At 37.7% G+C, this 59,527-nt stretch overlaps 4 protein-coding genes across 5 annotated transcripts; 1 reads left to right on the plus strand and 3 right to left on the minus strand.

Moving 5' to 3' along the window:
* Positions 1 to 6,530: 6,530 nt before the first annotated feature.
* LOC147864431 (uncharacterized) lies at positions 6,531 to 8,650 on the minus strand. The gene has a single exon (XM_087319755.1). It carries the CDS (start codon positions 8,361 to 8,363, stop codon positions 6,531 to 6,533), a length of 1,833 nt encoding a protein of 610 aa, XP_087175881.1. The 5' UTR covers positions 8,364 to 8,650.
* A 1,109-nt stretch (positions 8,651 to 9,759) lies between these two features.
* Positions 9,760 to 11,439, minus strand: LOC147864432 (uncharacterized). Its single transcript, XM_087319756.1, has one exon. The coding sequence runs from the start codon at positions 11,437 to 11,439 to the stop codon at positions 9,760 to 9,762; it is 1,680 nt and encodes a 559-aa protein (XP_087175882.1).
* Positions 11,440 to 18,760: 7,321 nt separating this feature from the next.
* Positions 18,761 to 22,890, plus strand: LOC147864433 (Fumarylacetoacetate (FAA) hydrolase family). The gene is made up of 7 exons (XM_087320252.1): positions 18,761 to 18,981; positions 20,765 to 20,930; positions 21,612 to 21,664; positions 21,751 to 21,813; positions 21,908 to 21,958; positions 22,071 to 22,188; positions 22,479 to 22,890. Exons 1-7 carry the CDS (start codon positions 18,880 to 18,882, stop codon positions 22,589 to 22,591), a joined length of 666 nt encoding a protein of 221 aa, XP_087176378.1. The 5' UTR covers positions 18,761 to 18,879; the 3' UTR covers positions 22,592 to 22,890.
* Positions 22,891 to 24,419: 1,529 nt separating this feature from the next.
* RAPTOR1 (Regulatory-associated protein of TOR 1) lies at positions 24,420 to 37,558 on the minus strand. Of its 2 annotated transcripts, XM_087320253.1 has the most exons (23): positions 36,174 to 37,557; positions 33,681 to 33,783; positions 33,473 to 33,555; positions 33,231 to 33,389; positions 33,033 to 33,149; positions 32,789 to 32,949; positions 31,619 to 31,773; positions 31,388 to 31,532; positions 31,234 to 31,309; positions 31,023 to 31,124; positions 29,415 to 29,498; positions 29,224 to 29,334; positions 28,802 to 29,155; positions 28,536 to 28,725; positions 27,835 to 28,455; positions 27,426 to 27,767; positions 27,222 to 27,345; positions 26,945 to 27,069; positions 26,717 to 26,862; positions 26,499 to 26,600; positions 26,342 to 26,427; positions 25,760 to 25,832; positions 24,420 to 25,284 (listed from the first exon to the last, which is right to left on the minus strand). In XM_087320253.1, the coding sequence occupies exons 1-23, from the start codon at positions 36,510 to 36,512 to the stop codon at positions 24,949 to 24,951; spliced, it is 4,134 nt and encodes a 1,377-aa protein (XP_087176379.1). In that variant the 5' UTR covers positions 36,513 to 37,557; the 3' UTR covers positions 24,420 to 24,948. The 2 variants fall into 2 exon arrangements, 1 of the variants encoding a protein (XP_087176379.1); XR_015529850.1 differs by lacking the exons at positions 24,420 to 25,284; positions 25,760 to 25,832 and having other exon boundaries at positions 26,336 to 26,427; positions 26,499 to 26,610; positions 36,174 to 37,558.
* Between the last annotated feature and the right edge of the window lie 21,969 nt (positions 37,559 to 59,527).

The raw sequence follows: 59,527 nt of genomic DNA on the forward strand, positions 1-59,527 counted from the left end.
AATATATGGTTGTTTGAGACAGGTGCAACCCACCATCTTACCCACAGTAGAAGCCTTCTGCATGATTACATCCAACTTCATACACCTTTGGAAGTTAGATTTGGTGACAATGTCATCAAATTGGCTTTAGGAAAGGGGATAGTTCATCTATCAATAGACAACAAGTAAAAAATTAGTATATCCAATGTATACTATATTCGAAGCTTGGCAAAGTCTGTTTGTAAGTGAAGCCACGACAAACATTGTTATATTTGAATTTCATCACAATTGTGCAATTATAAAATATACCTTAGCATCAGGACAAATTGTCACGATAGCTTCTTGCTAACTTGGAAAACATTACCCCCTTCAAGCTATGGACAAAACACCAATTGAAGCACACATTGCCTCAGAAAACTCACAAATCGACCATATTTTACTATGGCACTATTGACTCAAACACCTCCACTCAAAAATCATGAACAAATGTCAAATTCATAACCTTGGAGTGTGAGCAAGTATGCTAACAGATATGCGGAAGTGTGTATGAGGAACTGTTGTATTATGCTCAGCAAGCAACACAAAAAATATGAGAGAATAAGAAACGAAAGCATAGACACAGTTTAAAGCTCTAATGGAAGCTCTGTTATCCCTTTCTCCCTTCGTTAATCTTACACTCCGAGATTCAAGAAGATTCTCGTTACAATGTTAGGTTAGATTATCGTTACACTCAAGCCTTAACTAGAGGACGTGTTCACACTATAGTTACAAAGTGGAAGGAGTTGACATTTTATGCCAACAAAATCCCCCGTAAAAGGACTACTCTTTTTGCATATAATGTTACTATGGATGTCTCTATCTAGAGTAAGCCCATCTTCCTTCAATTGCGTTTTTGCACATATGGAGAACAATGAACCGATGCCTCATTTTCAAATTCTTTTTGAGTTCTTCACGTATTGGAGACTATGATTCAATTGGAATATGCGGAATGCCTTCACTCTTGATTCACAAGTTGGGGTGAGAAAATATGTTCTAATGTTAAAAGGATTTCTTTTGTGGTAATTGATAGTGCGAGAGAAGTCACGGAATCTCAACAATGAAGATAGAAAACTCTGCAAAGTCACATATCATCATGTTCGCCATTTGAATTGGTGTGTAGGGTGGCATTGAGTTTGGTGTTGTAGTAGTCTTTATATCCCCGAATAGATAGAAGGGGTTCTATACTTTGTAGTAAGTTAGTCATGGTGGTGTTCTTTCTTTCGTAATGAAAGCGCCATTATTTACAAGAGCGAGACAGAGATACTCAAAGGAAACTATGTTACATTAATCCTCAGACCTCCTTTAGAATGCTTAGTCTCTCACTTATATAGTTAGGGTAACTTAGCCCTAAATGTGAGGATGTGTTCACACCAGGATACAAGTGGGTAGAGTGGGGCTTTTAACCCAACAACCTCCTAGGTTTGAGTCACGCTCTCAACCAAACTATGTTTGTTGGCTACATTGGTCACTTTATGGACTCAAACAATCTCCTAGATTATGGTTTCAAAAATTTAACAATTTCATGCTCTCACATGGCTACTCTAGATTGTTATTGGAACCAAATATATACATTAGACATAATCATACATCTAATCCATTGCTAGTGGTAGCACTATATGGGGATGACATTCCTATAGTTGGAACACCATCTGAAATTACCCAAGCAAAGCTAGAGCTTTCAAAATATTTTTCAATAACATAGTTAGGTCCCCTATCTTATTTCCAAGGCATGCATGTTATTCGTAATTATAGTATGGCCACTTTCATCATTCATCAAAATAAATTCATTAATGAAAAATTGAAATCCTTTGGGATGCTAAACATTTACATGTGACTTAAGTGAATCAGATGGCCCAACCACAACAAGAGATATTGATTTCGTAAAGCAATTTCCTTTAAAACAATTAATGGGAAAGCTTCAATATTTAGTTATAGGAACTCATCTTGCCCTTTGCTTTGCAATCAATTATCTTTCACGCTTTATGCATAACCTTGGCCTTATGCATTTGAAATCACTTCAAAGAGTTATACGATATCTAAAACACACATCTAACTATGGATTAACATATAAACAATCCCAATCCGAAAGACCAATCAAATCACTCATTGGTTGGTCTAATTTGGACTAGATACAAAAATATAAACTAATGTGAAAAGGTGCACCCATAACCACCATAATCTCTCTCGATGTGGTTGGTTGGTTGTATAGAGACAAGATTAAACAACACTAAACTTTCTTCCGTTTTCTTAGACTTTATCTCTTTATCTCTCCATCTCTTTCAATTTCATAAATCCTTAAGTAAGGTATTTGAATCACTATTGCCTGAGGATGGAGAATAACCATTTGGGTGTCCCCATTCACCACATACTTGTGAAGATCATGGATGCCTTCCAATTCTATGAATTTGGGTCAAGATCCTTCCATTGTTGTTCTAGGATGAGGCTCACTAGGTAGAGTACTTGTGGCTAGGAATTAAGTAATTAATGGTTAAGCAACGTGCAGAAGGTCCAACTTATATAGATGAATTTTTCTAAGAAGCTAAATATGGATTAGAGAGATGAAAAATAGAGATTATTTATTTTGATAATGCTTGGGTTGAAGAATTAGAACTAGGCCTCACATCAAGCATTACTATTAATTATCATGCATTGAGTGACAATATCAAATAAAATATTGGTGTAATAAATCACACTATAATATCAATGGCAAAGTTGTCAATGACTCATTAGTACATCCAATTATTGCAATCTCCATTTAAATTTGTTATTTACGCAAATATCGTGGGTCAAACATCCGAAAGGAGAAAGGGTGGGCGAGTTCATGCAATTGCTTAGGTAGCATACAAAGTGGGAGTGTCTTAGACAACTCACACATGACAATGATTGTTGTAATGAAGTATTTAAGAGGTAATTTTAATAGAAACAAATTCTAGAACAATAATAACTACACAAAGAGCATACCCTTATACATGATAGAAACAAGTTCCAGAATAAAAAATCATTCCAAAATAAAAAATTTGTTGCCCTTAATATTTCCTCTCAAATCATTTGCAGATGTTGTGGCGGGGTGGGTCACACGGAATTCGCAAAAATTAGCAACACGATTACAAGAATAAGAATAAGAGGAATTCAATTGACACATGTTTACAAAGCCTTAGTTCAAAACCAACAAGAAGATAATAACCTTTTTATCCAAGCAGTTATGGCAACCAAACAAACATTCAACGTAGAGAATTTATGGTTGTTTGACAAGGTGCAACCCACCATCTTACCCATAGTAGAAACCTTCTTCATGATTAAATCCAACTTTATACACCTTTGGAAGTGAGCTACAAGCAACAACGGTTTATGCCACGCCGCTTAATTCAAGCCTAAGTGCTGATACTATTCCGCAACGACTTCACTCTGATGATTTCGCTAAGGATGTCTTAGCCCACATTAGTCCAAGCCATGCATCTTGCTCCACATTACAAGGGTCATCTCAACACTATCAGGAATTCAAGTGGCAAGATGGCTTAGTCTTTTACAAGAATATCCTTTACGTCCCTGATGGATCACCCTGCCTTTAAGTGTTACAGCATTGTCATGATGCCCCTATGGCTATACATTTTGGTATTGCCAAGACCATGGAGTTGGTGAAGCGCTCGTTTTGGTGGCCTCATTTGCAAAATTTTGTCGAAGATTACGTTCGCACATGTGAGTGTTGTTGTCGAGCCAAAATACTCGGGCATCATCCTTATGGCTTCTTTCAACCATTACCGCCTCCAACCAAGCCATGACAGTCTATTTCTATGGATTTCATTACGGATCTACCACCTTCCAAAGGATTTGATACTATTTTAACAGTAGTGGATCGATTTACCAAGATGGCCATGTGTAAAGAGCATCAGTAGTTAGGAAACCGCATATATCATTATGCGTGAAGTGTTTTGACATCATGGTCTTCTAGACGATATAATTAGCGATCGTAGTCCTCAATTTATCTCTCACTTTTGGAAGCACCTATGGGCAGACCCCAAAATCTCCTACAAACTCTCTTCGGCTTATCATCCACAAACCGATGGACAAACAGAGCACACAAATCAAAGTTCGTTGTATCTTTGATGCTTCATCAATTATCAACAAGATGATTGGAGTAATATTTTACATTTTGGTGACTTTGCATACAATAACACTGTACACTCTTCTACCAAGGTTACACCTGTTATGAATAGTACTAAAGCAAAGAGAGAATTAGTACTAAAGAAGAGAAGTACTATTAGTACTAAGAGGACGGGACTGCATAAGATTCCCGAGAGAAAAAGAGAGAAGAGGAGAGAGAGATAGCACTCTCACCAACTCTATTTGGTCTCTTCATGGATGAATTGGAACAAATGGTTGCCAAGTTTGTAAAGGAAGAAGGTGTTGAAGAAGTTGTCATTGGGAACAGGGAAATGTTGTCATTATGAAGTTGCTGCCATCCTCGACTCCAAATTTGTATGAAGTTGCTTTTGTTATGCGGATGATGTAGTGCTTCACACATTATACTACAAATGTTGCACCTAACTACAAAACCATATTCTTCGCGGAACAGGGAAGCCGTACACATCGATACATGTTAGAGCCCATCCCGATATCTGTCATTCGAACCATTGCTTCCATACCACTTAGCTCGCATGCATTGTGATGTGAGACGGGGCGTTGGGGCATAAGTGATGAGAGTGGTCGGCTATGCACACTTTGCCCTAAACAAGTTCGAGAGTCTGAGTATCACACATTGATACAATGCTCTGCCTTTGATCATATTCGACTATGCTTTCCACATCTCTTCGACCAAGCCCAATCCTTGCACGAATTTCTCTCACAACCACGATGTGCACTCTCGATTGCAACATTCATTGGTAAAGTTCTTGAACATCGAGAGTCACTACTCACTTTCACACGTATCACGTGAAATGAAATATTTCAGGTCTCATAGGTCATATTTGACCTCCGAAGACGATAATATAATCTATCTATCTATCTCTCTCTCTCTCTCTCTCTCTCTCTATTTATCTATCTATCTGCTACTACCTCACTTATTTCCTTTCATCATCATTCTCTCTCACTCGTTGCACCCACTACTTATCTTGTCTATCCCTTTCATCATCAATCCTTCTCTCGCTCTTTCTACTACTATCTTGTCTCAGTTCTCACATTACAACTTCTCACCTGGTGTTTAGAAACAATCCCGTGACAAAACCCGCCGTGGTAGAAATTTCTTGATGCCATAACTCGATGACTCATCTTTTTGCTAATTGTGTAACTTTGCACTCCGAACTCAGAATCATAAATTCAAAATTCCAACATGATCCTTGTTCATGCGTACTATTAGATAATAGATTACAAATTTTAATTTTATATGGATATCAAAAAGTAGAATATATCGAAGATTGAAATGTTGATTTAGATATAAGCTAGATAACTCAACTCAATTACATAGAGTGGCTTGAGAGGTGAACAGATAAAGTGGTTACCGATTTTTTATTTGCGGGCAGAGCTTCAAAGAGATATCCTAGATTTGGTTAAGAAGACCAGCAAGATAACTTTGTTGTCTATTGTCGTTGGTGATCATGAGAGCCCTCTTTATTTGCTACCTTGAGCCCATTCGAGATTTCGACAATGCATTCACCTTGATCCAAAATTTACACCACCCCCCATAATGAGGTCTCCTCCTCCTTTTATAGGCCTTTGGAGCACTTCATGCAAATAAAAATAGTAACTCTCTTTTTTACCATGGACCTTTGTTTTTCTCACCTTACATGCATTCATATTCCTCGAGTGCTTGCTGTGAGCAAAATGCTAATATCCATGACTATCCATTTGCATTCTTCTCATTCATCCTATTGACGCCTGCATGACCTCTTGTAGTTTAGACAAGACTCAAACGTGTGACTTCTGACTCATCATTTAAGCTCTTGACAATTGAGCTATGTTATTTTATTTTCTTTGACTTTGTTTTATCTTGTGTGTCGTGACTATCCTTTTATACTTCTTCCTTTCCTTCAATCCTTTATATCTATTTAGTTTTAACCCTTTTCTTCACATGCACACATGACGACAACGTAAACCCTCTTTCTGGTGTCCATAAAAGACTATATATATATATATATATATATATATATATGGAAATCCTTAACAACAAAGAATGAATTTAGCTTTTATGTAAGAAAGACAAAATAAAAGACATAAAACGTCTTATGGAAACATGGGTTTCAATAAGAGGTCTTCTTTATGTGTGCCAGGACATAACCCTTTATTTTTGTGTGTGTTGCGCGAAGTAAACATACATTGTCTTGACTGGACATACGACTTTCATCTAAGAGAAACAAGGTGAAGCAGATTTATGGGTGTTTATAAGAGGCCCTTCTGTCCGTGGAGAACCACAAGCCATGACTCTCGTGCTTTAAGGACATCGGTAAGATAGATGATACCATTGTCGAGGTTTATTGTTTTGTTGTGAGGCATGCCTATGTTATGAGAATCCGCCCTCACTAATTATGAGTTAGTGGTGGGGATATTGTCCTATTAACATCGAAACCCAGTTTCTTGAGTTCTTCCCTCCTTTTGGATAGCAAGATCTCGGAGGACGACTCGACGAGGTCCTTTGGGTTTTGCTTCCCCAACTTCTCGACGAGGTCATACGAGTAGTGCATCCCCAAGTTGGTGTTGGAGTAGGTGGAGCGTGACGGATCTTCGGTTTTGCCTCCGGCGAAGAGCCGCCGTCGCATGTTGTTCATGGGGACCACGTCCACGAATAGCCGATACATAATGATGGCTAGCGTGGCGGCGACGAAGAACGCGCCGGGGATTGTGCTACCCGACATGAGCTTCCAGTAGAGGCTCTCGCACTCCTTCGGCCCCGGCCCCCATGATGGTGATTTGTGCCTCCGCCCGTAAGTGTCATCATCCACGCAGTCGCTTTCCGGTGCGGAGGCGGCTCCGGCGGCAGCGAAGCCGGCCCCCGCGAAGGCCATGGCCACTCCCGCCAGCGAGAGCTTCAAGAAGAGCGCCGCCACCAGCAGCTCCAACCTCAACTGATTCGCGATGCCGCCCACATACTTGGTGGGTGTGGGTAGCAGAGCAGCTATGGCCACACACATTGCTGCCACAGCAGAGTAGAAGGAAACGCCATTGCTCACCCAGAAGACCTTCATCTCCACCCTCTGAAATGCCGTCTGTGATGGGAGCTGCAGCCAGCCAGCAAAGCTCACACTCCCTATCAGCGCTGCTCCCACCAGCACTGCATTCAGTGCCTGCACATACACATCCCTGTCCCTCAACAGCTTCTCTTCATACTTCTTGAACGCTGGCCTTCCTCTCAGCAACTCCATCGCTTCTTGGTTGTTCTCCTCAAATGCTATCTGCAGTGCTGTCTTCCCTTTTGCGTCTTTCATCCCTGGGTTTGGCCTCAGGTCCCAAGTTTTGAGGAGCTTCTCAACTATGTCTGCCCTCTTGTGCACCACAGCCCAGTGTAGGCATGTGCGCTTATACTCCTCATCCCACTGATTCACTGTCAGGAGTCCAGTTTCCAGGAGAAACTTGAAGACCTCATCTTTCTCAGCATACAGAGCCACATATGTAGGAAGCCCGTTTTCATCAGCAAGCCTTGCTAATTCCTGCTTCCTTGCATTCTCCTCCAGTTTTTGGAGTCTAGCTGCTTCTTTTAGCTTCTTGAGAAGGTCGGCTAGAGTGATCTTCATCTCGGTAGGAATGACCTTGCTCAATTCAACCAGTTGATCGAAGAAATCTCTGTGGCCGTGCATAAGAGCACTCATCCCAACCTCTCCATTGATCAATGCCTTCTGTGTGTCGGTATCCATGGCATGGATTCTCCATTTGAGTGCCTCCGCCACTGTAGTGTTCCCATACTCTGCAGCTGTCTCCATGAATGTTGCTTTATCCTTATCTCGGAGGAGAAGATGCTCAGATGTTGCCATGGACATCAATTTGCGGATGAGGGTCATGGATCTGGCCTCCTTCAGGTACAAGGATGCATAATGGAGGATGTTCCTGCCCAAAGAATCTGTGTTCCAAGTCACCTGGCTATCGATCCCGGACTCGCGTGCGGTAGCGGCGAGCAGCAGAGTCTCGAGCATTTCGGGGTCGGAGGAGGAGGAGCAGTAGGTGATGGGCATGTCTCCGTCGTCATTGAGGATGGTGAGGTTCGCGCCACTCTTCACAAGGGCCTGAGCCGTGTCCTTGTGCCCGTACAGGATGGCGAGGTGCAACGCCGTGTTGTTCCTCGGACCTCCCGAGTCTAACAATTCCTTGATGTCCCCATTGAGAATGGACTGAACCTTTTGGGTGTCCCCATTTGCCGCCATTTTGTGAAAATCATTCATCGGTGTCATTCGCGAGCTCTCCGGTATGTCCATTGTCTTGTTCGGGGGATAATATCAAGGTCGCCTGGTTTGTAGGAGGGCTCAATGCTATATGGAATTCGATGGAATATGGGATTGTTTGAGATCATAGAGGCCTTGATGCTATATGGGAGATTTGATGCAATATGGGATTGTTTCGAGCGTGCTTTTCCTTGTTGGGCTCATGGGGTGAGAGGAACAATGTGATTGGAGTTAACTAGCTAAGTCCGAGAAGGTCCAACCTTTGTAGTTTTAAAAGTCGTGACATGTTGGGTCATCATGGTTGTTCGTGGATGGGGGGTGGTTGCCTTGACGCTATAACTAACTAATCATTGTCACACCTAAATGTTTGGCTTTCTATGTAATTTTAAACAAACTATCCAAAGGGCAGCTCATGGTTTACTTCAAAAAAACAATTATCATTTTTGTCCTTGTGCTTCAAGATCAATAACCCCTTTATTAGCATGATCTGGAACCGTACTAAGAAGTCGTTCATTAGAATATGTAGATGCATCAACCAAAGGGTACAACGTTTTTCCATGTTATGGTTAATGTATGTTATTTCATATATAAGGATTAACTTTTCACACGTTCAACACAAATTTGAAACCATTTCTGGTCAAATTATACAAACTCTCGTATCCTTAACTCTCTAATCATTTGCAAATGAACATTCAATGATCAAAAACGTAATCTTGTCCTTGGTCATTAATTTTTCAGCATTTAGTTTACATTTAGATTTGGGGACGTGAAAGGCTACATTATAAAAAAATGAATAAATCATTATGTTATATTACATTCTCTTCACATGATGCCAATGATTTTATCATTACAAATATGGCCTTAAAAATTCAAGTAAATGGTCATATCATGATTCATAGCCTAGAATATTACTAACAAGTTGTCTCTTCAAAAACCATATAACCCACATGTAAGTGAGGCTACCTTTTCAACACTTTGTTATGTTGTTAGCCATGGTCAAATATATAAATATTTAGTCATGCCCAGTGTTGGGCAAAGTTTGTAGCCCCTACCGGAAATTTTCCTGCTTCTCATGAACCTAACCGGAATTTTAAAATTTTGGCCGGCCACGTTCCTACCAACAACAATGTCAACCGGAACATGTTGAAATTTTTTTTGGCCGCATAACCAAAAAAAAATCTAATGCAATACCAAATCAAATCAATTACAAAATTTTGGAACCCAAAAACTAAAGAAATATATTTTCCAAAAAAAATCTAACTTTATAAACATATTTCACTTTTCAAACCTTTGTAAAGTAGCATTAACAACATATTAGATCAAATTAGATGTAATATATAGAAAGTTCTAAAACAAAATCGATCACATTTATAAAGTTTTAATCTATATCTTCTATGAAGTCCTCGATCTCATCATCATGCTCATGAGAAGTTCTTGTAAAAATATGACGATATGCCTTGCTTTCTCGCCACAACAAAATGCTAACATTGAAGTCATGTTCTTCTAGTTCAGGTCCTTCAGTAGAGATTCGTATCAATGCATCAATCGCATTGTTTTTCAGCCTATTTCTAAACTTATTTTTTATTAGATTTAGGCGACTAAAGCCTCTCTCACACGCTGCTGTAGAAGAACATTGGATTAAACCTATCAATGCAATCTTTAGAAGTTCGGGTAGCTTTTCTTTCCACACATCATTACAATTTATCATACCCCAAACATCTAAGAAATCTCTTCCAAGCCATTCCGTGGTAGCTTGCCTTTTGAAAATTGCATATTCATCATACAATTTATCATTATCAATTATGGGAGAAAACGCTCTCCCATCTACCATTTTTTGAATGCCATAAAAATTTCCAAGTGTTTTCAACTCATTAAGACCCATAGTTTTTCGTGCTAAAATGCTTGTAGATCCGGCAGACATGTTCATTGGTGATAACATTTTCAATGCGCAAAGAGTTACCGGATCTTGAAGCCTCTTTTTTATTGTCTCTATTAATGCCTTAGAAAACAAAGTTTGGAATTGTATGGCTTCAATCAAGTCCTCACCATCAATACATCTATCCATGAGGATGCTTTTATACATATTACCTTTAATAGCATCTCTTAAAACTGAAAGCATTCCTTTTTCTCTACCATATTCTGGAATAATTGGATAACTATAGCTATCCTTCTCAAAACCATTTAGATCCATCATAACATGATGGAGAAATTGTTCTTCGATCTCCCCAATGGCTATCATAGCCAAACCTCCAATGCATGTCACATCCACATATTCCTTTTGGAATTCCAAACTTAACGTTGACATGATCTTAAGTACATCTGCAAGAAAGTGAAGCATATACACTACTTTGAAGTTTCTTAAACTTACGAATACATTGTATGCATCACTTTGCGATTGTAAAGTCTTCATCAAGGGTTCATACGCATCACATACCCTCATGATAGCACCATGCCGACTAAGCCATCGTGTTTTCACAATCCCAAGAATATGCAAATGTGTGTATTCTAGTGCATCTTGCATCTTAGTTAATTCACCTTGGCGTAGTGAGCTCCTCGAGAAATGTGCAGCCACCCGATTCACAAGAGCATCTAACTGTTTACATGTTTCTTTGACTTCAATGTTCTTTGAAGCCTCTTGCACACACAAGTTTGTTCGATGTGCACAACAATGTAAGGAAGTCATAAATGGGTTATATGACTTCAATCTTGTAGCAACACCTGTAGACATACCTACCATAACAGATGCTCCATCACTTCCAAATCCCATCATTTTTCTAACATCTAAGTTCCACTTTTTTAATAATGCTAAAATGCTTTCTGTTATTGTGTTTGATGTACCATCCTCTACTTCAAGTAACCCCAAATAAGAGGTTCTTACTTGCCTTCCTTCCACAAATGTAGCATAAAGAATCAAGTTCTTGGTTACGCTTACATCGGTAGCTTCATCTACCATAAGCCCAAACCAAGGACTTTTCCTCAACCTATCATAGATCTCAGCTTCAAGAGCCTTGCTAATGTGCAAGATAAAGCTTGCACAAGCCTTATTATCGTTATACATTCATGGAAGGCCTTCCACACCACATTCTCTTAACAATCGTAAGAGGCTTTCCAATTTTCTAAATGCTAAATCCTCTTTAGCTATAAAATATGCACATTTAAACAATTTTTCAATTGCTACATCCACACTTGCTCTCTTTTTTTATGCACATTTTTCAAGACCATTCTTGTCACGTTCTTGTAACAAAATGGCATCTCGATGGGCCACACTTCTTGCATGTTCTTCCGATGCGGAAGTCTTAAAGTTTTTGGCACCTGTTTTGCCAAATGAAGACTTACTATGAGGATCACTCCTGCAATAACTACACCATAAAAGACCAGTTTCTAAATCCTCTTGAAGCCACTTAAATTTAGTAAGCCAATCTTCTTGAAATTTTAGTTTGGCCTTACTAATTCTATTCATCTCATGAAGTAATTCTTCGGAGTGTTGATGGTCCTTTATAGGCTCTTCTAGAGACACATCTTCTTTAGATGGCAAGTTTTTCCTAAAGCCGGGCATTGTAAAGAGGCTAATTTGCTTTCCTTTGCCTTTCATATTCTTGTTTTGGGACATACTGTAAGTCTGTAACAATAATGCAGAGAATGTTTCACTAACATAATATATGGATTCTATTTACAAGAAGGCGAAACCTACATACACAATCCATGTTTCCAAAAAGAAAAAACAAATTAAGATACCTGGGATATTTGAAGTTTCTGAGGAAATAAAGGATCAATTTTCCACTATGGACCTTCCAATCTATCAGAAAATAAAGAAGAAAGAGGATGGCTCACATTAGCTTACCCACATTAAATAAGCTCTAGTTTAGAACACTGAGATTTTGAGATACACTTTAGAGATCACAAAAACTTAAGATATAAATTAGAATTGATTTACAAATGGGAGTAATGGACAGAAATTGATTTGCAACGGCCAAGAAAGACATCATATTCAACACATAAAATCACATGCTGCTAATGTAAATTTCCAAACAAGAAATATGTCAAAAAGAAGGAAATCATAGCTAAAATCATTTCAAATATGTCAAGAAATTCGTTTTCCCACAAAATGCATCTAGTAGGAAAGATTTTGAGATACACTTTAGAGATCACAAACAAGATGACAATACGAATGCGAGGTAGTAATAGAATATACATGCCTCCTTGTGATTTATTCTTGTTTATTCCCATCATCTTTCTATGCTTTTCTTGTGCTAAGATAATTTGTTGTACATAATTCCCTCCCAATTTTCAACCTATCGTCCACTACATGTGTTTGAATTACATGATGATTCTCATCTCAAATTTGTTGGTTCATCTAGTTATATTGTAATAAGTAAATAGTATTTCAGATTCTTTATTTGTTTATCATAGTAGCCCCTTGATGATGATGATGAAGAAGAGCAAATCTCTTTCCACACCTAGTTCCATTACATCTTCACAAGTTCATGTTCACCCACTAAAAAGAAGCATGAAGATGTAATCCTCTTCTCCAATGCACATACTTTGCAATGATCCCACATCTTTGCCTTACAATGTTCAAGAGACATTTTGTAACAATTGATGGTCTCTAATGGATGTTTAGTATATCATCATCACTATTCTTACAATTCATTCAAACGAAGATACCAAACCAACGAGGTTTTTGTATAATGAGGGAGCTTAACATTTCAGAAATGTGTTTTATTTCATTATGTTGCCACAAATGCGCAATAGATGTAAATGTATGTTTCTTTTCCTCTTTCGAGAAAAATATTTCAAAAGATATAGTATAATCAAGTAATAGTGAAATAGAAATTATGCACAAGGTCATATTTATGATAGGTTCTACTTTCGTTGATATTGTAATATACCTCTTATCAAAATTTCTCCTATTTCATTTTAGTTTGCCAAAACTACTACAAGACATGTCAATGGAAACATAAAACACATACAAATTGCAATATGACATCGTCCAACCTTATAACCACATCAATAAGGTGAAGCGGGATGCAAATGCCAAAATAATGCATGATCCCTTACTTTACCACCAAAATCCCTAAATTATGTGACTCCAATTTTTTGTTAAAGGTTAACATGGATCGCTTTTATACAACAATGCTTTAGGAGTACTTGTAAATTTACATGATCTAAATCTTTGAATATATAATGAACCAAACATGAAACTCATTGCACAAGGCTTGGCTTGGTATCCATTGAAAAGCAAGTGGTTTATCACGACATCACCATGTTTATACATTGGATCAATTTCAATGTTTAAATAAGCAACAGTTAGAATGAATTGGTGGGAGATTTAAAGTCTCTTACTTGGCGCATAAAGACAACACTTATGTATTGGCTCAATTCCTTCTCATCCATTCAATCAATGTGTTGGTGGAGACATCTAAAATCAATGAATCGTCGAGTGGTGAGAGCTGAGTGATGAATGATGGGCGATCGCCGACGAGTGACGAGCAGCAATCAGCGAGTGACGAGCGGCAATTTCTGAGTGACGAGCGGCAATTTTTGAGTGATGAGAGGCCGCCGACAATCAACGAGGGAGAAGCAACAAGCTGTGGGCAGTGAGCAGTGAGCAGTGAATGAACAATGAATAACAAGCAGTGGTTAACGAACAACTAGGAAGTAGGAAGGAGGAATGGCAACGAGCAATGAGGAGGGAGCAATGAGCAACGAGCAAGGAGGGAGTAGCAGGAAATCAGACGAAGACAGAGAGGGAGAAAAACAAAAAGAGGGGGGAAAGTAAAACAAAAAAAGGGGAAAAACATGAAAAATATATATAAAAACTTTTTTTTACCTTTATTTTTTACATAAACTATATAAATAGCCGGTTCAAAAAATATGAACCGGCTAAATTCCGGTTGGTAGGAAAACTTGGCCGGAATCAATTCCGGCTGTCCCCCACCTTGGCCGGCAAAAGTCCCAACCCAACCGGAACGCTAACATTGTTCCTGGGACTTTGCCCAACACTGGTCATGCCATGGTAAAGAAGGATTACTTCTATCCAGAAAAAGAAATATTTAGTCATGCCATGATCAAAGACTTATCTAATGATTAAAATAGACGAGGAGTTATATAAGTTATGGAATATGGAAAGTACATCTTATAACGTACTATTTTAATATTATAATTTAGCAATGAAAAATAGTCGGTGGGATACTTTTGTTGTAAATGAGGGGTTGGGGAATCGGGATTATGATTAGTTTTGTGGGGAGAAGTGTGAGTTTTACTGAATATGGTTGAACTTTGATGTACTTTGTTTGCTAACTAATGTGGAGTAGTGTTTTTTTGGTAAAATAAAAATAAAAATATTATAATTTATTAATATTAATGTCATTCTTCTTCTTCTTTTATTTTTCATTTTTATTTACTTTTAGATATATATATATATATATATATATATATATATATTAGTGTCTAGTGAAGTTAACTACAGCAATGGTGATGGACGGCAAATGACAGAAGCAGCAATAGGAGTCGAAGGACTCTGACCCTCATAGTCGAAGGCTCTGAGTCTAAGTTGAAGTATGAGAAAGTTCTAGTCTAAGTTGAGGGAGGGAAATGAAATGGGTTTATTTTAATAATACGAATGCCCTTGCGTCACGAAGAGGGGGGCATAAATATGGAAATAGTGTCTAGCCCCTCGCCCTCAAGTGCCATCCGATGGGCGGGACCTCGGTTTCGGCCAAACATCAAAAGTCACTACTACACACTTGGAGGTTGGAATTTAAATACAAGAAATCCTCACAATCCTAGTGACGTAGGCTTTGTACCAACATGACAAGTTTCCCGGCAAGACGATTTAGTAACTTAATTACGCCGTTTTTGCCCAAATTCGTGTAACTTTGTGCCCAAGCTCGGAATTCCAAGCTGAGAATTCCGACGTGATCCTTGTAGTGAAGACTTTGTGCTAGATACTCAAACAAAGGGTTGCACAAAATAGTGAAACAAGATTTATATTAAACTTTTGTAGACAAAAGTAAATTTAAGAGAGTGAAAATACAACGAGAAAATTCCCGGCTCTATTAAATGGAGTGAACAAATTATAGGAGAAGGATAGGAATAAGATAAGAGTAAATGGAGAGGATTTGATCACAAGTAGAGCTTCAAGGAAATATCCTCGCTCTTCGGATTTCGGGAGTGTTTCCATGTCTCACAGTTTCTCCCCCCCAACAATGAGCCGCTCCCCCTTTTTTATATAGGATTCAAGAGGCCAAATAAAAAAAGTGGGTGTTCTTTTTTGTTTTTTGCATACACCACGTTCTTTCTTTTTACTTGCATGCTTTGCCTTTCCTTTTGGTGCCTAATGCTAACAAAATGGTAATTATAATGTTCACCATCACATTTATTTATCCAATCATTCTCCTATGGTCCAAGTAGGACTCGGAGATTTAACCTCCTACTCATAGTACATACTTTTAGCAATTCAGTTAAACCTTCTTAATATTTTTAGTAGTTTAACATAATTCCTCCTACGCTTTTCCCACATCATGACATTGCAAACCCGTTGAAGTTTTTCTTAAGCGAAACCAACGTGTCACCCCCAAAAAAGCAATGAGCCCGACAATAAACTATCTCTCATTAGCAAAATGCCTTCCTTTTCCAACAAAGCAAGTATAACTATCAATTGAATCCTAAATTATAACGCTTCCCAAATTACAAACCCTTCACACACAATTACACATTAGCAATAATTCGCACAAATTTATGCATACACACAAACAAGCATACTTGAACGCACGAAACCACAAATACACATATGCAAATCATTTTGCATGCACAAAAATGCACATTTGCACACAAAATTCACTACAAACAAAAACATACAAATTACACTATTTCAACTTCACAAGGACACATAGACTAATCTTAGAGGGATCAATATATACAACTCAGTGGATCAACTCCAAAACCAACAAAAAAATCAACAAAACTCATGTTGCCTTTCCTGCCATAAATCCGGTAATAATGTCCTCTTTTACAACAAAGTTATCCGAGTAACACGATTATGGTATAACTTACTTGTGCCCCAACTATACATATTTATATCCCCTATACAATATTGGAAGTTGTCAATGGAAACATCCACCTGGGCACCTGGTAGTTCCACGTAGGCATTGTTGAAGATTTGACCATCATGGGAGAACCACCCCATTTTAGTAGAAAATTTGACCTTGCCATTTCTGCTTCATCTTATTCCCCCTGAATTGAGTCATACCATCCACACAACCAATCTACCAACTGTTGATGGGTGGGGGGTAGAGCTATTCTTGGCTCTACTTGGCTCTACCCCCCTCCGAAGGGATTGAGCGTGAAGGAGAGAGAGAGAGAGAGAGAGAGAGAGAGAGAGAGAGAGAGAGAGAGAGAGAGAGAGAGTGGGGGGGGGAGTTAGAAACAGAAAAGAAACTTAGAGAGGAACTTCTTCTTCTTTCATTCATGCCCCATATGGGGATATAGATACTTGAGGTTTATACATCAAAAAGATACAACAACATATGTAGGGGTAACTACCCGTCTAGCCATTCACACACAACTTACCCACACTCTTTCATATTTGCACACATGTACACAAATGTGCATGTGTTCATGCACATACCAACATACTCACACTCACTCTTGTGCACATTTGCACATACACTTACAACAAGCCTACATGCAAATACTTTCGCACTTATGCACTCATCCACATACAATCGTATGGATAACACTAGCTCGAACCAAAATATTTCGCATCACCTAATCGTGTGGGAGATTTTGTTGCAAAAAAACAAACTTGCAACACCTGGTCCAAATGTGCCAGACCGACAAACACACCATTATTGATCCTAATGATTACTTCTTTTTAAAGATTACTTTGTCGAAAATGTATCTATTATTGATCCTAATGATTGCTCTTGTTATAATATATAACAATCACACTCAAGACAAATATGCTTTTACAAGATTGCTAATATGGTTATTATGAACTTAGTTAGACTAAACTTACAACATTCTCTTTTACCATATTGCAAATTTGCATGTACAACGAGTAATAGCTAACATTACTCCTTTGTTAAAACTTGTGTACACTGTGGGTTGGGTGTATGTCCCATGGTTCATAGGTCTCATGTTCACACCTTTGGTTTCTACCTCTCATGTTTCCTTTTCGTCGTTATTTGCCAATATTTCGCTACTTTCAAAAGTACTTTTAGAGGTCTTCTTATGAGTAGAACTATCCACACTAATCCCTAAATTTGAAAATAAAATGCTTGAAATTTTCTCTATAATGCCAAAAATCCAAACAAAATGTATACAATCCAAGTTCTTCGCCCAAAAACAAAACAAAACGATAAAAAGCAATTCTAGTATAATTGTGAGAGTAGAAATTTGTCAAACTTAGGACTCATAATTGCAGTTGGCTAAACATTGTTTGACAAAGAAGTAATAAGCATTTTCCCAATTCATATTGGGGTTGTGCATTCATGCAACTAAACTAATAGGTGACAAAGCATGTAGATCATGCTAGATGTTGCACCTTGCTCCTCATCCATATAACCATTAAGCATCGCCTACAAACACTTGCTCTCCCTTATATATAAGGAATGCAAAGGTTTGAGAGAAAAACTTCGCAATACACCCGAGTGTTTTGTTGATTTCCTCCAAATAGGTATTGGTTATTTCCCCAAACAACCTTTACACAACCTTTGAAAGAAAGAAAAGACAAAGACAACTTGACCAATACAATTGTTGAGATATAAAATGTACAAGCACATATGAGTACATCGAGTCATGGGTTGACCAGCAAGGGCACTTGGGGGGGGGGGGGGGGGGGCATCTATGGAAATAAAGGAAAACAAACCAAAGGGACACACACCTTAGAGTTAGCTACCCCGTAGAATTTTGTGTCAGATGTCTAATATGTGATATATGTATGGGACAACAAACCTACCGACACCACAACATGACACGACGTTGTGTGTAATGAGAGAAGAGAAGAGAAATAAAGAGGAGCGAGTTCTTAATTAACTCCTCATGTGGGAAGGCCAATCTTGGATTCCAACCGTCAACAAAGAAATCAAAGAGGGGAACTCTCACACGCAATGTATTGTATTGTATTGTATTGTATTGTAAATTTGTATGTATGTATGTACGTATTGTTTCGTATTGTATTGTAAATTTGTATGTATGTATTGTATTGTAAATTTGTATGTATGTATGTATTGTTTCGTATTGTATTGTAAATTTGTACGTATGTATGTATTGTATGTATTGTTGTATTGTTGTATTGTATTGTATTGTATTGTATTGTATCGTGTCTGTCTGTATGTATGTATGTATTGATGACGTTTCTGTAGCGTAGATCAGATGTGTGTATGTATGTATGCATGTATGTATGTATGTATGTATCGGTGAGGCTCCTCTGGTAGATCGAGGAAGAAGACGACAGTAGCAGTAGCAGTAGCAGTAGCAGGAGTCTGAGCCAGCCATGGCGAGTAGGAAGCTGTTCACTGAGGTGGGCACCAAGATTGTTGCCGTGGGACGCAACTACGCCGCTCATGCCAAGGAACTCGGCAACGCTCTGCCCAAGGTTCTCTCTCTCTCTCTCTCTCTCTCTCTCTCTCTCACGCAACATGTTCATCTGCATCCGTATCATAATACATGCATATCACATGCACATACCCATACATATACATGTCATCATTCCAGACACATACCATACAGATACTCTCTCAACACATACACATCACATACATACATGCCGCCATTGTACATATACCCATACATACTGCATACATCCATAACAAAATAAGTGCATATGGCATATATACCAACTCAGATATACATATTCATTTACTCCATTTAAATTTTTTAATGTTGCTTTTTACATTGATTGCATTCAATCTGTGCTTGAATTAGACCTATGAATGAATATGTACAAAACATTTTTTTATGTTCCATTTGGATGGTTAAGATTGCTTTTTAGTTTTGATTCCAGTGAAATTAGGTTCATGGATGAATACATATTTAAACAATTAATGTTGCTTTTTACATTGATTGCATTCAATCTGTGCATGGATTAGACCTATGAATGAATATGTACACAACATTTTTTTATGTTCCATTTGGATGGTTAAGATTGCTTTTTAGTTTTGATTCCAGTGAAATTAGGTTCATGGATGAATACGTATTTAAACAATTAATTAACAAACCCCAAGCATCCTTACGTACCTAATGAATTGACGAAATTCTGAGATGACGCACGCAAGTGATCTGTTTGCAAACATGCTTTGAGATTAACATGCCACTGAAAATTTTGGCAGCAAATTTCTCATAAATCATTAGTGAGATTAACTTTCCAGTTATACACGTATAAATCCAAACTTAGGTTGAATTTTGAAGAGTAGTTTCTGAAGATGCTCTATATTAAAAGGAGATGATAGAGGAGAGAATGTTCAGAAGGGAGAAGGATGATCCCATGATTAGTTGCCCACTGTAGCTTGAACCCCAAATGCCCAGCTTTAATGGGTTGGCATTGCAAGGCTTTATGGCTAATTTTGATATTTACGAAAAATCTGGTCATATTGGTACCTGCAAAAAGTTGTAATATGCTACAATATGTATAGGTGTTTTATGTGTTAAGCAATAACATTCTATTTGGATCATAGAAATATTTATCTGTAGGTAGTATTCACTCTTTATGGGGCCAGTGATGAAGATAGTAAAAAGAGTAACCCAATGATTGGAAGGGGAATATGAATTTTCAGTTATTGCTTGAACTCAGATGGTAGACAACACTGTTCTGTATATGCAAAAAACCTTAAGGAGCTACATTTTCCCTCCATTATAGGAGTCATGGCTTTCTCAACCTAATCTAATGCAACATCCCTAACTTGCTGAGGGGAGATTATGTATGTAATACTTCTACCTTATTAATCTCAAGATCATTTCAAATAAATTTCCCCCTGTTCGAAGAAATATGCCACTTTTTCTTATCTCAAAAAACCAAACTAGAGGAAATTGACGAGATTGAAAACAGACAATAGAAATTTAATCTTCAGGTTTGGCTGCAGTGCATCAGCATTTAGCTTTTTCATAATTTAGTGAGCTATTTTCTGTTACCTGGTTTTATGGTGAGTTTTTTTATTTATATCTGCTTTGTTGATTTTCGACTGGATGATCTGCCATGAAGCAAAATACAAAGTGAACAAATGGTTTCACCTATTTCCCCCTTAGCACAGACTAATTTTGTTTCTTACCTTTTTAGAAAACAATAGATGAGTGAAACACAAAGGAACACAAAACATCTCAGCCTCCCTAGCTCACCAACACCTTCCCCATATTCCTAATGCATCATCATTTTAGCTTTTCAGGAGCCTGTTCTTTTCTTGAAACCAACATCATCGTACGTGCATCAAGGTGGATCGATTGAGATTCCACAACCATTGGAATCGGTTCACCATGAAGTTGAATTTGCTGTTGTTATTGGAGCCAAAGGCCGTGATATACCTGAAGAAAGAGCGATGGATCATGTTGAAGGTGAGTTGCTAATAATATGAAGTGGGCACCAAGTAGGAGAACGGAGAAAGGTGTAGTGAGATTATTCACATAGGAGTCTCTATACATATGCCTATACTGGGTCCTTAACTTGTAACTACATAAATATAGGAGTCTTTACAGATGCTGCATGTACTGGGAATTTAACTTGTAAATGCATGAATATAGGACCTCTAGGTCTCAAACTAGACCTTTACTTAATACATCTCCGTCTGGGTCTCAAACCAGGCCTTTACTTAATACATCTCCCATTGCATGGTAGGGAAAATAGCGCATCCAGTTCTGAAATGTTTCAGTCAGTCATGGAAGGGACCAAAGTGAAATGACAATGTAACTTCTGAAACATATATACAAAATATATATGATATATTATTGCCATACATATATACACACATACACACATAAATACATACATACATATATACATACATACATACATACATATATATATATATATATATATCAGATTAAAGACAAATAAAAACAACTGATCTTTATGTATTCATGGGTACATTGAAACAGTAGCAGAGTCAAGAGAATATTGAAAATTAGCTCTCAAGCGAGTTAGCTGCATTAGGGAAGTTGAAATGATCGAACAACATATTTTATCAAGATAGCTGTATTTTGAAAATTGTATTTTGAATGTTTATGAACTTAATTTAGGCTATGCACTGGCTATTGATGTGACTGCACGAGATCTACAAAGCGTTGCAAAAGTGAGAAGAGCTTTATAAATAAAGATAATCTATTTGATACTTATTTACTATCACTAAACCTTTTTTTGTGTTTCTTTCTATCGAAGGCTTCAGGATTGCCGTGGACAGTTTCCAAGGGCTATGACACATTTACTCCAATAAGTGATTTTGTATGCATCACGACTTAGGCTTATCTAGTGTAATATTGGTTATTATTTTCTTTAGTAGACAAAAAACTGATTTTGCTGATTTGATATCCAATAGATACCAAAGAAAAATGTTCATTCACTAGATGATTTGGAACTTTGGCTTAAGGTATGCATGCTACTGCTAACAGAAAGCTACTTAAAATTTAGAGAAGCATAAGGAGTAGTGGCTTCTAAGAATAATAAAATCTTAGCAATTATAAAGAAACTTGCCTTTTCAGGTTGATGGTGATGTAAGGCAAAGGGGCTCTACCAAAGACATGATCTTCAGTGTGCCCTTCTTGATCAGTCATATAAGTTCCATTATGACGTTATTTGAAGGTGATGTTATTTTGACAGGTATACATTTGAATAAAACATTATGTAAAATTAGAGTATTTTGGTGTCATGAGCTTAATTTTGTCCGTATGTAATATGTATGTCAACAGCGTCTCATGCAATCTAAAACATATAGAAACCCCAATCAAATCAGTCAAATGTTATTGTTTATCTAATTTTCAGCTCTTTTGAAAAACATACATTTGTCCTTTACTTAGCTTGGATGGATTTGGAGAAAATACGCCATCACTCTTACTGCACCACTTGTCATGCAAAATATCTGATTAACCAACGTTTTTTTTAAATGTCAGGAACTCCATCGGGTGTTGGGCCTGTTAAGGCTGGTCAGATTATAACAGCTGGCATCACTGGATTGGTTGACATGTCATTTCCTGTGGTCTCTAGACAGAAGATCAAGTTGTAAATACTTGATTCTAACATTTCTTCTTTAATAATTTCACACTTGATGAATCAAGTTACATCAGGACATATAATTAACTCTAAAGGCCTTCTGATTCACTACCTTTGGCTAAAGCCAATAATACGTATTTGACATGTATCCATCCATAAAAGAGACTTTAAATCAATACTTGAGAGTCCTTATTGGTCTTGCGTGCATGCAGAGCAACATGTTTTAGCACCAGTTTGTACACGTAAATGAACATCTAATCACTTGCTGCAGGATGCATGTAATTTTGATCACATTTAAATTTTCTTCACTGATATACCGCAAAGTATATGTATAAGAGTACCCTTGCATCATACCCATTTTAATAGTTTGGTTTTGCATACATGATGGGTAATATGTTTTTGCATCAATATGCATTTGTAAATGAATGTTTAATTGCCTAGTGTGGGATACATATATTCGATTGCATTTAAATTTTCTCCACTGATAGATCGGAAATTACACATCCCAGAGTAACCTTGACACTAAGCTTGTTATTAATTGATGACAACAAAAGGATTTCCAGTATGATATATGTTCAATATATGATGATGCATATGTAACATTTCCAGTATATCTCACATTGTGTACCTGTAACTTATCATGATCTATGAAGACTTAAAGAAAATATTTGGGGTAGAAATAGCTTACTTTTGGGATAATTAACCCTGCTAAACTAGATGGTATTGATAAAACAATGTGGTTGTCTTGGTTCCAGTGAAAACTTGCAGAAAGTCCTAAAAGTCATACCACTGCTTTTGAGCAGGTAGAAAACAATAACACAATGTGTGGTTGTCTTGCTTCCAGTGAAAACTTGCAGAAAGTTATAAAAGTCGTACCACTGCTTTTGAGCAGGTAGAAAACAATAACACAATGTGTGCTTGTCTTGCTTCCAGTGAAAACTTGCAGAAAGTTCTAAAAATCATACCACACTGATTTTAGGCAGGTATTTTCTATGTTGGACTACATGTACCAAGTACTAAACAGGAATCACGTTCTGAAGAAGACCAAGTTTGAGCAATTTCTCCATGCAACTGAACCCACATGATCATGTATTTCCAACTATTCTTTTCTCAATTCAGTGTAAAATTTGCATTGCAGGCCTCATAGAAATTCCTGTATTAGACTCGATACAAGAAACAGTTCACAGCTAAGCCTCACAGCATGAAAAAGATAAATGACTTATACTTTGTAAAGTGAACATGTAGCCACTACAAGAATAGAGTGAAGTGAACATGTTGATACTACAAGAATAGAGCTGTAAAAGTAGCCAAAAAATAGAGCAGTAAAAGTACCTCCTTTAAGACAACATATACCCCTCTACATATTTCTGGTTTGTATTCTAATGTCCATACATCTCTTATAAAGAGAACATGTTGCCACTACAAGAACATAGCAGCAGAAGCAGCCATAACTATACCTTTTTTAACAGATATAATACTCCACCATGTGTGGATTGTGTTCTCATGTCTACACCTCTTCATTCAAACTTTGCAAGTATGCAATGAGTTACATGAGATGACTTTTAAGAATATCACCTTCCTCTGACACATCATCATCAATTATGCTTTGCTTTCCTCCACATGTCATCATTAATACAATGCCCGCACACTTGCATACATATCATGAAAAATCATGATCCAGAGTTTTGGGTTCAATACTATCATTATCCGTGCAGAAACCAAATCCAAAGTTTGAAATGCAAACAAATTCTCAGATCAATACTCATATTACCTGAAACAACCATAGATTTACCACCATTTTCAGCTAACTTCTATTTGTAAGGTTTGATATGCTAATATGATTGGTTCCAATTTGTGATTGCCTTTTTGTGGATTAACATGATGGAACAATTTTACAAAGACTAAGCACACTTTTCTGTTCAAGTCAATCAGACATGCCCTTAGCATGGCCTGTAACAAAATGTACTGATGTTTGTGTTTGAACAGCTGGAAAGAATCAGAGGTACACGGTTTTGTGCAAAGCTATTTACATCCTTAGATTTTGGTGTATAAGCCACTGGCAAGGACTGAAGTCCATCTCTTCTTTTTTATCAAACAAATGGCTGAACACAAGCCACAAAGAATATAATTACAAATTCCTCCAAGTGCAGGCTTCTTTCCACTAATGAGGGAGAGGACCGAGTGCAATTAGCTGCTGAGAGGTGGCGAGATTGCACCCTCATTTTGATCATACCATCTACGCTAGGAGTAAACATTTCAGCTGTAGCTTTTGTCGCTTTGACATTTCGTATCTCTCCATTGAACCACAGGCCATTAAGATATTATGTATTTTGAGTGCACCCAGATAAAATATTTAAGAGCTCGGCAATATCATGGAAGGCCAGAATCTCCAGAATATATGGACACATTGGAGTCAGTAGCTCCTGCTGCAAGGAATACTTTGTATGGATGGAAACTCAGTGAGCTAACTGGCCCAATCCTTTGCCCGAGGAAACTGTTATGGTATCGGATAACACTTAGCTGTTCTCCTTGTAAATTAAAAACTTTAATCACCTGTTTGGCTGACCCACATGCAATGAAAGGTGCATGTCTATGTACAGCCATTGCTGATAATAAGCTGCTGCGTGCATCCACCTCAAGGCAGGGTGTTTCCGGTTTCCTCATGTCGATAAATTTCAGGTCACCTGCTCCTGATGCTGATACTATCTGGCAACAAATAAGTGGTCATTCTTAGCACTTGAGGAATAATAATCCAAGCTTGCAAATTAACAGATTTGACACTCAATTTATCAGATCATCACAGATGGCATTGCATTAGTATGATATTAATTGAAAAGGAATATCTGCCATGAACAAAGATTTAGTGTATGAAGGCTTTGTAAATTGAAATTAAAAAATTTCAATACTAGCATTTCTAAAAGTTGTAAAGGTTGTGAATCCAGTCCAGACAAAAATGCAAGACTTCATTTCATGCCTTGTATAAACCATCTCAGGGAGTCCGTGATACAAGTGTTCTGATTGTCTGTGTATATAGTTCCAAAAACATTAGGGGTTCTAATATTTTATGCAGAATGAATCTTCTAATATTACACTTGCACCTGACCGTTTATAGGATTCAAACTAAGAACTATGACATGCATGTCAGGGTTCGTGAGTGTGTGTGTATGAGAGAGAGAGAGACCTTCTTTGAGTCTAATCCCGGCAGAAAGTCCACATTTATGACCTTTTGTGAATGCAGAGTTGTGATACAAGCCCTGAAATAAACACACATCATAGTTATCACCTAAAACTAGAATTTGTAGAGTTAAATATAAAAACATTATACAGAAAATGTTAAACCAGCAGGTAGACTCATAGCCCAAAGAGCTCAATCTTAGACAAAAGATCCATTAAATACGTTTCTGTGTAAGAGGTCTTCAATCCTTGATCAGCTCTTTCAATTTCCAACAGGGTCATTAGCTCATAAATCCTCAAACATTCATGACTACTTTCATAATGTCATCAGTTCATCAATTCTAGTTGAAGCTTCCCAAAACAGATGGAGAACTTTTCAATGGTTCTTTTCCTTAAATTATTGATCGAGTTACCTTCTGATTTCAAATTTTATCTTAATATTCCCAATCACAACACATGAATCCAAGTGCCTGAGTCAGCCGGTAACAAGCAAGTTTGACCAAAACAATAACAGCAACATTTACACTGACACCTGCCACAAACAAACCAGTGATGCAATATATGGAACAAAAGAAAAACTGAAGCTTACAGATTTCTGGATCTTATATCGAATACTCTAACTGATCCATCATAATAGCCAGCAGCAACATAATGATATAAGCCTTGTGATGCAGACTGAAATTCAACGGAACAATAAGTAGCAAGAAAAATGGAATACAAATCATACTGATTTCCGATAAGCTCACCAAAGAAGAGACAGTACTGTCTGATTGTGAAGGAATATCGAATGCAAGCATCTCAGAATTCAAATCCCATACTGCAATTGAAGATACCTCGCCAGAGGCATACTGTTGAAATCTAACATCAGTGGCATTCTCAAAATAACTAAATGAGAGTGCAATCCTCTACTCAATACACAGTTAAAAGGTTCCTATAGTATGGACAAGAAATAGATGAGTATTACCAGAAATCCTCTAAACTGCTGCCAGTCCATTACAGCATTCATACTCCGGACACCAGGTTTATGTCCTTGGACTGTTTGCCATGCTGTTACCAAATGCTGAGCATTCTTCTGAGTATAATCTTTCCAGATTCTTACACAACCATCACCTAAATAAATAAAGATCTTAGACATTATATCACAACAAAATAATTGGTTCATGTGATAAAGTCGATATAGTCATTTACTTACTTGATGCTACAAGTAAAAGACTGTCATCAAGTTCATTAAGTACACACATTCTGGACACACCCTTATCAGCAGCTTTATGGTTATCAAACATGTTAACCAATTCTCCTTCTTCATAATCCCAGATCCTTCAACCAAATACATGATTCGAAATGTCAGCATTTTGTCCACAGACAGAACTAAATAATAAACGATTATCAAGTATATTTTCACTGGAGCAGTTAACAGAAGACTTAAGAGAAAGAACAAACTGTAGCATTGTAATATTCTCAGCACCAACCTTATAACCTCATTTTCATCTGCAGAACACACAATTGGTATAAAGGGGTGTAAGAGTACAGCTTTAGAAGTGCTTTGAGATTCAATATCAAAGCTTGCAATCTGATCACTGACTCTTGTGATGTCTGTTTCAAAGTTCCATTAATGATTTTACATCAGCACCATTGATAGCAGTAGAATTATGACAAGAGCTTTCCCCACTTACTAGAATGTTCACATTTGGAAATTCCATCCAATGCTAACCGCTGCCTTTCAGTTCTACGAGTTGAAGAATCATCATCATCATCATGTGGAAGCTCAAGAAGTGGTCTGGCGTAATGACCAGAACTCCACTTGTATAAGTTTGAGGAAGGTACTGTCACATTTTCCAATGCTGGTGAAGGCCCACCTCCAACGAGTGCTGAACCAGCTAAACCAGACTCTGCAGTTCTTCGCAAGTGAGGACTGAACTCTAAAGAGCATACTCTTCTCATTCCAGTTCCAGTTAGCACACTTTGTCCTGTTGGGGGACTCGCAGGAGGTGTCCGAAATGTGACTGTAGAGTTACCTGTAGATAGAAATCCTCTTAGAAATGTAAATGGAAGAGCCTAAAATCAAACAAAAAAAATGTAAACCTGATGGTGAATCTATCCAGGAGAAGGATCGAGGTAAACTTGAGAGTACAGTTGGAGGCATTGCTCCTATTGAGGAGTTCCTTTGATGGCCAGATCCTGAACCTAAGTGTAGAGTTGGACTGGTGCCAACCTTCACAGGGTTGACAACAACAGGTTCAACACCAATATTTCTGAGGACTTGTCGACCAAAGCCTGCAACATGAGGAAAAGGGTCCCTTCCCAGAGTATACATAGCTGAGACACAGCGAACATAAAAACTGCTTTCCTCTGTACGTTGTTTTCTAGGCCTAAGATCACCATTGCTTGACTTTTCATTTTCCAAAAACTTGGACACTTCTGTTGAAGGAGAACCCTGCATCAGAGAAGACACTTGAAGTGATGGGCTGTTGAAACTTATGTGCACTGGCATTGGCTCTGTTAGTCTCAGACCTGCGCTCTTCGAAAGAGCAACAGAGCTCCCTGAGAGAGCCATTTGAGCAGCGTTACTGTAATTCCCTGATGCGCTCCGGATAGGTGTTAATGTCGGTAATGAGGTAATGACAGAATTTGATGGGGGCTTTAAGTACGCAGCTGCAATGGGTTTCAAGAGCTTATTATGTCCAATGGCAAATCGAGACAGACCTGAAATTTCAATAGAACTTCTTTCAAAAACGAAATTGATTAGAAATACTAGTGTAGTATAACGAGTGATTTTGTAATACCTATTGCAAGCTCTACTCTTACTAAAGGACTTCCATCATATAGTACTTTCAGTAGATAATTAGCTATTTCTTGCTCAGCTTTGTGTCTTTCTTCATCTTCATGATCATCATCCAAGGAAGCACTATCTGAGACTAATTCACTTCCAACAGCAATCAATGTCCCAAGTGCAAAAGTAGCAGCAGCACGAACCTGAAAAGATATAAGCTTTAGGAAAACAAGAGACTTTCACTTGCATAGATGTTCTCCATAAACCCAGGTAAGATACCTCAGGCTGTGTCTCAGACAGAAGTTGCATGAGAATTGCTGGTGCACTTGCTTGAAGCCCTTGCTGCTGAGCAAGGTCATATCCTTCCCACAGCTTTCCAAGACACAGGCACAGCCATTTCAGCAGCATTGTGTCTCGTTGCCCATCTGTTGATAACCAGGTTTGAATGTGCTGGAGGCATATACTAACAAGACCACATTGGAGGCACTCTTCCTGTCCTCTTCTATGCCCATCCACAATAACTGTAAGTACAAAGGCTGCCATTGCCTGTTGTTCAGCATGTATATCTGGACTGTCCAAAAACTTGATAAAGTACTGATGGCCATTGTCCTTTACCAAATCCACCTGGCAGGACTGAAAACACTGACCTTGGATCAATTTCTATTTTCATCATAAAACAAGTCTCCAAAATTAGAAAATACCTTATCCAAAGCAAGAATTTTGGTCCATATGAATACTAGGATCTGTCTGAGCTCAGCTGCAGTTGTTTGGAGCAACTTAAGCACATATGGGAATATTCCAACAGAGAGTGCCTAAAGAGTACCAGGTAAGGTATACCTTCCAAATTCTATCTGCATAAGAATGATAACTTTATGAACACAATAATAATTACCAAATCAACAGCCCACGCTCCCATATCCAAAAAACGTCCTAATAGAACTAGAGCTCGAAATCTATGAGACTGGCTCAGTAGCACCTGCAAAAAAAATATAAACAAATATCTCTAGAACAGTGCAAAGACATTGTTCAACAACAGAGAAAAAAATTATAAATATAAAAAGTCCACCATAGTTTCTATCCTCAACATTTACTCATTAGATAAATATATACATATCACATGATTGGGTTTTTTGGCATAAAAAAGGAGGATAGGCACATACATGCAAGCACAGCACAGCGCAAGAGAATTTGACAAATCCAATATTTATAAATGTAACCAAAAATTCATTTTCTATTATTGACGCATATATCAAAAATACAAAAAGCACCAAAGTGGATGCTATTTACTATAGAAGTTTGCTTGTAGTGCTACACATTGAGTATTATGTATTGCTTTTGTCTTGGTCTTCAGCAATTTTATCAGATTTCAACAGATCAGAACCATTCATTAAAAAAAGGATGAAGGCAGAACACATGTGGAGAGCCCAACAAGGATCCAGGGAGAAAGGGCACAAGCTCAAGAGCATATAATATATAAAAGTCATACGCAAAAAAGTGTAGGCAGCCATCAGCAGGAGACATTCTAATTAGCTCTAGGGTATAATTGAATTAGAAACTGTAATTCGGCCCAACTGAAACTGGCAAACCAAAATGCAGTCATCTCTTCTCTTTTTCTCTCACATATTTCTGAAACTGTTTCATATTTTAGAAACTCTCGGTCTCTTTCTCTCTCAAACTCTGCATCATATTTCAGAAATTTCACTCGGTTCTCGGAATCTTAATTGTTTAGTATTTTTTCTTTTCTCTCTGGATCTTGGTTTGATAGGTTAGACCACATCACTGTGAGAAAAACAAGTGCTATAGTGGTCATGGATTCAGTCCCATAAAATAGATCGTGTTTGGTCTCCAACTCAAAGTCTTAAATTTGAGAAAAAACAAGTGCTATCATTGCCATGGGTTCCATCCCATCAAAGGGCTTGCATTGGATCTTCCATGAAAATTAATAATCTCTCTCTAATTCTGTTCATATTTCAGCATTTGTTTCTCTGAAGTTTACATTCTGAATCTAATTTTAGCAAGTTAGTAATTGTCAAGTATCTACTTGTAATCTCCTTGTCTGCAATAAAAACATGCAATATCATAGAGCACACTTCACTAGTTCCTCACTGAGGTGAAACACCATGTTTCAGGTTTGGCATGTTTCCCAGTGACACTGCTGTGGGACTATGTATCTGTAGCTCATCACCAAGGATGAGAGACCATCAGCTCTTTGAGATGTAGTCATACACCGTTAGGTAGGTGATGCTAGAAAATATCAGTGTCTTGCAAGTGATCATCCCCATTATCAGGAGGCTGCATCTCCAAGCTACAAAGAATACTCTCTTAAATCAACAGGAACAGAGGATGCCTAGAAGCTACCTCACAGATGACAACCATATTTGGTCAATTGGTAAAAAATGATGCATTGCAAATACAAAAATATGAGAAACTTCCAAAGTGAATTATCTACATGAGATTTTTTATCAGCTTTACTTAATATCAAATCCGAGCTAATCATTACCTGAAGAACAATCGGCAGTTGTTCTGGGGGTTTTTTTCTTTCTGACCCATGGTTCAACCAAACCTCAAAAGCTGTTAATTGTTCACTGAAAAAGGGACTTGCCTGGAAATACAATACAAAGAGCATGCATAAGCTGAATGAAGCATATATCAACTATTAGAATGTTTCCAATCTACAATAGGACTAATAATTGTAGCATAATTAATAATACCTTAAATTCAGTTGAATCCTTTAATAATCCAGGGAGTTGAGCAAGGCACATCTCAGCAGCCATATCCCATGCATACCTACAGATATGGGAATCTGAATATCGAATATTAACGTATATTTTGTCAAAATGTACGAATTTAGAGAGCTTATTCTACCACATTGGGTGCTGATGAGTAGGAGGCAAACGGGGATAGGACAAAGGAGAGCAATTTGCAGCTCGCATTATTCTTTCTGCAAGGATGAAATTCCGAAATAGACTTGCAACAAGAAGGTCTTGACGAAACAACTTTTGAAATAATTCTGCAAAAAGAAACGTTGATTAGAAAGTTAAGGGAAATTCAAATACTGATTTAAAGTTGCCCTAATCAGTTTTCAGAAAAACACACCTCGTGGAAGGACGTTCCAGGCAATAGTATCTGTTATAGCTGTAAAAATCCAGTTTAACTCTCCTAAAGGTGTTTTACGATCATTCTGCCTTCCTGGAATTTGGTCAATAAGATCTGGATCTAGAGAATCCTTAAGCAATGACCTCGGGCAAAACCTATATGGAATAAAAATAATCAAAGGTCAAAAACAAATTGTAAACCCCAGTAGTATATACACTATAACACTAGATTAAATTGATTCATTGCTTTTCATTGGATCAATATTTTCAACAACAATTACAGTTTTTTGAAATAAGGGTGTATTTTCAAAAAATCCAATGCATCATAACATGGTTGGGGATAAGCAGCTTGCAAGAGACGCCCATTGAGAATTTACAATTAGACTTTAATTGGCCAAGTTGACAGCAGAGTCAAGCAAGCACATTTGGACAGATGTAAAAATAGTAGAATTTCCAATGACACAGGGTTATTGAAAAATATAAGTACGCCCATAATATAAACTTCCAGTCCTTGATTATCCACTGCCTTAGTCTTTTCCTCTTAAGAACAAACTGATTTCTCAGGATACATCACCTCTCCCAACAAGCCTGGTTCGGAATACTCCAACTGGATCAATATTTTCAACAACCATTACAGTTTTCTGAAGGTGTATTTTCACAAATTCCAATGCATCATAACATGGTTGGGGATAAGCAGCTTGCAAGAGATGCCCATTGAGAATTTACAATTAGACTTTAATTGGCCAAGTTGACTGCAGAGTCAAGCAAGCACATTTTGATAGATGTAAAAATAGTAGAATTTCCAAAGACACGGGCTTTTGAAAAATATAAGTACGTCCATAATATAAACTTCCAGTCCTTGATTATCCACTGCCTTAGTCTTTTTCTCTTAAGAACAAACAGATTTCTCAGGATACATCACCTCTCCCAACAAGACTGGCTCAGAATACTCTTAACTACAAGATGTAGTTCATTATTCAGACTTGATTGCATCCGTAACTCTAGATCATTAATATCAGTTCCTAGACTAGTGCAGTAGGTGAAGTTGATGCTTAATATTATCTGATAGGTCAGACCCACATTTACAGCTATACTATAAACTGAATTTATCATCATCCTCTGGAAACTCATATACAAAATGAGAATACAGAGAAAGCAGAGCTTCATTTACCATCTTAAAGCAACCTTGATTGGTGTTGTTAGACATGCAGTAAATACATCTGCTGGTAACTCTGCATGTTGAGGTAAGATCTCATTTGCTCCACACGCTGCTAAAAGGATACAATCTTTTGTCGCAGATGAAACTGGACTATTAAGACCCCACTCTGGGTGCTGCCAATTAGGAAATCCATACTAAGAATACCAACAATGCAATATATAAAGCCACAAAAACATATTCTAGATAGAGAAATTACCTCACAAAAGGCATTTAGGATCATCCCAGCCGAAGAGCAGTCAAACACATAAATGGATGGTGTTCCAAGCCAAGACTCCAACTCATACACAGACAATGGTATGTATTGTGTGTAAGTCTGGCATAATAGCATAATTGATATCATGTTTCATGAAATTTTGAAGCATACAAGCAACTTTGCACTATCTTGTCTACCAACCCGATTGAAAAGCCAGATTTCACCATTAATTGTTGGCTTTGGAACACCATGCCCGTTGTAGTGAAATAGAACTCGCTCTAACTTCGCACTCTTCCGACATTGTGAACAGAGTCTTTTTAATTCCTCAACAGTTGGGTCAAGTTGCAGTTTATACTTAGCCTGTCATAAGAAATGACCAGAAGGAAAGACTCTGTAAATCCATCATCTAAATGTGGGAACCAAGAAAACAAAATACACCATACCCGTGGTTGCCATCGCTCATATTGTGCTTGCAAATTTCTTCCAATAGCCTCAATAGCTTTTTGTGCAGACATTGAGAATGGATCTACCATGTCAAAATTAATCCTTTAGATTGTACTGAAAAGAGATAGCTTCTAGGAAGTAGAACCAGATATGAAAATGACTAAATAACGTAAGATATTTTATCAATATGTTCAGGAACTATCCTACCTATCCAGCATTCCATTCTCGCACAAGGAGAAATTTTTATGATATCTGGAGGATCAACACCAATGTTCAAGCAAAGCACCAAAGCAACATACCCAGTTTTCATCTGCAAAAACGTGTACCACCACAACTCCAGAATAAAAACTTGAAGCGTATCATCCAAACATAAATTTCATGATACGACAGTTATTTAAATATAAAAAAGTGACCACTACAAAAGTCAAGTTTACTTTAAAAGCTAAAATATTTTTGTTTAATATTTTCATACTCTCCTATAAAATACCTATATGATCTTCTCTACAACAAATTGCAGAAAGAAAGAGGTATGTGTGTGTATTCTGTAACATACACTGCAGAAAGAAACATGTGTATATCTTGGCACATGACACTGAAGAGGAGATTAAAAATGAAGTGTTTAATATAAATAAACTAGTAAAAAGTCCAGAGATACCCAGTAAATTCAATTTTATGTACAAATTGAGGCAAGAAAGAATTCAAGGATTTAAGGCATGGTCTCAGGAAATCACATCACGAGATAAGAACTGAAATGCCTATGAGATGGAGGCAGACACCATGACCAGGTCCAGTTCATGATGGTTTGAGCAACCTCACTTAGAAAATCTTCAAGTTGGTCATGAGTCAAGTTGTTGCTTCAAGATCCAGGAAATCATACTCTATTTTCAATTCACTTTAGAGATGTATATTTTAAAAACAAAGTCTGTTACAAGGATTCTCTTGATGGAGTATAATTTCTAGCTTTCGTTTCAGTAAGATATTAGTCTTTGTTGTTTTTTGGCTGTAACATTCTCTTGACTTTTTGAAGGGATAGAATGTAATACGCAAAAGCATTTGTATAGAGTACGCCGCATGTTATGTTTGCTTGGGGCTGAGTTCATCCAAATACATAATAGTTTTCAGCAGAGAACCTACATCACTGTTTCGACACACTAAATTGCCAGCCATTCTGTTGCCAAAGTTACTAATTATTGACAAATTCAATGTTTTTTTATACTAATGATATTTACAAAGAATACCTATTTTTTCCCATGAAATTTGTTTGAAGTTATTCTATTATACACCGAATCTAAATAAATTACCTTACCTTTCAGTATCCACAGAGCAGGTCCTCTTTCTGTACATGTTGGATGGCATCTCCCTCACTGTTTCACACTCACAGAGGATCTTAAAAAGCTAGATTTCCGCAGGACATGAATACCCCTGTCCTGGGCATACTTCTTCCTACATATACAGATACCTACTTGTCTCAAGGATTCAATCCATATATGAGCTATTCAGATCATAGAAACTAGAAATCGAGCATGACAGGTGAACAAATATGGACCAGATAAGAGGATATTCAAGTTATTAAATGACGCTTAAGACAGAAGGATACTAAATTTTCTTCTAGACACTATAATATCCTTCACTATTTCTATAGCCTCTTCGGGTATTGGTCCAATGTGACATAGAAAACATTTCGGAAACAGAAACGAGGCTGGGACCGTATCCCCAGATATGATGAGAAGCAAGGACAAGGGATAGATAATGGGTAAGGGGACATAAAGCTTAAAACAAGTCATCTGATGTGACCATGCTTCGATCTGCTCTCTCTACTAATGAATTACCATACTGAGAGATTGTTATACCCAAACACAGATAGTCCATCGGTTGCTTTTGCCTTCTGCAAAAGTTAATTCACATTTTATTTTACTAGGACATATGTGCTCTTTTGTGAGCAGATTTTCACAATCATATATGTGCTTTTAAGAACTGTCAGTGTTGAAATTGTTAATAGAAGATACGGATGTAGCCAGGTTGCGCTGTCAACCAGGAACTAGGCTTTCAAATCGCACAAACTCCATTGAGCAGATTTTCAAAATCATATATGTGCTTTTTAGAATTGTAAGTGTTGAAATTGTTAATGGAAGGTACCGATATAGCCAGTTTGCGCTGTCAACCAGGAACTAGGACTTCAAATCAACTCCATTAGCTTACCCTAGCAGTAAGTTGTTAAGGCTATCAAAAGAAGGCCTGGAGTTTAAGGCTCAATTTTCAAGCCAATATTCATATTTTTTTCTTAATATTTACTAGATGCCACTGTGGAATGTAGGGATTGAAGGCATGAATGATCTTCTAGTCTCTGCCAGAAGACCTTAACAACTTAGCTACAACCATCTGGACTCCCTCCCTCTCTTTCTCTCTCTCTCTCTCTCTCTTCATTCATATATATTTTTTGGGGTAAACCCTCCATTTTGAGACCAAGCCACATTTAGCACAATACATATTTGTGTGTATTGGTGACAAGCACTTAATTCTAGTGGAAAGCTCTATTTCTATCAACCATAACCCTGGGTTCAGATACCATTCATTCACTAGATGACACCGTGGAATGATGTACAGGTTGACAACTCCATCCAACAGTCTTTCAACATTTCTTAGATGAGAAAATGGGAGCAAACTTCCACACAGTACATAAAAATAGAGAACAGCACTTACTCTATCCTTCATTCTCCATTTCGAGACCACGCCGCTTTCAGCAGGGCCAGCAGATGCAGAAGGTTCATAAGCATGTCGATTAGCACCACTGAGATACACAGTTTGAGGTACATAGATGATCCTCATGTTACCATCCACCTCTCTTTCTGATGAGTCAGCTTCCACCATAGTTCCTCCACATTCCTCAATTGTTAGACTCGGTCTAAGAATTCCATCCTCATTATTTTTATTGTTGTTATTGTTGTTAAGCAAAGCTAGTTCTGATGATCCTGTACGTATCCTAGCCATGATTCCTACATCAATGCATTCCTTGGAAGCCATCACCTCTCCAACAGCCATTCGAAAGTCTCGCTTTTATAAACTTTTCTTTTTGATGAAATGACGTAAAAGAGGAGACCATTGGGGTAAACCTCTGTTTACTTTCTCCTTTCAATGCTTTTTTTTAGTGTTTCTTTCTTTTCAGCTGAATCAAGACTGAATTGCCTTGTTAGAGAAATGCATGAACGCTTGTATGGCTTGCATACACGGGTATATTCAACTTTTTAGAATCATATTGATATTCTTTTTATACAACCAACATCAAAATACTCTAAATCAACTGATAGAAAACTTAGAAATCACGTCTTGCCCATGTAAGTTGACTCTGAATGAACCATCTGAAGCCTCCAGAAGTCATAATGGTTTGATCTGAAGCTACAAAGGAAGGCCACAAACACCATATCTGCACTTCTCTGTAGAATTCTTAGCGCTGATTTTCTGAACAAATGCAACGTCCAGATCACCATGCTTCAGCTGAAGCCAAGAGTAGTCGTATGCATATCATCAACCAATTTGCAGATCTTGACTTTCAAAACGAACTCTTTATCAAATCTCCCTTTCTTCCTATGGGGAAGGAACTCTTATCAAAACTCTATTCCTACTTATCTTTGACTTTCTCCCTCTTTCTCCTTCTTTTCCACTCGGATGTAACCCTTGTCGAAACTCCTTTCACATTCTCTCTCTCTCTCTGTTTCTGTATTTTTCTTTCTTTTTCTTTAGGGAGGAAAGGAACGAAAAAAATGTGCCTTAATTCGACAAGCACCTGATTGACAAGGTAAGCCAAAAATGATCTGATTGCTACTTGCTCCTTCTAACTTCTGAGAAGATCGATTCAACTCCGAAGACCTTAGTGAAAGCTCTTGTAGAAGAAGAAGAAGAAGAAGAATCGGAAAGGAACCCTAAAAAAACAACTGATCGATCTGCTTCACTGCTTTCGATTTACGGCACAGGGTTTTTCCTTCTGAAAAACATGGATTCTTCTTCCCTTGATACGCATCTCCTGCACGCTATGGACATTCAAAAGCAACGCTAGGATGCCACCAGTACTTCTCCTAATCGAGCAAAGCCCTAAAATTTTAACAGAAACGAAGAGGAAAGGCAGAGAGAAGCAAAAAGGAAACGAGGAGATGAAGACGAAGACGAAGACGAAGACGAAGACGAAGACGAGGCAGACTGAGACGAGGAATTCAGCGGGAACAACAGAGACCACGGGAAACAACAGGCATTGTAGGAAGAGAGGGGGGAGGTAATCGATCCACTGGAGTAAGCAGAGGAACGGGAGTTGAATTAAGCAGAGGGGGGGGCTAGAATTAGGGTTAAAGTTAGGGTTAGGGTTAGGGTTGGGGGGCGGGGGTGGGGGAAAGAAAGATACAGCAAGGGAAGAAAGGAATGTATAAGGGTGTGAGAGAGTGAGTGTCTGTGCGTCGTGTGTGGGCGCGCGTGCAGAGAGAGGATTAGGGTTAGGGTTAGGGTTTAGAGAGAGAGAGAAAAGGATTTTCTCCTAAAAAGCTTTGGCCGGCGTTTAATGGCGCACAGCTGTGAGAGAGGGTTTTATTTTTTTATTTTATTTTTTGCATACATATTAAGCTTTTAGAGACCTTTCCTATGCCAAGGCAAACCCGAAGGAGTACGATGCGCGGACAACCAGCGGCCGGCCCAGACTCTGGGCCGACCCGGCCGACTGGCCGAAGCGTTCCCATTGACACTCGACTATATACATAATGAGATGCCAAAGTCTGCTGAAGAGAGATAGCCCTGCACCCCGACATTGGTGTGCTCTGCCCATACCACTGGCTTCCCGAAACAAGAAGGTAGAGCAATCATCATCCCGTGGTCACTGTCAGCTTCCTGTATCCTCCCCGTTACCCACAACACCGCCCATCGTACCATTGGTAGCAGCGTGGCCAAGTACCACTACAAAAGAAAAAGGTAGTGCAATCATCATCCCATGAACCCTGAGAAGAATTCTTCATATCCTTGCCCATGCACCACATGTGGCCGATGTGTGCACCACTAACAAAAGATGGCTTGTGTGGAATGGGACGCATTATTCATCGGAAACATGAGCATTACGTTGCATGTTATGCATGTATCATTCCTTGTGTCTCGTATGATGTAGATCACGAGTGCATTGCATGAGAACGAAGTCATTGTAGCCAAACCCTAGCTTACGACGAAGACTCAATACGTTAATACCATTCTGAGTTTGTACTCTTCACCCATCATTGGTTAGTTCCAGCAAAGTGCAATACCTGGTTGTTGTTGGGCGCCCACCTCTTGGCGTTTGTTAACTAATTGGTTGTTAGCAAAATGCTCTTGCATTTGTGAATACTTCATAACGGATGTTATCACTATTGAGTAGGAAGTTGCGATTGCATTTCATTAGACGTGGGTATTTTTACAACATGAGCATTGGATGTTGAGGTTTTGAGTGCCATCGATTACATGTCCAAATAGGTACTTGTGACCTAATGTATATTGCACAAGTAGAATCAAAGAATGTACATACAAGCACCATGAACGTATAAAAGAATATGCACCCCCAATCCAACTAATATTGTGGTCACATGCTAAAGGTCAATACAAACCTAATATACTTCTAACGACTATACGAAAATCTCAGGACAACACATATATGTCTCCTATATTAAATTGTTGTATGCAAAAATGTTCGTGACAACAACATCATCCGTAAGAAACATAGTCAATTTTCAAGCCTTAGCTTTGAGGTGATGTTTCCACTTGCATGATAATTGCAAAAGTTATTCCTTTTGACCAAACATCAACTCAAGTACTAATCGAATATATCACGTCGTATATTCTAAACGTGGAATCTGCTCTAATGAATTGCAAATTATGATGTTGAAGTCGTTATTTTAGATTACTAACGTGGAACACATGGTGAATGGAGAAAATGTGCACACAACTCTACTTTCGAAGATATGTCATTGATCTTCTTCATTATTTGGAATGGTCAATGATATTGAGAAGACAACTCTAGGCATGTGCATGTTTAGATATTGTTTGGATGTTTCAATATCCTCATATACACCTACAAGTCACCGTGGTGTATCAATCCAATCCAATCATGCGCATTTCTCGTAGAAAATCGCCATGAAATATATTTTATGCGTGGATAGTTCAATTGCAATTGATATCTCTAGTTGAAAGCCATAAACCTACGCATACAGGTTATACGTAATAGCCAATTGCTCTCAACTATTAAGCACATTCATCATGTGGAAGTTCATAGTCTTGATCAAAACGACTATGAGATACCCATTGGCACGGAGTGTATCCTCCATAGTTTGATATTTGAGCTCATTGATGTGGATTATACATGAGCCACAAGCACTACCAAGTATTCAATTCTTCAAAACCACTTGCCATTGCCAAATTCATCAGGAAAACATATGAATTATCCAAAAAGAGTTAATGCAACTCACATTTATTTGCAATTGTCTTAGTTTGAAGTGACTAGAACATCTCTTATCATATTGCTTCAAATTCAAATTCATTCAAAAAACATATAGATCTATAATTTCTCCAAAGGAGTTTTGTGGCTATCCATGTCTCTTAGGCTAACATATTTTCTATAGGAATGGATCATGCCATTTGTTGCACATACTTTATGATTTTCCATGACTCTTAACACCATAAAACTTAAATTCAGATTATAATTAATTAAGTAACCTCATGAAAGTTATAACCAATCATTTGTATAAATGCAATACTTCTAATATGTGTTTTAGCACGTAATTATTTCTTTAAACAAAATTGTGGCATAACATAACTTCTTTGCTTCAATGCATCAAAGCGTCTCTTTTAAATTATTTATGGACAATAAAACAATTTAGTTTGTTATAACTCCGAAGTTAATGGAAGACTTGTGATATGCTTGTAAATCCGTGAACTCCACAAATCTTGCTCTAACTTTGCATGTGTATTCATCAACTAATCGAGTTATTTAACCAAAGAACCAAAGTGGAAAGTGGCTCTCTTGAAAAACCAAAGAACGTAGTTGATCGCCTTCAAATTCGAGATGTACAGGTTGAAGAAGTAATGAATGGCTCATAACTATGACCTGAGAGGGTTTGTTTCCGAATAGAGCTACTTTCGTTGATGCCTATGGATATGGATACCTTGCAATGTGTATAGGGAATAGATTGTAATTGTTGGACAGTTTTCTCTATGTTGGTGTACACAGATTTGTTTCCTCAACCGTTGTCTACGGAATATGGGCTTTGGAAAATATACTTTGTATGATGTAACCGTTATGACCTTTTTTTATAACTAATGGAAGGATAATTTATTTTGTAAAAAAAAAAACCAATTGAGTTATTTATGGACGCGTTTCTCCACACATGGAAATTTCCTTTACAACCTAACACCATACATTCATAATCACGGTGAACGCTAATATACACAAATCCACATAAATTTCTAGAACCAACAAAATTCATTAACAAAACATAGTTTTACAACAAGTCGATGTGATGATGAATTGGTCTTGATGATCCAACATATTCCTTTATTTAGGTTGTTTGCATTAATAATCTGGAGCAGAGGAGGTAAGGGTGAATAAGAGCACTTACTTATGGAGGTGGCACAAAATGCTACAAGTGATACCACTAATGGACCAAAGGAACTTGCATGTGAGTTCTTTCTTTGGGTCTTCGTTTGAAGAACAAAACATGCTATTTGTATAACGAGAATTGCAATTGAAAAAATCGTGTTGATTGAATGTGCGACCATTAGAGCATAAATGAATGAAGGAATATTAGACAGTTTCTTTCAAAAAATATAACCAATTTAGCGCGAGGCATACTATAATGTCATAAGAAACCATATTAAAATGGGTACAACCATATCATGTCCAAGAGCTTCAAGCATGATGCTATGATTGATTTGACCATGCTCGCAATGAAGAAAAATGTCAAAGGACCTAGTCAACAACATCAAGCATAAATTGTAAATGTTCAATTTCTCTACGACAAGAGTCCAACGATGTCACTTGTTTGTTGTCTTTTCTCTACCGACTTTTAATAGCACCGCCAATTATTCGATACCCAAAGGGTCATAAATGAAGGCATGTTGGTGTATGGAACGACATATCTATAAAGACATCCATCATTATGAGTCATGACATCTTAGTGCGGGCTCTACATTTCGCAACCATGAAACTTAGTAGCAATTTCAAACACTATAAGAAAAGGTTAGCATTGTGAGTGTGTCTGCACGTACATATTGGTATCCATGGGGTAGTTTGACTATTTTCCAATCTTTTACTTAGGAGAATTTATATAATGCACAAACTATCATGCGAAGTAAAGCAATTTCAAAACAAGGTGATTCCCCTTTTACACTAGCACAAGCATATCAAATGCATAAACATTGAATAAAATGAAGGTAATGTAAAATGTCACGTGCAAAAAGATATATATATTTATAATGACAATGGGATTTTTTTGTGGGATACAATGCTTCCCGAACAATGATAAAAGTGTGTGCCTAGTTATTCTTTTTACATTTATGGTATTTATCAGCATAATGTTTCCATAACAACAATAGAATTGGATTAAAATGAAGGTAATGTAAAATGTCACGTGCGAAAAGATATATATATATATTTATAATGACAATGGGATTTTTTCGTGGGATACAATGCTTCCCGAACAATGATAAAAGTGTGTGCCTAGTTATTCTTTTTACATTTATGGTATTTATCAGCATAATGTTTCCATAACAACAATAGAATTGGATTAAAATGAAGGTAATGTAAAATGTCACGTGCGAAAAGATATATATATATATTTATAATGACAATGGGATTTTTTCGTGGGATACAATGCTTCCCGAACAATGATAAAAGTGTGTGCCTAGTTATTCTTTTTACATTTATGGTATTTATCAGCATAATGTTTCCATAACAACAATAGAATTGGATTTCCATGCCTCTATTCTTCATAAGTTAGGTAAATCAATGTTAAGTATGTTTGCTCTCTTATGAGTCTAGAATTTATAGCTTGAACAATGGCGGGGTTGGGACTTCACCTACTTGATTTATGTTAAGGTTAGGTGGAGTTCAAGCAAAATTGAGGAGAGGTTTGAACTTTGGTCATGTCTAAGTGTCGCTCACCCATTTGTTCTACTCAATCAATACAAAGGTCACATATATGTGCTTCGTATATTACATTTGATTCTCTAATAATGGAGCTCTATAACTAATTTATTTCTTTACGTTATGGAATCTTGGCCAACACCATTTCAATGTGGAGCTCAACGTATTTCTAAACACTATTAAAAAGAAAAGATAGTGACACATAAATTCTTGCTACCATGTTATGACAATCAAATGATGTGCCTTTTCTGCTTGGATTCCTTCTTAATTGCATGATATTTGGAAAAGGTCTTTATCTTTTATGATGTGAAAGCAAAGAAAGTTATATAACATGTTTCCTATTGAATATCACAAGGGCTCGTAGGACATGTGTAACCTTTTGTTGGGAGCTTCACTTACATAAAAATCTAATCAAATACAACACATTTTTAATAAAGGAAAAAAACTATGACATATTGATAGCTTTGTAACGAAGAATACCAAAAAAAAATTCCAATTTACCGGAATTACCCTATAATTTTTTTCGGATGTACTAAACTTGCCATTAATATGTTTTATTATGTTGTTTGATCCCAATACTAAAGTAGCTACTACAATAGTGTGACTATCAAAATGAAATGTCACTTATTATTACTATGATAGTTTGAATTTTGGCCCACTTCCAAAATTTGCATACTAACTGCATTAATCATCCACACTAGTTGAAATATATAAAAGTTTATTGCGTGCCCACAATAATTATGAACATGTACACTATGTATTAGTCATGCCATTTTATTGTGTACAAAGTTATGGAAACATTAGTGTTTTCCACCTTTAGCCAACTTGCATTTGACATAACAACGATATCTTCACGAAGTGCATTGTGCTCATTATTGCTATCATTGGATTGGATGTCACCAATCCATACATTTTGGACAATTGTGTCCCATTGTGCTTAATGCAAACAAAATTGATACGACCCCAAATAAATAGATGTCTTCTTAATGTCCGCAAGCGACCAAATATGATATAATTCAATGATGACGATATTCCACGACATGATACATGAGTATATGAAGAACAAAAATGATGGATGGCAATCCTAGGGCGATGATTTGGGATGATGATAGTCCACATTATAACTAAGACAAAAGCCTCAACCCTATATATAAATAACAAGGCTTTTTTTCCTTATAAAACATTGTTTCATTCGTTATAAAGTGTGGGACACAAAATGAGATAGCACTAATAGTTTGTAGGTGCTTTCACATGACAAACATCAATACGGTGGTTTGTTTTGATATACATTCACTACAATTCTTATGGGGTACTTCATCGAGAAAGCCTCCAAATCCGTCATGATATTGTGACGTGGTAATGAGATAGAAATGAATAATTACATTGAATACTTGTCATTATTATAGATTTCCCCCCATATTATTATTATCATTAGTATATGTGCTAGGCTTTGCGATGACTTTTCAAACTAGGATTCTTAATTAAAATAACATTCGATCTCTTTAATGCCTCTTACAAGATCCTTAAAAGTAAATGACGATTTTCATGATAGATCGAAATTGTCTTGTATAGTGCTCATAAATATTATAAAACTATTTCATAAGGAATAAATATTTGTATTTATGGAGTGATAAGGTCTCTAGTTCATACTCTACCTAGTTCCATGTCCCCGATAAGTGACACCATTTAAATGTACTATAAGTGGCGATATGTTTGTTGCATCGCATGATGTGGGTGTGATTGAAATGACATTGTCAAACATCGTACACATTGATGATGAATGCCATTACTGTGTTTGTTATATTTAAGATGTTGCGTTACCACATTGCATATGAGCAATATTTCCCCACTAACTTGAATCAAAGAAGCTCTTTCATCCACATTGTATAAATAGTCATATTTTTCGTAGTTGGATAGGCCCATGGTTTTGAATCTTCACCCTTTAACATATGCCCTCGTCCTTTTTCTTCGTCTCTTGTTTTAGCATCCATGAGATATTATTTATAAAACGAACGACAACTATACATAGATCATGAAAAGCATTGATATCAAGCGAAGATAAAAAACAATCTCCTTTCTAATAACTAGTTGGGAGGCTACTAATTCTTAGTGTAGCTCGATAAAATCAAATGTCATATTGATGATGCACGCATTTGTAATTTCATAGACAACGGTTTCATCTCCATACACCCCCCCACTAGTACATGAATAAACAAGCAATTGATCTTGCTATGACACATCAAGTTTTATTGTAGAATGAGAAGAACCCTACCGACTCCATTTCATTCTACTTGTTTGTTTTTTTTTTTTTTTGGGGGGGGGGGGGGGGGGGGGGGCTACTTGCATGGATGCCCAACTCTAGGTGTTACTGTTTACATTTATAGTCATGTCCAACATCCAATTGAACTCACGCTACCGGTCACTAAAGCATCCTAAATGCTAGTTACCTTATGAGCAAGAAGCATGAAAAGAAAAGGAAATTCAAAATAATTCATTTTACTTTCTAAAGGTGAATAAAGTTGTGATTAACAATAAGCCTTTCCCTATAGTGGCTGCAACAAAACCTTAATACAAGTTACAACCTACATCTATCTTGACATGGGTTTAGTTATTGGCAAGATGATCCAACGATGCTTTTTGTCTATGAAAGTCCAAGTCAATGTGATATATGACATGTGTATAAATGTAATGTTGTTTATCAATTAACTCGATGTGTGTGAGTTTAACCCAATATGTTCATGTCTAATTTGCACAATATCGATGCACTTTAGTTATAGAAGCCACGATGCAACAAACTCATATTGTCCTTGTCGATTAACTTTACAATGAACGAGGTTTTGAAAATATGACACGTGCATGAAATGTGATGTCGTTGTTGGTTCACCCCACATGCATATGAAATATGACATACGTACGAATGTAATATCCTTGTCAGTTAATTCAACATGTGTTGGTCAATATGTGCACATTTGTGAGTTCTATCCAATATGTGTGTGTCTATCCACACATTATTGTGTCTAATCCACACATTATCGATGCACTCTAGTTATAGATGCGATGATACTACTAGCTTATATCGTCATTTGATGTTACTACAAATATAATTATAATATCTATGCGATGTGATCAAGGGGTGGCACAAGTTGTTTCTCGACTAGAAGCCAAGAGTATTAGAGCAAGCAATATAAGACAAACAATAGGACAATAGGTAGGGGGCGCAGTAGTGTAGTGACCAAGTCTTGCTCTATTATGATGATGACATCATGATGAATAAAATTAATAAGAAAAACATGTGGAAAGTAGCCAAAATAGGAGGGTAGAATTCTACCTTACTAATAATAGATATTGTATGAGTGATTTTGACATTACATAAAAGTAGTAATTAATATGCTTAATATAACAGCCTTTGTTTCCTTCTTCGTTCTTCTTACATGCATATGATTTGATTAGCACTAAAGACGCTTGTAGGTATAAATAATTAGCTAATCAAGTCTAGTTAGAAGAGAAGAAAATCATTAAAGTTTATGATGGATGAGGCTATGTATAATATATTACCTTGGCCTAGTGATAATATAATTCATCCTAGAGATGATATTGCTAATAATATCGAGGAGGAGGAAGAAGACAAGAAGTTGTTATATACCTATGATTACAATAGGTCATTGATGAAGGGAGTGAAGAATCATGGTCAGATCCATGGCGATAACAATAACAATAACAACAAGAATGATGTGTCAATGTGGCTTGATGTGAAGGTGTGGTATGTGAGGGTGACCTCATGTGTGCCATGTGAAATGAATGAAGCCCCAGACACACTCATGATGGTGTATCCACCGAGGGACATCTCCATTGAGCTAGAAGTAGATGGGCAAACGATCCATCCGTCTAAGAAAGCATCCTTCTTGATGTCGATACGAAGGGTCGATACACCAACTAGAGATGTACTTTCTGTAGACCAACTTAGCAATGGATCACAACGACACGCGATTCATGATGGGTCGATGGCTTCAACAATGATTGATACTAATATAATCATGCCAAATATTCTATATTGTGAGTCTTATACATATGTTAGCACTAATCACCTTAGAGTGTGTGGGGACATACTGCCCTTTGAAATTTATGATAATCATGATGAATTGATCGCATATGGGAATCTCACAAGATCGCCTACTACTTTTATCAATAACATTAATAATAGTAGTAATAACAATAGCATTGAATTAGGTGGTGGTTATATCAATAGTTTTATTCATAATAATGCTATTAGTGTTGGGTGGGTCATGGATTGTGTAAGTGGGATAAGTTCTAGCTCTTCTTGCTCTTTTCTTGCGAGAAGCCAAATGAATTATATCAACAATAATAGCATTAATTATAGAAATATGGACTTGATCTCTAGTCATGCTACGAGTAATTCATTGATAGCCACGAGCCCATCCATGGAGGTTTATGTTGCTGGTACGTGTTATGGACACCCTATTGTCTTCACTTGCACAGTGTGCTTGCAGGTGCCAATTGCAACACAATGTACTCTTAGGAGATCAAAGTCAAGGTCAAACCTTACTAGATTAAAAATTAGCAACTTTGATGTCATCCCAAAAGCTAATGAAGAATTATTACCACAACACAATCATATACTTGATCACAACAACATTGTCTCCATGGATCACGAGGTACAAAGTAATTTATCAAACTTTTAATTTTGTTGTATTATTTACTCGCGATGAAGTCTAATCATCACAAATGGAAGAGAGAGTTTTGCTTTGTCACTCATCCATGCATGAGAGAGAACGATATCATCATCTCAGAGGAATAATATAATCACATCATTCATGCCATGAATTGACATTAGATCATTTAAGCACATTGTAAAAAATAATCTTCATTCAAATATATTGCAATCTAGGATACAAATCCCATTGCAATTGATCATACACACTTAAGGGAATTTAATGTACTATAGGTAATACAACTTTGGGGAAAGTAACCTCTTTGCGTGTGGGATCTAAAATAACAAAAAGTTTATACGTGTGTTGCATTGGATACATGTAATTTTTAGGATCATCAACCCACTTAAATTCTCAACTAGAAAAGTTGAAGAATATCATAGAGAAAATGAGTTTTTTTATAAATCTCAAGTGAGACTATAATGGTGGAAACCTCCTATGGACCAATCACAATGCATGCTTGCTGAGCTATAATTAAACAAGAGGGTAAGCTAGCTCTCTCCAATGTCAAGACAAGTGATTAAAATTTATCATTGATTGAGCATTTTTGGTTGCTTACCAAGTATTGATTGAACACAAGTAGAATTGTGTTTTGTCCAACATAAGCTAATATTGTTGATAGCTTCTTTGGCTTCTTCATGCAAGCAATAGTTAAACACGAGAGAAAGTGGGCTTTTCCCATTTAGGAATGTATCATTCAATGTTTTGTGAATAGAATATCTAATTATGTTTTAGTGGGAGAAAGGACGATAGGTTGCTAGGCCTAACTAAGGTGCCCACCCACACTTCAACTAGAATGCCTTTGGAAGCTTGTTATGTTAATGATTAAGAAAAATGTGGGAAGGGTAATGGTCTTAATTTACCATTGGCAAGGGGGGCTATTATGTGAAAAACTGCCTATAATGAGGATGTAAGAATAACAACGTCATGTTTGATAAGAGAATACATGGAAATATGCGAGAAAATGGGCTCTCAACTCTTTCCAACACCCATCATGGAATCACATAATGGTGTGCATGCCCCATCCCCGCTGATTTATGATAAACCCGTGCCATATTTTAATGTCAATAATAGAGGAAAACTTGTTGGGAAGGGGGCATTCAAAATGTCTAAAAATCTCTATAGAAGTATTTTCCATGTGGCGAAAATGTGTAGAAACTTCATAATTGGATTATCATTTTGGGTGTATATAATTTAAATTTATAAGCATAAGACTTTGTCAACTTTCATCGTCAAATTCATTTTTTTTGTTTTCTAATTTAATCTAGGAATGTGACGATGAAGAACTATATGGAAAGATATCTAACACTGCCTTCTACGATCGTATGCCCTTTGGATCAAGCAACTTGTACATCGATGGTGATGGCGATATTCAAGAAGGCGAGTTGTCTTGGTTCAACGCAGGAGTGAGAGTTGGTGTCGGAATAGGATTAGGATTATGTTTGGGGCTAGGTATTGGATTAAGCTTGCTCGTTAGACCATTTAAGAGAAAGTTGTTGTGAAAGTGTCTCAAACCAATGCATTTCAATCAAGAGCTATGGAGAAAAGAAAAGGGATGGTGTAAAACAAGTTGAGTCTCTTGAATCACCTTCTAATTTTGCACCCTTTCTTTTTGTTCATAAATAAGAAACGTATTTCTCACTCTGTATATAGAGAGTTTAGTCTTATATATGACGAGTTAATGGAGGGATGTAATTCTTTTCTTTCGTAGCAAGTCCATTATTTACCAAGGGATGGTGTAAAACGAGTTGAGTCTCTTGAATCACCTTCTAATTTTGCACCCTTTCTTTTTGTTCATAAATAAGAAACGTATTTCTCACTCTATATATAGAGAGTTTGGTCTTATATATGACAAGTTAACGAAGGGATGTAATTCTTTTCTTTTGTAGCGAGTCCATTATTTACCAATCTTCCAATTGGATGTTCTTGAGTTGGGCCATAAGGCATCTTATATTATACACTCCATCATTGGATAGAAGAGTATGGGTTAGAAGTTGTGTGATGTATTTTGTGTAGTCTATTGCTATTAGAGCCACATAGGTGTAAAAAAAATGTAAGCATGTCTCATCCTTTTTGTTGAGTTTTTGGGTGTTCCAAAGTTGTAGCGTTAAAAGTAATGTAATGTTGTATTTGTTCTACAATTGCTCAAAGTTATAGATAGTTGTCTCCCATGACCATTCCTAGCAAATATTGGATTACATACATGCACACGATTGAAAGCTAGTTATAATGCCATTTGATTGTAGGGCATGGTGCCTTAGGGCAATCGACTACTAAGAGAGAAGTTGATATAGTGCGGTTGAGCAATTTTGTGTTGATTCATCCTCTTTTTCTGTCATGTGTATTATTCCATTTGTTATGAGTTAGATTCCTCTATTTTTGCTAATGAGGAATTACATGTGGGATTCATTGTACTTCTCAATCACTAGGTACTATTTATTCAATTATTAATGGTGAAATCATCCCCCTTTTTTGTTATGGACATGACACCAATCATATCAAGAATCAAACTCTTGACCTCTTGTATTCTAATCAAGTGTTGTGTTTTAACCAACACAACCATGTACACACCCAATACATGGTTGTGTTATTAGTAGATTATCTATTTTGTGTTCTAAGAGTTATTAGAAGTTTCCAAAAAGCTCCAGAAGATGGAACATTCCAAAAGCCTTTGCATGAAAAGGGTTCTATGCATGGAACTACATGTAGAGCCCACAGACATGTATAAATACAGGGATTCACCTGTCACGAAATCCTATATTTTGTTGTGTCTATCTCTTGCTTCTCTCTCTCTCTCTCTCTCTCTCTCTCTCTCTCTCTCTCTCTATCTTACCTTTGCCTAGCTCTGTTTTGGTTTGCTCTTCCTGTCTTTGACATTTTTGATCTCTTTGAAGGATTAATCAAGGGCAAATGATACGCTTATGAAAGCTAAGGGTAATTAACGAACAAAAAACTCGATATTACGAAAACTTGAGGGTGATTTAGGAACAAAGAACTCTCAAGTATTTTTTCGGTCTTTCACCTTCAAATGTTGAGTTTCAGAGAACAATTGACCAAGGGTTATCACGAGTCAGCTTACCAAATGTTGTACTAAAGCTATATAAAAGGATATGCAAAAACAAGGAGAAATGTCATTCTCATATAAATATAGATCCAAAGGATATCCCGACCTAACGAGGATAATTTAATGCTACCATTTTAATTTTGTTGCTCTCGCTCTATATGTTGTCCCTCATAGTGTTATTGTACAATGTATTTCATAGATTGTTTTCATCGACCAATGCTTATGGGTAAATTACAATGTGAATGTTTCATCACTAACACAAGTTGTTGAATGATGCCTTCTACATTGGAATGTCGAGGTACTTCGTTATAACTTATGATATGTGCCAGTGTTTGAACACATTCATTTAAGGTGCTCTATTACTTCAATTTGAGTGATAACTATGTTGTTAAATATGGTTATGTAAATTTGGGGTCAATATTTCAACTTTACTTAAGATAAGTTGAATATGATGTTCTCATAGAATTTTGTTGACTTGAACTTATCGGACGTCGCAAACTATATGGCAACCTTTTTTTTAGAAGTACCCATTTGAAAATGCCTATGTTTTTTCACGTCAAGCCAATGCCAGTTATGTGTGCGAGGAATAGATATGTTGCAAGGTGCTTTGTCTATTGTGCACAAAGTCTCCCGTATAAGGAGAGGGAATTTCCATTAGATATTATTCTTGCCTAAGTGCACATAGTAGATTCCACATGCACGTAGAATCTTAGTATTGGTTGGGTATAATTCGTCTTGTATAGAATATAGTCTTAAATGTGTAACGAAAAGCAATGCTATGTTACCTCCATTTTGGATTTGTAAATAGTAGATGAATTAACATATTGAATTAATTCAATACTCTCCATCTTAGGTGAAGTTAACAAGAGCATTATTAAAAATTATAAGGCTTTTGAAATCAAGGAAAAAATAGAGATTCAAATATATGACATTCGTACAAATAAGATATGCCAAGCCAATGAAACAATTAACTTTGAGATTCAAATATAAGGCATAGGTACATCGTACAAATAAGGCATGAATCATATATTCAAACCACACAAGGCTATGAAAGCATGTGGATAATCCAGGGGTAGCAAATTATATTATAGACTTCAAAACGAGGTGGCCGTTTCAACATTGATACATCATTGATAGCTTGTGGCGTATACGTTTGAACTACAATATCCCGTGGAAGCACATAATTATCCGAGGGTAATGAGCCATGATAATGTTGTGTGAACTAATCTGTAACATTTGCTCCATAATTTTGGAGTTACACTTAGAGAACTAAAAAGACAACATCGACATGATATTGCGACGTAATACAATCGACACAATGAATCCCCCAATTCTTCATACTAGTGCCAAGGTGGATATTCATGAATATGAAAGCCACCATTGACTTGCATATTAGTAGAAACACAATAGTTAAAAGTTCTAAATATTCTGTTCAAGCTAAACTAAAAATGACTAAGTAGTCCAACCTACGTGGATGCATAGCTTATTACTCATTAGTCATAATATGGTAGAAACATGTGCTACTTATACTAACCATCAAACATGCTACTTATTGTATATATCTACAACTAAGCTCAGTTAAGTACCCTCGATTATAAAAACAAGATACTAATGAAATTTGCATTGTCTTTGGGTGCCATGTAACGAGCTTGAAATGTAGATGAATGTGTATTATTCCATATATTCCCTTAGGCATACAATAACAATTTGGTTAAGTGTGTGTCCATTTAAGTATGCCATTCTATTAAATGTGCTTTTTATAGAGGGCAAAATCCTATTAAAAAAAACATTGTTTCATGACAAAAGTACATCTAATCAACATATTAGCATTCACCTAAACTAAATTCAGCATATGGACTCCAATTCAGCCATAAAAACCACATAAATCCACCGCATACTCTTTTACAATCGATTATTTTGGAATCCCCTTTCCCTCATTCTAAGAGAACCACAATTTGTGCATCTAATCTAACATATTGGCATTTATCTGAACTAAATTCGGCAAATGAACTCCAATTCAGCCATAACAAACCACACAAATCCATTACATACTCTTTTACAATCGATTAATTTTCCCTCCTAAGAAAACTAAACATTTGTGTCTAATCAACATTAGCATTTACCCAAGCTAAATTCAACAAATGGACTCCAATTCGGCAATAGACACACTTTTGGGCATGTACAAAAAGTATACACATGTGGAGAAGAATGTAGTAGCTATGTACACCCAAATAAGCAATTAAACCCGTTTTTGGACATGTACACAAAGTGTACATACCTGGAGAAGAATGTAGAAGCGTACATGCAATAGCATGGTGAGCAACAACGTGGGATCTATAACACCAAGACAGGTTTGATCGGTGGTTGTTGGGGTTGCCTTTCTCAAAATGTCGAGGAGAAATATTTTAGAGAGAAAGATCTTCAGTATAAATTGCCCTAGCACATTTTTGCCTTGACATCAAAGTGCTCACTTAAAAAGCACTAACAATGCATTTTTTCTTAGCACATTTTTTTCCTTGAGATCGAAGTGTGCACTTAATCTGAATGGTTACACATTGGATAGCTATTAACTTACCTAGCAGTGGATAGTTAGTTGTTAACTTACCTAATGCTAGGTAAGTTAATAACTTACATTCAACACTAAGTAAACCATATAATTACAAAACTCATAATAGTATTTCAACAATGCTCAAATTCTTGGAATGCCCTCGATGTCCCACAATCTTCATCTACTAACAACATCGTATAGTGTTGTATCACAACTCAATGATGCTTTACTTGTCATATACACATTTTCACACACTAATGTTGTATCACAACTTAATGATGCTTTACTTTGTCATATACACATTTTAATACAATAGTGTCAATTTGCATCGACCCACCTATTCTTACCAATACTATTCCACCATTGTGAATATAAGGAATAGTATATCTCACAAGTCTTATGTCAAAATGTTTCAATATTCCCTCCAAGTTAAAATAAAAGTTGATCAATAAAACATTCAAATTCAACTTCTAATTGTATGATTATTTCAATTCTCAATTCAAGACAAACAATATGTACTTTACTCACATTCATAGATGGAACAACGTCCTTTCCAAAATGTACATAAGAGCCATGTCATATATATATATATATAATTACAACTTTGTTTGAATTAACTCACAAATAGTCACACAATACAAATTGATGATAATGGGGGTAATGGATAATTGGGATCACTCACTACTACAAACAACCACTATTGTTGCTTGTTCGTTGTGCGGGCCTACATATTCAATCTAATAGTTGTAAAACCTGGCAAGAAAATCCCATTATGGCAAAAGCAAAGATTACCCTCGATACATTAGTTAACATGGTCTTATGACACCGACGACCATGTTTTGGTAATAATAATAAAATTAATAAATTAAATCATAGAAACCAAACAACAAAAAAGAATCTATACTAGTAGCTATGTTGGAATGAAGGCAATATAAATAAATGAAACCAAAAGAGGCAGAAGAAGAAGATGATGAAAAATGATTAGAATTAATTGATGTTGATAATGTCTAATGCAGGAAGGTCCATCAATTCATCATCATCAATGTTATTGCAATCCACCATATAGCTCCTCATCTTGGGGGAGTCCTCTAGGGCCCGTTCCATCACGCAACAATCTTGGTATAACATCGATATTACATCTTCGGCTCCCGATCCTAAGGCTGCGTCCAACAAGCATGAGAAGTCAGTGGTCACATCTTCGGCCCTTGACCCTAAGGCCGCATGCAATGAGCACGAGAAGTCGGTGCTCTCGTCCACGTAATCCTCGTGGGCCACTATCAAGCCACTCGTATGGCCACCCAAATCATGGGTGGTACCAAGACCAAGACAATGGGCACCCGCACTAGCTCCGGTAACCGTACCAACATAAGCTGTTGTCACTCTCGTGGTAGAGGCGTCCGGACTCGTGGTGTTCAGATGATAGGGTCTTCTAGACATGTTGTCCGCACTCGTGGTGTCGAGACGATAGGGTCTTCTAGACATGTTGTGTGAGGAGGGGCTAGGGCACGAGGCGGTTATGTCGGGTATGTTGAGGGGGGCCGAGGGCCCGTAGAGGGCCTTGGAGGCTTCATCATAGGCGAGGGCTGCCTCGTGGGCCGTGGAGAAGGTGCCGAGCCAGAGGCGGGAGCCCGCCTTCTTGCTGGGCTCCCGGATCTCCGCCACCCATTTCCCCCATGTCCGCTGCCGCACGCCTCTATATGTGCATGCCGCGTTCTCGGGCCCGCCCTTCCCCTTCATGCACCCTTTCTTCGAGGGTCCCTTGCGATGATGATGCTTCGAACTCATCTTGATCCTTCTTCCACAGATGTGATTCTACCATAGGATTCAAACTGGCATCTATCTAATCACAAAATTATGGTTAAAAATCGGTACAAGGGCCCGATCCGGAGGACATAACGACGTAATTATAATAATTAATCCGCAGGTGCAGCTAATTCCCTACCATTGCATAGATCTAACATGAATGATTTTGAACTCAGCTCAATATAATTAGCTTCATTGCACATGATATAGATTATAATCAAGCAATTAGTGCATCTGATCTGAGAATCTGTACATATATATATATATATGGAGAGATTCCATTCCAGGGAAGAACTTGTTTTTATTTTTACTTTTTCCATTTCAGGAAGTCTAATGTTCCATCATCAATGATACATTAAGGGGAAAAGTCCTTATCATCATTTTTGACCTGGTCATTCCTAATTTGGAAACTTTCCCAAAATAGCATTGCTTGCATAAAACTTGTCCTTCACACAAACTCGATTAGAACTCATAAGAATCTTTCAAGAAAATGCATTAAGATTTTTATTTCTTTTGTTTTCTCCTCGACAAATCCTTCCTTGCGTCCACTAGCACTACATTAATTATATATAATTAAATCCGATCTTTCAAGAAATGCATTAAGTTTTTGATTCATGTTTAGCGCATCACATCCACACACAATTTACATGTATTATCATGTCCGACTAAAACTAGATCGTCAAATGTCATGTCCAACTAAAAACTAGATTGTTGGCTAGTTCATATGAGATATCGAAACCCATTACATAGACAATGTTTTGATTTAATTAAATCCTAGATAGATGAAGATTTAGTACATGATACTATAATGTAATAAGTTTTGTATCGTGTATTATCATGTCTCTTGTAGTCAATAGCGACCAAGTTCATGGTGTAAGCATGATTTACAAGGAATGAGCGACATGAAGTCTAGGAGTGGGCTTGCAGTTAGACACTGACGACTTGTCTTGTGTAATATCGTTCATGTAGGCAGGTATCCCGCATAAATAGAACCAATGATAATCACGTAAAAGGATTGAACACAAATTTGATGCATTGAGATCTAGACCAACCTCTCCTTATCCACACATTTTTAGTGCATTTGCAACCTAAGGTAGGCAATGTGATCCTTAATGGGGCGTGGACAGTGAATTCAAAAAAGCCATTTTCTTAGGAGTTACTGATAGTTATCTAAGCATGACCCTCCCTCCCCCCCGCCCCCCAAAAAAAAAACAAAAAGATTTTTTTTTTACTGCTTCCATTAGTTAAGTCAATGTACATAAGATAATATACAACAACTCATATCTTACAGAACTTGCATGGCGACAAAAAGACCAACATGTACAAAGGAATCAACAAAAAAATAAGCTAATAACCACCGCATCAAGAGGGACGAATAGAGAAGGATGAGCAAACTTCCCTTGGACAATCTGGATTATAACATGTATCCGATGAACGCAATATACTCAACCACATACCCTTAATGTGAGCCCACCTATTTGCGATGTTTGGTACCCTCAGAGGGAACAACCACCGTGGTGGCTGATAACTCCACTTTGCATTGCCATCCACCATTTGTAGCATCGAAGAACCTCTCCATTTCAGGAGGAAACGACCTCTAGCTTCTTCACTCACATTTGAGGTCCCCTGAATGCTTTCAAACTCTCCTTGTAACGTAGAAATAAAATAAAACCATATCATCATTAAACTCTCAGTTAGTGGGGTTCGCTTACTCGTGAAAGATTCCTTGCATCTTGATAGCCACACTTGCCAAACTGTAAGGCCGACCACTAATAGCCAAATGTCCACATATCGTTCTTGTATGTAGAACGCACCCCCTTGTGTTGAAGGTTGTACAATTCCATGCACCACATTTAAAGAGGGACTATTGAACCCATTCCACGCACGAAACCACGTAGCTGATTCAATAGCCAACGAGATAATAGTTGCGCTCGAAACATCAACATTAACCCCGCATGGAGCCAATATTCTTAAGCTCCTCGTCCAAACTTCTTGGGCACGTGGGCAACTCCACAAATAGTGTGCGATATCCAACAAACTCACTTCACAGGCCTTGTAATCACTCATGCCACCCCTTTCACAAGACACTCTCCAGTTGGAACAACCCGATGGGTGATTAACCAGAAAAAACACTTTGACCCTCTTAGGGAGGGATGAGTTCCATATCTTGCTCCTGGTTCTATCCACGAAGACCAAATCAACAACTACATGGGCCCATTTGTTGGATCACTTCTCACGTTGCAAGCATAACTTTCTCCCCAAGCACGTCGAGTACTCGAAGAAACCTATTAATTTATCTTGTTATCCCCTTCACTTATATTTTGTAGGATCCCATTCTAAACACTCAAGCAGCGTGTCTCCAATGTTGGGAAACAAGTCCCTCTAGATGGGAAGAGAAGAACCAAGTTGGTGAGTAACTCGGCCGAAATCGAAATCGAAATCGTTTCAGAAGACTATAATTGTAAATAGTCTAAAATGCCTCTTGTGGGCTATACTTGTAAATAGCCAGAAAGTTGCTTTTGTTTATAAGTAACTAGGGAAAACTTTAGTAAATTGTAGTTGATCATTATTGTAAAGTTATAACGAGGTAGTTGCCTATGTAACCGTGAGTGAGAGAGTGAGAGTGTAACTCTCTAGCCGTCTGTCAGACGAAGGAGAATTGGAGGTCGTTGGCTCCGAGTTCCATAATTGTACTTCCTCTCTACTATAGTGATATGTTTTCTTGGGGTTTGTGGACCCCCGTGGTTTTTCCCATTTCGGGTTTTGCACGTAAAATATCTGTGTCTTCACGTTTTTCTTCTGTGTACTAGTTCTTGGTTTTTGCACACTAATACAAACGTGTAACCGGTTATGGCCGGTTGATTCCTAACAAAGTGGTATCAGAGCGATGGAAGACTTGTTCGGCGGCATGTTTAAGCTAACCGACTCCAACTATTCGGTGTGGAAGTCGAAGATGAGAGACATGCTTGTGTGCAAAGACCTCTGGCTTCCAGTGTAGTTCGGAGATAAAAAACCTTTGAATGTAAATGTGTGGAAGCGTTTGACAAACCGGCTCAGCTGGATAGCAACAGAAAATGAGAAAAGGTTTAATGTATAACTTAACACAAAGAATACGCGTGGAGAGAGAGAGAGAGAGAGAGAGAGAGAGAGAGAGAGAGAGAGAGAGAGAGAGAGAGAGAGAGTAGAACATAAACTCAATTCAAAATATCACTCTGAAAACTCTGTACATACAACGTTCTAAACAACACTATTTATACAAGTCCATAAAGGACTGACAGAAGTACTGACAGGTACTTCAATATTCCTATGTGCGACTAACACTAACTACAAGACAATGATTACCTAGTAGTCTAGGCTACTACTAGGCCTCCGGTTCCCGCTTGAATCCGGCTCTCTGATCTGGCCGGTTGTTTCTGGATACCATCCGGATGCCGATCCAGCTCTGGCTTATTCAGCCGATCCAGATCCGGTTGAGCTTGCTCACTCAACACTCCCCCTCAACCTCAACTTGAGGTCGGATCGTGGTGTTAGTGTATGTGGCAGCCGGTTCTTCTACCCAGCTCCTTCTAGCGTTGCTCCGCCTTGCTCACGCTCCTCGTCCGGTTCGGTCCTGTTTGCTGTGACCCTTCTGGTTTTGCGCACCTCGACCTCCTCGATCGGATTGTCTGCTCAACAAGCCCATTTAAGCTCCCTCGCTGCTGCGACTCCAATGCTTGTCGACTCGTCGATTCCTTCGTGTTGGCGTCGACTTCCACTACGTCCGTGTCCGCTTGGCCTTAAGGTGATCCGGCTTCTCTGAATCTTGAACCGAATTCGTTCCAACTCTTGTCCAAATCGGTCGCTCCCGATTCGTTCCAGCTCTTGTCCGAGTCAGTGTTCTCTTGCTTGTCTTCTGGTTCCAGGACCTTCACCACATCAGACCATGTCCAGGTCTTGGCCTTCTCCTTCCGGTCGGCTCTGCCCTTCTCGACTCTACTGCCGCTGCCGCTCGTTCCGACTTGTTCAGATGTGTTGACTTTCTTTGTCGACTCGCCCCCCTTTTTCCTCTAGTCTCCCCCTTTGTTGGTTCTTTCTTCCTCTCTGGCTCCTTGTCCGGTGCAATTAGTAGTGCCTTTGCCCGTTCCTGTTCTCCCCCTCAAATGTGGCACGTCGAGATGTTGAACACCAAGCATTTCGGTGAAGTGCTGCAACTTGTCCAATCCGAGCAGTTTGGTGAAGATGTCGGCAACCTACCGACCTGTCTGAACATACCGAAGGTCTACTTCACCGCTCAAGACCCGCTCACGCACAAAGTGATAATGCACTTCTATGTGCTTTGTCTGAGCATGGAATATAGGGTTCTTGGCGAGCCGAATGCTGCTCTTGTTGTCACCGTAGATCAGAATCGAGGTCGGCACCTCGACCCAGAGATCTCGCACCAGTCTCCAAAGCCAGATGGCTTCACAAGTGACATTGGTAGCGCCCCGATATTCAGCCTTAGTGCTTGAAAGAGCCACTGTTGGCTGCTTTTTGCTGCTCCACGCAACATCCGCACTACCTAGAGAAAACATGTAACCGGAGGTGGATCGGGGATCTGATGCATCACCTGCCTAGTTGACATCTGTGTATCCGACGAGCTCTTCAGTTATACCATGCCGATATAATAGTCTCCGATCCTTCGTGCCGCTCACATACTGCAATATTCAATGTGCGCACTAAAGGTGCTCCACGGTTGGCTTCTGCATGAACTGGCTGATCACTCCGACCGGGTAACTGATGTCGGGTTGGGTGATT

This window comes from Azolla caroliniana, unplaced genomic scaffold (genome assembly GCF_043228905.1).
Source record: "Azolla caroliniana isolate FFs.n. ecotype wild unplaced genomic scaffold, voAzoCaro1.0.p SCAF_5, whole genome shotgun sequence".
NCBI classification, from domain to species: domain Eukaryota; kingdom Viridiplantae; phylum Streptophyta; class Polypodiopsida; order Salviniales; family Salviniaceae; genus Azolla; species Azolla caroliniana.

What these genes read in the sequence shown, in the direction of transcription:
- LOC147864431 (XM_087319755.1), bottom strand. Translation starts at nt 8,363, where the DNA reads ATGGCGGCAAATGGGGACACCCAAAAGGTTCAGTCCATTCTCAATGGG.
- LOC147864432 (XM_087319756.1), bottom strand. Translation starts at nt 11,439, where the DNA reads ATGTATAACGATAATAAGGCTTGTGCAAGCTTTATCTTGCACATTAGC.
- LOC147864433 (XM_087320252.1), top strand. Translation starts at nt 18,880, where the DNA reads ATGGCGAGTAGGAAGCTGTTCACTGAGGTGGGCACCAAGATTGTTGCC. An exon ending in TCGGCAACGCTCTGCCCAAG is followed by an intron (nt 18,982 to 20,764) that starts GTTCTCTCTCTC and finishes TTAGCTTTTCAG; the next exon opens with GAGCCTGTTCTTTTCTTGAA. An exon ending in TTACTCCAATAAGTGATTTT is followed by an intron (nt 21,814 to 21,907) that starts GTATGCATCACG and finishes GATATCCAATAG; the next exon opens with ATACCAAAGAAAAATGTTCA.
- RAPTOR1 (XM_087320253.1), bottom strand. Translation starts at nt 36,512, where the DNA reads ATGGCTGTTGGAGAGGTGATGGCTTCCAAGGAATGCATTGATGTAGGA. An exon ending in AATGGAGAATGAAGGATAGA is followed by an intron (nt 33,784 to 36,173) that starts GTAAGTGCTGTT and finishes ACGTTTTTGCAG; the next exon opens with ATGAAAACTGGGTATGTTGC. An exon ending in TGTCTGAGACACAGCCTGAG is followed by an intron (nt 28,726 to 28,801) that starts GTATCTTACCTG and finishes ATATCTTTTCAG; the next exon opens with GTTCGTGCTGCTGCTACTTT.